This window comes from Impatiens glandulifera, chromosome 1 (assembly GCF_907164915.1).
Source record: "Impatiens glandulifera chromosome 1, dImpGla2.1, whole genome shotgun sequence".
Lineage (NCBI taxonomy): Eukaryota > Viridiplantae > Streptophyta > Magnoliopsida > Ericales > Balsaminaceae > Impatiens > Impatiens glandulifera.
The window spans coordinates 149,527,456-149,599,544 of NC_061862.1; the positions used below are offsets into that span (position 1 = coordinate 149,527,456).

At 31.6% G+C, this 72,089-nt stretch overlaps 1 pseudogene; it reads left to right on the top strand.

The window, feature by feature from the left end:
• Positions 1-28,859: 28,859 nt before the first annotated feature.
• LOC124910485 lies at positions 28,860-30,198 on the top strand (annotated as a pseudogene).
• The last annotated feature ends 41,891 nt before the right edge of the window (positions 30,199-72,089 follow it).

Below are 72,089 nucleotides of genomic sequence, written 5' to 3' on the forward strand. Positions count from 1 at the left end.
TAATTTAATGAAGTTCAAACATGAATTACAACAATTGTACCATAAAATATAACACCATATTCAAGTAAAATATTAAAAACAACTCATCGTAATATTTAATAGAGAATATAGTCACCAACTTTAACATAGGACATAACACAAACTTTAAGTAAAAATATTTTCTTGAACAATTGCCACATAATAGAATATGTCTGTCAACTATTCCAAGTTAAAACCTGTTGAACATTAACACAATACCATTGTTATTACTTACTACTCACATATTTTACGGGAATTAAAGGAATATATTAAAATAAGGAATTACTTACATGTTCATGTTTCAAATAGATCATTGTCATCTTCGACGTCTTCACTCCGATCTTCATTATCATTAAACTGCAATTCTCCATGGACATTAGTGTCAAACTCATCAATTATTTCATCATCATGAGCACCATTAGGATCACACAATTGTGCAATTTCACAAATTGGAATGTCAAATGATCATATTATTTTATCTTGTTGGTACGCTTTTTCGGTCCAACGCTCCTCAACTTTAGTTCTATCCTTGCTTTGCAAACAACCCACCATTGTGTGTTGTCTTCCTATTACTCAGATAAGAAGAGTAATACACCTGAACCGCTTGTTGCGCTAATATAAATGATTCATATTTATTGTATGGCTGCATAGGATTTATGTCAACTAATTTATATTTTTTTATGAATATTGACTCCTCTAAGGTGAAACCAAGAACATTTAAATAACACCCGAAGATATAAACCTGGATACTCCAATTCAATAATTTCATCTAAAAAGACATAATAATCATGATCAGAGTGCACACATACTCCACTATTTCATTAATAGATTTGTTTGATCCATATTCTCAAGTGTGCCAAACAAATCCATTAATGAAATACATAGGCCAACTCGTTGATGGGCTATTGGGACTCCATGCAAGGTTATAAAACAACCCTTTTTCGTCAACAAGAATAGGATCGATAAGAATCTGAAATTGGATAATGAATGATTTTTAATACGTTACTAATCATTGATAATGAGAGCTTTATTTTAAATTCTTACTTGTGAATAAAATCACTTAGCAAAATTAACGACAACAACACAATCTAATTGATTTGCATGCACTCCTTCGAGTGAATTACAATATCTCATGTAAATTAACATTTAAAATAGTATATTCTGCACGTTTATAAAAATAGTAATAATTAGTAATACTATAACAAGATTACTTGTAGTAAGAATCCACTTCGGGACAATTTAACAGAACATATGTATGTGCGGCTCGAAGTTCTTCATTATTTAAATATGGAGGCTTAAAACCACTACTTGGGCGTCCAAGGTAATTGAATATAGAATGTGTAGGGACAAAACTATTAATTGGACCTTCTGTGTTCCTTTGCGGTCTTTTTCTTTTTGAATTCACGTGTGGTTCAAAAAATTGTGACGCAAATGTGAATATTTCTTCAACAAGATAAGCACTGCAAATAGAGGCTTCCACTTTCGATTTGTTTTTCACTTTCTTCTTTAAATGATGTAAAAACCTAACAAATTATCATGTTATTAAGAAATCATAAATAATATATACAGTGAAATAAAATATATTGTGTACCTTTTAAATGGATACATCCATCTATAATGAACTAGACCTCCAAATTTAGCTTCATAAGGAAGATGCACCAAAATATGCTCCATTGAGTCAAAAAATGATGGAGCAAATATTCTTTCAAGGTTGCAAAGAATCACTGGAATATCAACTTCCATTCTTTCAATATTTGAAATACTCAATTTTGTTGAGCAAAGTTAATGAAAAAGGTTACTCAAATCTATCAACGCGCCCTAAACAAAATTTGGCAATAATTTTTTGAAAGAAATTGGAATCAATCGTTCCACAAAGATATGGCAATCTTGACTCTTCAATCCACTCAACTTGCATCCATTAAAATCAATACATCTTGCAATGTTTGACACATAACCATCAGGAAATTTTAGACTTTTAAGCCATTCAAGCACTATACGATTTTCTTCTTTGGTTAACGTATAAATGGATTTAGGCTTCGAACCATTACTATCGGGATTCACATGCAACGATGGACGATTGCAATGTAGAAACGTGTCTTTCCTCGAATTGATATTGTCTTTTGTCTTTCCTTTCACATTCATAACGGTGTGAATGACATTATCGAAAACATTTTTTTCAATATGCATGACAACAAAGTTGTGATGGATGAGAGAATGTTTCCAATAAGAAAGCTCCCAAAAAATAATTTTTTTTTCCATTTATGCAACACACTGAAATATGAAGGCGTGTCATTAGGATTTTCCATAGTCGTGGGTAAATCACACCCCTTTGAAAATATTTCATTGCTGCTCGGTCTTTGTGGGGGAGGTGACAACTCAATTCGGTCTTTGATGATTTTTTTATCTCGTCTGAATTGATGTTGTTTTGGTAAAAAATGTCAATGAGAATCAAAGTAGCACGACTTCTTACCAAATTTCAGTCGAAACAATTTTGAATTTTTCATACATATATATAGGACATCCATGAATTCCGGCAATACTCCAACCAAATAACATTCCATATGCTGGAAAATCATTTATCGTGCATAAAAGAGTCGCTCTCATATTGATTTTTTTTTCACTTGATATGTCAAATGTTGGAACACCTTCCACCCATAATTGTTTTAACTCTTCTATTAATGGTTTCATATATATGTCAATATTTTTTTTGGATTTGATAGTCCGGGCAAAATCAACGAAAGAAACATGTATTGTGTCTTCATACACATAACTAGTGGAAGATTGTATGGAATCACCATTACCGGCCAAGAAAAATATGTAGACATATCAAAAGGTGAAAATCCATCAGCGCATAGTCCTAAACGAATATTGCGTTTCTCGACTGAAAATTCTAGAAATTTACGGCTAAATGATTTCCACGCCTCTCCATATGAAGGATGACACATCACGCAATTTTCAATATCACGTTGCGCATGCCACACATGTGTTCTGCTGTTACATTTGAAGCGTATAACCTTTGTAACCTTGGCGTCAAAGGCAAATATATTAATTGTTTCCAAGGTTTTTCTTTGTAGAGTTGACTTCATTTGTTTGTATCTTGGCTGCAAACAAAACTTACAATGCTCAATTATATTATCATCCTTCTAGAAAAACATACAACCTTTAATATTGCTAATGCCTTATCCGCGGTTTTTCCAGAAGCACATCACGGTGCATGCACATACCACATCAAAATGAATATTATGGCCAAATTTAAAACTGATAACTGTCACGTTGAGTTTGATTTGGCTTCTTGCGCATAAACCGTATTAAAGTTTAATTAGTTTTTTGACAAGATCAGGACTAAAGACTCTCGTATTGCTGCATATTTTGAACAAATTGGACTGTAGAGATGGAGTCGTACTTTTTTCCCCTATTTCGCGATACAATCAAATTTTAATGTTTAAAATACCAACAATACACATTTAAAAATACATGAATACAAAAATTTTGTATTGTGCTTAGATGAAATTTTGTTTGAATACTAAACTTAGTAATTAAATAGACACAAATTCAAAACTTATTGGTTGTTTATTATTTGGATAAAAAATAAAAATTATTAAGTGCTTTCAAAAGAGACCTATAATATCACAATCACATTATCAACAAATTAAGATGAATATAACAAAGTCTATACTATATCGTCAAAGAAATGTACGTGCAACTAAAACTTTACCTTATTTATTTATTTTCGAACTAAAGGAGAACTAGCATGACATCCCACCGTCATGACTCTCACTTAAACTTAAAGTGCTTCCAAAGATTTACCTTATTTAGAGTGGAATGAACATGAAAACCTTGAGAATATGCACCAACAAAATTATAAATGTTACAGAAGCACTAAGGGCTTGCTCTAATACATCCTCGTCCATAAGCCTACAACACAATAATGAGAATATTCCCTCGCGGGTCAAAAAGATGTGAATATCCCTGGCGTCCTCATATTTTGAGATCGTGCCCGCCAGGTAGAATGTTTATATGGTTAAATTTGTTGAGTATATTTGCAGGTTATATACTTAACCTATGGGAATTATTCGCACTTAGAAGGAGAAACGGAAACCTAGCAAACATGGGTGTTTCAATGTGGGACATTACTTTAATTTGTTCATTATAATGATTCTATATGATTTTTGTTGGGAGAAACTTTAGGAGTCAAATATTTATTCCAAAATCTTGTTCTTTGGATAAAGAGCTATTCATGGTGGATTTCTTATGGATGATAAGTGAATGAAAACAAATTATATTATAGTAAGTCGTATGTGTCACGAGAAGGTGAAATCAACAACTCACTTACTTTTGCATTGTTGAGTGATGACTAGTTAATTTTTTGTGAAGTAATACTATGATTCATTAGGTAATGCTCAAGTCTTTGGATAGTTGATGAAAATTTGGATTAAGAAGGCTTACATAGAAGACTTATATATTTGGGTTACAATCAAAATTATTTTATGATTAACTATTTAGTTGGAGAGAAATCGTCAAACTTCCAATAGTCGTCTGATCCGTATCATTTATAATACTATTATTATGTCGATATCTAAGATACGTATCATTCATAAAAGGTATAGTTATTATGAAAGAAAAAATTAGGTGATGTTTGCAAAAAAAAAAAAAAAAAATAATATTTGGCCTAATTAAACCAAAATATAATTAACTAATTTATTTAAATTATTTTTTCCTATTGTGTAGGAACTGGCCCATGGGTCTTTACTGATGTTTGTAAAATATTTGGGCCAACTATAATGAAATATAATTATCTAATTTGTTTTAATAGTTTTTTCTAGGCAACTCGTGTTGGAGCAAGCCATTGGGTCTTTTATAAATGTTTTTTTAGAGACAATGTGTTAAGTAGCTTGAAATTATTTTTTTTCAAGCGATGTGGGATTTTTGTCATGCACATGTATTGAAAATATAATAGTTATGCAACTTACTTTATCATAAACTTATTTTATTGCTATTTATTTACTATTATGGCAATTTTTATAAAACTAATATTGCAATTTAAGATGAATAGCCATTTACATTGTATAAATTGTTTATTAAGTTATAAATAAATAATCAATATATTCTACATTAAGTCTATTTTAGAGTTATTTTGAACGAAAAAATTAAGAGACGGTTGATATTTGCCACAAAACATTATTTGGCCTAACTAAACTGATATATAATTAAACATTATTTGACCTAACTAAACTGAAATATATATATATTTTTCAATACTATGCATTATTCAGATCAATTATGGGAAACTAGTGTAGGAGCCGGCCCATTGGGTATTTACGTAACATTTTTGAGATACAATGTGTTAAGTAACTTATAAATGTCATTTGTTCGATGTGGGATTTTTGTCATGAATAAGTAATAAAAATATAATAGTTACTCAACTTACTTTATTATAAACTTATTTTAGTGCTATTTATTAACTATTATAGTATTTTTATATAATTAATATTACAATTTAAGTTGAATAGAAATTCACATTATATAAATTATTTGTTTAAGATACAAATAAATAAGTAATATATTCTACATTAAGTCTATTTTAAAGTTATTTTGAAAGGAAAATTAAGAGACGAGGTGATGTTTGCCACAAACATTAGTTGACCTAACTAAACTGAAATATAATTAACTAAAATTTTTAAATAGGTTTTTCCTACGAGAGAACTATTATTTTCCCTAAAATATAATAATTACGCAACTTATTTTATCATAAACTTATTTTAGTGCTATTTATTTACTATTATTACAATTTAAGTTGAATAGCCATTTACATTATATAAATTATTTGTTTAAGTTATAAATAAATAAGCAATATATTATACATTAACTCTATTTTAAAGTTATTTTGAAAAAAATTATGTGCTTAACAAACATTTTCAAATAAATTATGGGCAACTCGTGTAATAACCAGCCCATTGTGTATTTTCTTGAACAAACTTAGAGACAATGAGTTAAGTAGCTTAAAAATGTATTTTATTCTAGCGATGTGGGATTTTTGTTGTGTAGAGGTAATGAAAATATAATAGTCACGCAACTTACTTCATCATAAAATTATTTTAGTGCTATTTATTAACTATTATAGCAATTTTTTATAAAATTAATATTGCAATTTAAGTTGAATAACTATTTACATTGTGTAAATTGTTTATTTAAGTTACAAATAAATGTGCAATATATTCTACATTAAATCTATTTTAGAGTTATTTTGAAAAAAACAATTAAGTGACGAGGTGATGTTTGACAAAAAAAAAAAATTATTTTGCTTAACTAAACTGAAATATATTAACTAATTTCTTTAAATTGTTTTTTCCTACTAGATAACTATTTTTTTCCTAAAGTTTTTTAAATACTAAGCATTATCTGGATCAATTATGGACAACTTGTGTAGGAGCATTAACGTTTTTGAAATACAATGTGTTATGTAACTTGAAATGTCCTTTATTAAGAGACGAGGTGATGTTTGCCAAAAAAAAATTATTTGTTCTAACTAAACTGAAGTATAATTAACAACTTTTTTTAAATTGTTTTTTCCTACTAAATAACTATTTTTTTTCTTAAAATTTATTAAATACTAAGCATTATCCAATTATGGGCAACTCGTGTAAGAGCCGGCCTATTAGATCTTGTCCGAACGTTATTCAGATCAATTATGGGCAACTTGTATAAGAGTCAGCACATTGGGTCTTAATGACTCAATTTTTAGAGACAATGTGTTAAATAACTTGGAAATATCCTTTATTCAAGCGATGTGGAATTCTTGTCGTGCATAGGTAATAGGTAATGAAAATATAATAGTTACACAACTTATTTTATCATAACTTTATTTCAGTGCTATTTATTAACTATTATAAGAATTTAATTTGAAAAGACATTTATATTTTATAAATTATTTTTTGTTAAAAATAATTAAGCAATATATTCAATAGTAAATTTATGTTAGAGTTATTTTGAACAGAAAATGAAGAGAACTATTTTTTTCCTATAATTTTCTAGATACTATGAATTATTCGGATCAATTATGGTCTTTATTGAATGTTTTTAAGAGACAATGTGTTAAGTGACTTGAAATATCATTTATTTAAGCAATGTTGAATTCTTGCCGTGCATAGGTAGTGAAAGTGTAATAGTTACGCAACTTACTTTACCATAAATTTTTTAGTGCTATTTATCAATTATTATTGCAATTTTTATAAAAATAATATTACAATTCAAGTTGAATAGTCACTGACTTTGTATCATTTGTTTATTTCAGTTAAAAATAAATAAGCAATATATTCTGCATTAAGTCTATTTTAGAGTTATTTTCTAACTTGTTATTTAATAAACATATAAAATTATAATTAGCCTTATAACTTTCATATAGAATAAAATTAAAATTTTAATTGCACATCTAATGTCATTTTACCATAACCAATTTTGAACTCTATTTAGTTTGAGCTGAAAATCAAAAAAAAATATTTTGACATTTTTCATAGAAAATGATTTAAGTAACTTGAAAATGTCATTTATTCAAATGATGATGTGGGACTATTATTTAGTTTGAGCCTTATTTCTGTACTATTTATTAACTAATTTTGTAAATTTTATAAAATTAATAAGACGTGTTGAAACATTCAAGAACTCATAAAATGGAACTTAGAGTGGGGATTGAGCATCAAAAGTAGTGGTATGTTTTCAAATTGATCAATTTATTTTGGTATGTATATAAAAAGCATACAAGTTTATCATTGTTGTGATAAATCACTTAAGCTTGATATTAAAAAATATATTTTTTTGGTTTCTTTTTTAAAATAAAACATGTATACCTTGTTGAGTGAAATGTGTACTTAACTTGTTTACATTGTTTTAGAAAACTAGTTTAAAGATAATAATATTAAAATTTTAGAATGTTCTACTTATATTTATGCAAATTAAAAATTGTTGATTTGGTTGAACATTTTTATTATATTTAATTTATACAATGAGAACATTTTTTTTCAAGAAACATATAAATAACTCTATAAATCACAAGAAATTGTAGGTGATGTAAATGAAAAGAAATCAAAAGAAGAATTGTGGGCTCAATCAACTGCCAGACCTATAAATGGTCGCGTGTTTGGTTTGGATTATGTGGGAAAAAAATCGTATGTTAGAATCATCCTCGTTCACCAACAAACTCTGTTTAGATGTTAGTATGTATTTCCGAAACATGATTTAATATGATTTTTGTTAGGGAAACTAAAGATTCAATATGATTTTTACCAGGAGAAACTTTAGGGTCATCAATTTATAACAAGATCTCGTTATTTGGATGAAGCAATATTCACGGTGGAATTTTTATGGATGATATGTGAAAGAAAAAAAATTGTATTATGGTAAGTCGTTGTTGTATGTGTCATGAGAAAGTGAAATCAACAACTCATTTAATTTTTATATTATTAAGTGGTGACTAATATCTGAAAATTTTTATGGAGTAATACTGAGATTCATTAGGTAATACTCAAGTTTTTGATAGTTGATAAGAAGTTTGGATTGAAACAATTGATATGACATGCTTATATATTTGGGTTACCATATAAATTATTTTCTGGTAGATTATCAGGTTGTAGAGAAATCGTTGAACCTTTAATGATCGTAGTCATCCGATGCATATCATTCGTAATACTATTATTATAATATTTTCTGAGATTTGTTCCGGAAAGCCGGTCGAGTCGGTCAGAGAGTTAATCATTTTTTCGAGAATTTACGAACTTGATAATTTATTGAGCAACATGGTTGTATTTTATTTTATTTTTTTAATTTTTTAATTTTGTTTTTGTCATTGCGTGCTTAAACAATTTTTTTTATCATTTATATACCATTTTCAAAAATAAAAAATGTACATTTATTCTGTAACCGGGAGAATGATGATTAAATTCAATTCATTCCACATTTTCATATGATGATGGATCAAAGTACAATATATTAGCTTCACGACGATAGTATGAACTCATGGGTGCCTATTTTCTATGTTGGTGGGATGCTGTTAAATGGTTATCCAATAAGTAATTCTTAAAATATTACCACAAAATGAAAGTAGCCTCCATGGACACAGTTAGACTTGGTCTTGGTCTGGTATGATAATTAAGTTGTGTCAATTTTCTTCGAAAAAAGATAGCAGATATGAAGTCCCCTGTGTGAGCAACACATGAGTATCATAACATCCACTTTTACCTTCAAGTAGAGTTAGAGCATCCTCTTTCTTAAATTAGTTGTGCCTTAGGTTTATTTAAAATATAATGTATACTTAGTATTTAAAAAAAAGTAAATAAAAATACGCGGCTATTTAAGTATATTTGTGGCTATTTAAGTATATTTAGTGAACTTTTCTTTTTTCTATTACCAACCGCTACGGAAAAAATTATATTATCGCTAAAATTAAACACTATTGACAACATTTTGACGAGTGAATTTTCATAATTACAAGTTTGCTATCAAGAATGTAATATTATCAAACTATTTTTTATTTTTTTTTCATTTTCTTGCAAACATGAAATTATCTATTTCATTCTATTCAACATAGATGTAGAAATTTTGGAACGCTTATAAATAGTCTCGTAGTAAAAATATGTCACAATTCAATAATATAAATTAAATGCAAATCGCCTAACAATACAAAATAATTTAACAAAACAAATGACAACATACCAAAAAAAATATGAAATTTTTTTAGAATAAACGTTTGAAGTCAAAAAAAGTCCTTTTACCATGTATAGAATGAATTTACTTTCATTAAATAATTTTTCATTTTGTCACTAAATAAAATATCTTCAAGGCGATAAGACATTGGTTTAAACGACAAACATATGAACTAGGTTATACATTCTTTTTAAATTCAAACAAAGGAATGCACAAATTGAGAGATAGTCAACTATATTGCTTTCAAATATGAATAATAGATAGACGTTAGTAACATATGTAACTTTAAAGTTAATTAGAATTAACCAACTTATAGAGTTTAATGTATGACATATATATATATATATATATATACATATATATATATATATATATATACATATATATATATATATATATACATATATATATATATATATAATTGTATATATAATTGTATCTAGTGACAAATTGTAGCGTGGAATAAGAAAAAGTATTTTTTTAACATAGTTTTCAATGAATCCCTCTTAGGGATGATTGCATCAAATCCATAATCAAATACAATACAACTTAGTTATTTGTGTCTTCCATTTATTCCATCCCTACATGATGTTCAACAAAAACAATTGTCAAAATGTTAAAAAATAACTATATTGCAAGTTAAATTCATTTAATACTTTCTCAAATCAACATAATTAAATTAAATTCACATTACATTTTCATCAAAAACTCAGAAAATGAATATAGATAAAGCAATAATGTTCATATTTATCTATAACTAGTAGAATGATGATTTAGGAATAATTTGGAACAACAAAAGATGTAAAAAAGTAAGAACCATCTGAATATGAACAAAATTTCTATTAGGAGCGAATAGGCTAAACATTGTACAAATACTATTTCAAAAGAATGGACGATGAAAATGGAAGGGTGAAAGATGAGAAAAACAAGTTAGACAAAGAAGCATTTGATGAGTTTAGGACAATAACAACATCAACATAATCTCTATGTTTACTGAAGTCATCGTAGAGGAGAGTTTTGTGAGAGAATCACAATGGGCGACGTTGGCTCTAGTGGTCTGAACGACCATGGACGCCATGAGAGTTGGTATGGTTATCATTATTAAGCGGCGCTAAATTATAAATCATTTCTTCGAAGGTCGCAGATCTGAAATCGTCTGTGTTACTATGTACAACTCTCAGGATCATAATCTCCACATTTATCTTCAAATAGAAGTAATTAATATTATTGATATATATTTATCTTTTCATTTTTCTGCAAACATGAAATTATCTATTTCATTATATTCAACATAGAAACATCCGCATACTAGTGAGAAATTTTGGAATTTATAAATATTGCTTTGCAAAAATATTTATCAATTCAACAAGTACATATCGCCTGACACGACAAAACAACCCAATAAAACACATGACAACATACGACAAAAATTGAAAAAATTAGAATAAACCTCGATTAAGTCAAAACAAATATTGTTAAAATGCGTATGATGAATTTATTGTTATTAAATAGTTTTTCGTTTCATTAAATAATATGTTTCATATCATTTCAAATATATTTGTATGAATATTTGTTATTGACATAATATTTAGTTACAAAAACAAAAATAACATTTTGTTTTAGAATTTTGTTTCATTTGGACTTAAAATTTTGTTACATAAAATTAATTAATTTAAACAATAGTTAAATAGTCCGATTATATTGTAATATTCTAATCAATTTTATAATGGCAGAATTAGAACTACACTAATGATGTGATGTTGATTAACGTATTTACTTTATCATATCTATTATTTATATATTTTAATAAATAAAATTATTTAATTTTCTTTAATAACAATTTATTATGAAATTTCTCAAAGAAATATAATTATTCCATGCGAAAATAGAAAAGTACTATATTTATATTGAAGAAATCTTATAAAGATATTATACCATTTTTGATAGTTGATTAATACATCATTTTTATACTCTAATAAATTATATATATTCTTAATTTGAAATCATCTAATTTAATAAATATAAAGGAATTATGATTCTGGAAATCTAATCACTTTTTTTTAATATATATATTTAGTAAAGTAATATTTTTATAAAATGGAAAGTTTAAAATCATTTAATATAAAGAAATTAAGATTTTTGAAATCCAATGACTTTTCTTTTTTTTATTATATAATTACTAAAAGTAGTCTTTTTATAAAAAGAAAAGTTTTAAATTATTTAATATAATCAATATATATTATTAAGATTTTTGAAATCTATTTTTTTTTAAATAATTACTAAAAGTAGATAATTAAGAAAGTAAATTGTTACAACTTTTTTTTCTTTTGAGTATTATAAATTGAAAACAAAAACTATCAAAATTATCTACGAATTCTAGCCTTCCTCTATAGCTTGCTCTTCTTGCCTCTTGCCTTTTGCCTCTTGCTACTCACTATTTGTTGTCAATGGCTGCCCCTATTGTAACCCTAATGGTTGAGAGACAAGAGACGGTCATACCACCTACAAGGGATGGACAACCTATACGCAGAAATGCACGTTTTCTCCTCCCTTCCCTAAATGTGGAGGAAACCTCACCCACAATAATGATCCCTCCTTCTTCCAACATTATCTCTCTCAATAATGTTGAGGTTTCGTTCGATGGTTGGAGAAAGTGTACAGCACGATGGGAACAATGGGTGTCCCAAATGCGCCCTCTCTACCAACCTATATGGGAGAGAGCTGGGATCGCAGAGGCCATCACCGGTTCTCTTTGCAAGATCGTCCAACAAAAGGAGGTTATCCTCGAACTCTCCGATAGATGGTGCTCCGAAACCAAATCATTCATCTTCCCATGGGGGGAAGCTACGGTCACTCTTGAAGACGTGGCCGCAATCGGAGGTTTCAGTCTTGGGGACTTTTGTGTTCTCAAACCATTAGAAACTCCCGATTTGAAGGAGATTGAAGGTTTGCTCATAGCGGAGAGAAGGGAAATAGTCCGCTCCAAAGCATCCAGAGCTTGTCAAAAGCTTTGGATGGACAAGTTCATGGACAGTGGGAGTGATATAGAGCATGAAGCTTTCCTATCACTTTGGCTGTCCAGGTTTGTTTTCACTGGACCGGCGATTGACACAGTTCGAACCAATGTGTTCCCAATTGCCGTACACCTCTCGAGAGCAACCAGAATCGCCTTGGCCCCGGCTGTCCTAGCCAGCCTTTATCGGGACCTTGATTTGCTTAAACGATGGGAGCAACATAGCATGCGCAAACCATCTAAATCGAGGTCAACGAATAAGATCACACTTTGGGCTCCCTTTCAGCTGGTCCAGGTTTGGATATGGGAGAGGTTCGAGTTCTTGAGGCCACAGGGCATTAGGACAGTGGGGATGACCGAGCCAAGAATATGCAGATGGCATATTGCGAGGACCGAGGGACTTGTAAATGAAAACATCGGTCGAGTTTTCGATGAGAGCGGGAAGAAGTTTGTATGGAGGCCATACACAAGCCGTGATTACAAAGGGTTCATGTCAGAGCTGTATGGTAAGAAGGTCGAGAGGGTGTTCAACACGTATTTAGACAGGGAAGTTCTGGAGGACTTTGTCCGTTGTATCAGGGTATCCGAGCTTGTTGGGGTGGAAGTGGATTGCATTGAGCAATATCTGCCTCATCGAGTGGGGATGCAGTTCGGGTTTGATCAAGACATTCCCGTAGGTCAAGTTGCTCGTGAAGATGGAAGTTCTGAGACTGCGTGGAGAAATTATGCTCGGCCCATAGTAGATCAGGTCATTAATGTGCCAACAAGATTGTATGAGCCTGAAATAACCACCAGGTACTACCGTTGTTGGAAGAGATCCATAAGGATTCATCTTGGGAGGCCACCTAGAAACAGAAATGAAGTTCAACCACCGGTCGTGAATCAAGAAAGAAACAGAACTGATGGAGTGATGATTCAACCGCCAACTCGTGATCTTGCTGCTGCTTCTTCTTCTTCGGCTCATCATCCCGGTTCAACAACATTGAATGTAACAAGAGACCACCCATTACCCCCGCCAACTGATCGTGCTCTTGCTGCTGCTGCTGCTTATGCTGCTGCTGTTGCTGCTGCTGCTTTATCTTCGGCTCATCACGGTTCAACATTGAATGTAACAAGAGACCACCCATTACCCCCGCCAACTGATCGTGCTCTTGCTGCTTCTGCTGCTGCTTCATCTTCGGCTCATCCCGGTTCAACATTGAATGTAACAAGAGACCCATTACCCCCGCCAACTGATCGTGCTCTTGCTGCTGCTGCTGCTTATGCTGCTGCTGTTGCTGCTGTTGCTGCTGCTGCTTCATCTTCGGCTCATCCCGGTTCAACATTGAATGTAACAAGAGACCACCCATTACCCCCTCCAACTGATCGTGCTCTTGCTGCTGCTGCTTCATCTTCGGCTCATCCCGGTTCAACATTGAATGTAACAAGAGACCCATTACCCCCGTCAACTGATCGTGCTCTTGCTGCTGCTGCTGCTTATGCTGCTGCTGTTGCTGCTGCTGCTTCATCTTCGGCTCATCCCGGTTCAACATTGAATGTAACAAGAGACCACCCATTACCCCCGCCAACTGATCGTGCTCTTGCTGCTGCTGCTGCTGCTTCATCTTCGGCTCATCCCGGTTCAACATTGAATGTAACAAGAGACCTATTACCCCCGCCAACTGATCGTGCTCTTGCTGCTGCTGCTGCTTATGCTGCTGCTGTTGCTGCTTCTTCTTATTCGGCTCATCATCCCGGTACAAGATTGATTTTAATAAGAGACCCATTACCGCCCCCTCATGGATTCTCTTCTAGAATGATATATGCATTGGACACTCAGAGCGGTGTCGTTCCCCTCCTCTTTCGCCGTCCTCATCAACCATAGCTCTTAATTTGAGTTTTTTTTGTGTGTAATTTTGTTTCTTTTTTATAAAATGTTTTAATGTAATTGGTTACATCTATTTATAAAATTTGACCCTTTTTTTTTTCAATTCTTTTCGTTAGAGAATATGTATATTTTTTTCTATAAAATAATTAATCTTTCTATTTTTGATATGTTTTTTTTTAGCAGAACATAATTATCCTATGGTCTAGTAAGATAAATGACAAGTTTGTTATAAGGAAATAAAGTATGAATTAAATATGTAAATGAATACAGTCAGCAAAATGATATCATTGACACATAATTTAAACATTGGAAGAGATACAGTCAGCAAAATGATATAGACGCTTAAATTAGCAACGATAATGATGATGTGTCTAAAGGTATTTCTTTTAAAAATTGATTTTGAACGATATTACTAAAATATATTTTCCAGCTAGTTTTTACAGCATTTTGTGAATTTTTTTGGGTTTAACGCTTTTTTTATTTTTTTTTATTTTATATTTTCAGCTCAACCATTATTTTTATTAATTGGTTATGTAATTCAACCAAACAAAAAAACTTATTTTAAATTTTAAAAAATATTTAACTAAAATATTTGTTTAAGAAATATCCCAAAAATTTTTAAATATCATTTTTTGACCTTTCAAGATTATTTAAGAATAGATTGGGGTTTCAAAATTACAAAAATAATTTTGGATTTTGAAAAAGTGGAACCAAACAGGCCTTAGCACCGCTGTCATAGGGTCTGACTCTAATTTTGGGTGGTCTAGATTAGGGCTCGGGAGCATGGGTCCGGAGGGCTCGGTCCCGAACTCGGTCTGCTCGGTCTTAGGCCTGGAAGGCTCGGTCCCATGTCTAGCTTACTAGTTTGGTACTTCGGTGCTAGGGTTAGGAGGTTCTCGGTCCTAGGGTTAGGAGGTCATCAATCCTAGGCTAAGAGAAGGCTCAATCATAGGTTAGAAAATTTGTCCTAGGCTAAAGGGAGTGTTCGGTCCTTGCTCAAGAACATTGGTCCTAATCCTCGATCCTAGCTCAAGAACATTAGTCCTTTCTCTCGATCCGGACTCAAGAACATCGGTCCTTGGTCGCGGTCCTAGCTAAGATTCTCGATCCTCATTCTCGGTCCCAACAGTTCCGAGTGTTCTTGATTTGGTCAAGAATTGCAGGTCTTGTAACTTTTGATTCAGAACATCAAGATCTGTAAGTTGCAATCAACTCATATGATGGTAGGGATCAAAATCCTTAACTCTAATCACGATCAAAATCCTTAACTCTAATTACGATCAACCGATCTCCACAAAAATCAATTTCTAAAACCGGTTTTAGGTCAAAATTTGGGATCTCTTGAATTAGGCCATTTCAAGGTCAGATTTTTGTTCCATTGACTTTGAAATGATGAATATAGTTGACCACAACCAAAATAAGAACATCATTCAAATTCTATAGCAACTTTTGAAAACAAAATTTAAATTCATTTTTTTTCAAAATTTCAATTTAATCAAACATGATCGGGATGATGTTACAGTGATCTAGAAATCATCCTAACATGTTTAGAAACATGTTTAACAACTATTTGAATAAAAAATTAGAGACTAAAGCTCAAAAACATGAATTTTAAAAAACCCAGAATTTCAATTTAAATTTTCGTTTTTTAAGTTTAAGGTTGATTTGATCAAAACTCTTTCAACAGAAAGTTCATGTAACATCTAGAGATTGATTTTAAACAAAGAAATCATACAATTGAACCTTAGAACAGATCAAACCAATCAAACTTACAAAAATCTAATTTTCAATCAAAATTGAAATTCAATGGATCTGAAAGCATACCAACAGTTGGAGAACATTCCAAAGAGTTGTTGAAAACTTTCCCAAAGCCTAGATCTAAGTTGTGATCACCGAAAGTTTTTTAAAAAAATGTTCTTGACCGGAATTTGATTTCATCGACTTTGTATGTAATATGTGATAATTGTTTGATGGATTGATAGAGAATGACCTAGATACTATTTATATTAGGTTTGAGGAGGAGGAATTCGACTTTAATTTGATGATCGAAGTTTGTATCCCTCTATCTCATTCGTGGCAGCGTAGTTCTAAGGGAAGATAAGGTAAATAAGTGTAAGGTTAATGATGCTGATGATAAGGCGAGCACGAGGGAAGAAAAAAGAGAGGATAAAGTCAACTAACAAAGGAGATAATCCTTCTAGAAGATCACCGGAGTTCGTCGCAGCTGCCACTCACGAAGAAGATGATCAAAACGACGTAGTTTTGATCAATCCAAAACGCGATGTTTGCGTTCTGTTCGTGTCTGGGCTAACGGGCGTCAACGTACCATTAGTTGATTCCATGCGGCTCGGGTGCGCGTTGGCTTTGTTACATCCGGCTACGTGGATGATTCTTGGGCGCTAGATTTTCTGATCTGATGGTCCAGAATCCTGTTGCATCAATTAAACATAATTGCTACTACACATGATTATCTGTTTTAATTTTATAAAAAAGTTATTTGAAATTGAATTTTAACTACTTTCTTGCATTTTTTTTTTCAGCAAAAATTCCACAAGAAATATTTTTGAGAACATAATAAAAATTATGTTCAATAATTTATTTTGGCGTATTTATTTAATTGTTTTAAACCATAAATTACACTTAATTTATGTTTAAAATTATAATTAAATAATTTCAGCCCTTTCTTAGGTTTAATTTGGGTAAAATACATATAATATTTTAACCATAAATTATTTTTGAATTTTTATTTAATTTTTTTCAATAGTATTTAATTATCACAATAATTAGTCCTAATTTATCCTTTAATCTCTTTTTGGTTATTTTGAATTTAAAAATTCAAAATATTATTATAATTTAATAATATTATTTATAAGAAGATAGGATTGGTAAAATTTTCATGCTTACAACTATATTAAATGAAAAACATCAATTTCTCATTAAAATAATTTATTCAACTCACATCCCAATTAGTTTCACTTTGTAACAGTTTCACAAGCCTAATTCAATTAATTAATGTGAATGCCAAATTCCTAAAATTTAAATGTTTAAACACCATCAATACAATTTAGAAACACATGGATACCAAAATTATTATTATTATTATTTATTTTTAAAAAATGACTTACTTAATTTCATTAAAAAAAACTCCAAAGGAAAAAAATTTACATGAGTTTAGTATTAAGGCAAAAAATATTTTTACCTTAACAAACGAAATTGACAAAAATAGAAATATCACACACGGAATAAAATAACATGAGTACAATAATCAAAATAACAAACTAACAAAAAATCGAACAACCAAACAACCATGAGTTTTCATCTCACCTTGAAATCGCAAAGATATGTTACTTCATTATAATCGATGCTCCAATTTTGACACAAACTCTAATTTTGCTAATTCTTGGGTATTCGTCTCCAAGTACGGATAAAGGAATTGCAATAAAATAATGCCTCTCCAAACTTTATCAACATCACATCTCACCCTAGAAAACGTCCTTGAGTTTCGTTCTGCCCAAACATGGTAAACAATATACGCAAAACAACATTTGAACACATTTGTATATAATTCATCACCCTTCGCTTTTATAATAGAAACTTCCTTCATATCAATCCACTTCTTAGGGAAGTTGGAGAGAGCTATGGACTTAGAAAATCTACCTGTGATCCAAGGAAAATGGGCAACACCCAAGTAAATGACTCAAAGTTTCCTCATTGTCATCACATAAAAGATATTTTGAATCTGGGATGTTCATGAAACGTTTAAGCCTATTACGAGTAAGAAGTATTTCTCGAAAGTCCAGCCACAAAATGAATTGGTGCCTCAAAATGATCTTGGGAGACCAAACATCATGAGATCATCGAACAATGTCTCCTTTGTTCCGAATAGTATCCCAAGCCAAACTTGCAATGAACTTTCCACCATGTTCAACCAACCAACAATGAGAATCCCTACTATTAATAAATTGTGAAGCTTGAATAGATTCAAGGATTTTCATACCTTTTGGAATTCGCTGGGTATTCCATTCCCTGTCTTTGATTTCACGTACCGTAGTAACTTGCCAATCTCTCCTTATCCGAGTTCTTGCAAGCTCTCCTCCTTAAGCGCAATTGGTTCATGCTCAAACCAAGGATCATGTCAGAATAAAGTTCTACGACCATCTCTCATTTGTATTTTGAACATCATCCTAGCACTTTCTTTGAGCTTTAGAATTTTCTTGAGTGACTAGGCCATATCAATTTTAATCTTACATGATACCAAAATTTTGTATTGTATTTAGATAAGATTTTTTTGGAAACTAGACTTAGTAATTAGACACAAATTTAGAACTTATTGGTTGTTTCTCATTTGGATCTCAATACAAAAATAAAAATTATTAAGTGCTTTCAAATGAGACCTATAATATTACAACCGACAAAAATTATACTGGCACAATAATGAGAATATTTCCTTAGGTGGCAAAAATAGATGAATATCCCTAACGTCCCGAGGTTCTAGGATTGAGCCCATAGGGATGAAAATGAGACGGTTCGGGACGGGGAATGCATTTACCATCCCTGTCCTATTTTTATTTCAGATAAATCCCCTTGCGGCACCGTTTATAAAATATTTTTAAAAAATAAAACAAAATTATATAAACGAATTTTTTAATATAATATATATTGAAAATTTATATTATTATAAAGAAATAGACTTATAACTCTTATAAATTATAATTAATAAATAAATATATTGATGATTTTATATATTTAATTGTGTTTCTAGTGTTCGGGAAAGAATTAAGGTGAGATCGGGTCAGGTCGAGAAGGGGGCACAAATATCATCTATGTCTCATTCCCGTTCGATTTCAGGGAAAAACTGCCCCAAACGTGGTAACTCGGTTCGGTTACCGCGGGACAATTTCAAAATTGTCATTCTTACCGTTAGATGACACATTTGACACGACTGGATAAATTGGTTAAGTGTGTTTGTTAGTTATATGTTTAACCTACGGGAATTACTCGCACTTTAAAAGAGAAACGAAAACTTAAAATTTTAAAAAAATAATGAGAATATTCAAACAAAAAATAGGAATAGACTATCACCAACTTCAGTCCTAATATCTCTAATATCTCCTCTAGTTGACAATTAAGTTGAAACAACCAAATTGATGTTATACATAAGAAAATTTATACAAAATATTGGATGAATTAAAATTACAAAAAATATTGGATGAATTAAAATTACACATTCAACTATTCCCTTAAAAGAGTTTTATAAAACATGACAAAAAAAAAATGCTAAAGTAGAAAATCCTTATATTTGTTGATACCAAAATTTGGATCAATTTTAATCTGACATGATACCAAAATTTTGTATTATATTCGCATGGAATTTTGTTTTGAAACTAAACTTAGTAAATAGACACAAATTTAGAACTTATTTGTTGTTTCTCATTTAAATCTCGATACAAAAATAAAAATTATTAATTGCTTTCAAATGAGACCAATAATATCACAACCAACCAAAATTATAATGGCACAATAATGAGAATATTCCTTCAGGCGGCAAAAATAGATGAATATCCCCAACGTCCCGAGATTCTAGGATCGAGTCCGTCAGATAGGGATGACAATGGGACGGTTCGGAGCGGGGAATGCATTTACCATTCTTTCTCCGTTTTTATTTCGGAAAATCCCTACGATGCACCATTTATAAAATATTTTTTTAAAAAATAAAAAAAATTATATATTTTTTTTAATATAATATATATTGAAATTTTATATTATTATAAAGAAATAAACATACAACTCTTATAAATTATAATGAATAAATAAATATATTGGTGATGTTATATATTTAATTGTGTTTCTAGTGTTCGGGGAAGAATTAGGGTGAGATCGGGGCGGGTTGGGAAAGGGGACACAAATACCATCTCTGCCCCATTCCCATTCGATTTTGGTGGGAAAACTGCCCCAAACGGGGCAATTTAGTTTAGTTACCGCAGGACAATTTCAAATTGTCATCCTTATAGTCAGATGACACGTTTAACACGGCTAGTTAAATTGGTTGAGTGTATTTGTAAGCTATATGTTTAACCTACGAGAATTACTCACACCCTTAAAGAGAAACGAAACCTAATATTTTAAAAAAATAATGAGAATATTCAAACAAAAAAATAGGAATAGACTATCACCAACTTCAGTCCTAATATCTCCTTAGCTGACAATTAAGCTCAATCAACTAAATTGATGTTATACATAAGAAAATTTAGACAAAATATTGGATAGATTAAACACATTCAACTAGATGAGTTGTATTAATTTCCTTAAAAGAGTTTTATAAAATATGACCAAAATAATGCTAATGTAGAAAATCCTTATTTTACATAATCTATTGTCTAATGGAGAAGAAAGAAATAAGGATAATGTTTAGAACAAGCATTTGCGGGTAAAGAAAGAAAATAAGGAGAAACAAATGGGGTAAAGAAATTAAGGGTCGGAGAAATAATTAAAAGGCATTGTCTATTACCAATCAAGTAAAAACTGTGTTTATAGTCCGACTTTTATAACCTTGAGAAGAAAACAAACGTGGTTAAAGATATTTGATAATAATCTCGATTTTTTTTACCGTGGTTAAAGGAATTTTAAAACCACAGTTTTTTAGTCATGATACAATAACCATGGTTTATTTTTACCTTAGTTAAAGACCTACGTTTTTACTATAACATATTCATTATTGTCATAGTTGGTAACTTTATTTTATGCTAAGAATATATTATCACTGTAGAGAAACATATAAAAGGTGTTGGGACCTTGTATATTGAGGTTTACTAGATAAAGGGAGACCAACAAAATTAGCCTATGGAGTAATTTCAGTCTAGATTTTTATTTATCATTTGATATGTATCATCCTTGTTGCTTAATTGTGTAAAGAGCTGACCATAAAACTGAAGTTGTGTAGGTAATTAGACCCATAAAAAATGTGTACACAAGTGAATACATATTTTCTCCAACTATCATCAACCTTGACTACTATGGTTATTGTTATTGTTTCAGATTCTCGATACAAAGGATGGGATGACTTTGCTTTTGGTCTATAGTTTCAGAGGAAATGAAAATGACATCTTAATTCGTGGTGAATGTTCATTGAGGAATGTGAGAAGACGGTCCTTACTTGAACCCCTCCCCACCATTCTTTCCTCAAACGGGTTGTCGAATCAATCAATTAGAATCAATTAGAACCGATCGTTCAAAAATCATTCAAACCGACTTCAATAATTTAGTTGGAATTTTAATTCACAAACTGACTAATTATGGTTAAAATAAGAAAAATATATATACTTTAGTACAACTAAGAGTTATACATATTTCTTAATAATTAAGTTATAATCGATTTTTATTAATTTTTTATTATTAATATTATGGTTATGCATTATATAGTAATGATTTTTTATTAAAGAATAAAATTGATAAAACTAATCCAACAGATAAATAACTAAAACTTACCGGTTGAAACGTGTGAATGATCTATTTGTCCATTTTAATATACAAAACTAACCAACTGAAAAATCAAAAATAATTGTTCAAAAATAATTCAAACTAACAGTTAAAAATTTAGTTGTGAATTTTAGTTTACATACCTAATTAATTATGGTTAACATAAAAGGAAAAAAATATGGTAATTGAGAGTAACTCATTAATCGTACAACACGCCCAATTAAAAAGTAATTGAGAGTATTTTGTCACATAAAAAAAGAAATGACTGCGTGTAAAAGTTCACGTGGAGGCTTAAACTTATAAGAGGTCATTTCTTCGCTGGAGGCACGCTATTGATTGAGATTAACAAAAGCACAAGTAGACTACAAAGAGAAACATTAAGTCATATTTTTGTAGTGATTTTAAATTACTCTCATTATTTTTTATTATACATAAATCATTTTTTTTTATAAGAGGTCATTTCTTCGCTGGAGGCACGCTATTGATTGAGATTAACAAAAGCACAAAGAGACTACAAAGAGAAACATTAAGTCATATTTTTGCAGTGATTTTAAATTACTCTCATTATTTTTTATTATACATAAATCATTTTTTTAAATATATATATATATATATATATATATATATAGATTAACAAAAGCACAAGTAGACTACAAAGAGAAACATTAAGTCATATTTTTGTAGTGATTTTAAATTACTCTCATTATTTTTTATTATACATAAATCATTTTTTTTTATAAGAGGTCATTTCTTCGCTGGAGGCACGCTATTGATTGAGATTAACAAAAGCACAAAGAGACTACAAAGAGAAACATTAAGTCATATTTTTATTTTTGCAGTGATTTTAAATTACTCTCATTATTTTTTATTATACATAAATCATTTTTTTAAATATATATATATATATATATATATATAAAATGTGTTTCAATTGTCAAGTTAGTTATCATAGATAATCGATAAACATAATTAGTTGTGATTTACTAAAAATGGTCTACTAATTAAATGTGGACATTTATATTATGATATATTTAATAAGTGTTCATGTTACTTTCATACCCAATAATTTAATTGATCAAGAAAATATTTTATATATGAGATGTAAAGTTTTCAGTAAAAATAATATTATCTAAATAGACGAGAATATAAAGACTTATCACACTTTGCTTGTGCAAATTTGGAGATAACTATATATGGCAAGTAGGAGTAAAATTGAGAAAGTTAACTTTTAAATCTTTAGAACCATGAAACTAATAATTCTAAATTTTTGAAGAATTAAGCGTTAACCTATATAACAATTATTTGTGAAGAAATATGGAAAAAATATTACATGTCTACTTAAATAATTATTAATAAGAAATCGTGCAATAATCAAACTCAAATAATAATATTTCAAGTACATAGAACTTATTCTACCATACATGAAAAGAAATGAAATAATTCATAAACCTTACACTCAACTTCTAAGTACATAATACATAAAAAAAAAAGTACATGAATTTTTCTTCTTTTTCTTTACAAATCACATAATCATTGCAAATATACACATTAATAATTAGGATATGTATTCAAACTACCTTCCTTCCTTGGCTTTCTATGTGTACTTATTCATTTCTCTTTATTGTTTTTTTTCTTTTAAAAGAAAACAAGATTATATTTTAATTAAAATGTAAAAGGTTATTCTTTATAATTGTTCGGTCAAATTATTTTGACTAAGGGTTGAAATAATTTAACCACTGAAATTTTGATGATGAAATGACTTATGAGTTTTGATGCAGGTGTATTGAAACAATATTTCATAAGACTTGGCTCTAATGAGGGTCATTAGACCGATTTTGGCATTCAATGCATAGAATTAGACGTACAGTCTAACTCATCGGAGTTAGACGTGTAGTCTAATGAATGCATAGAATTAGACGTACAGTCTAACTCATCGGAGTTAGACGTGTAGTCTAATAAACGTGTAATTAGACGGATGGTCTAATAGATACACGAAATTAGACGTAAGTCTAATGCATAGAATTAGACGTACAGTCTAACTCATCGGAGTTAGACGTGTAGTCTAATGAATGTAAAGAATTAGACGTAAGTCTAATGAATACACGGAATTAGACGTAAGTCTAATATATTCGAAATTAGACGTACAGTCTAACTCACCGGAGTTAGACGTATAGTCTAATAGACTTGTAATTAGACGGATGGTCTAATAGATATTCGGAATTAGACATACAGTCTAACTCACCGGAGTTAGACGTGTAGTCTAATATATTTACAATTAGACGGATAGTCTAATTTGTTCGGAATTAGACGTGTAGTCTAATTAGTGAAAGTTATACGTGCGTCTAACTCATTCAGACAAGTCTGAGGTAGAACCGGAATTAGACGTGTAGTCTAACTCAGTGGAGTTAGACGTACCGTCTAATGGTTATTGAATAATTAGACGTGTTGTCTAATTAGTGAAAGTTAGACGTGCGTCTAACTCCTTCAGACAAGTCTGAGGTAGAACCGGAATTAGACGTGTAGTCTAACTCAGTGGAGTACCGTCTAATAGTTATTGGATAATTAGACGTGTAGTCTAATTAGTGAAAGTTAGACGTGCGTTTAACTCCTTCAGACAAGTCTGAGGTAGAACCGGAATTAGACGTGTAGTCTAACTCAGTGGAGTACCGTCTAATAGTTATTGGATAATTAGACGTAAGTCTAATTCTATTAGACCAGGCGGTCTAATAGACATTATTATTTAAAGGAGGTGTGTGATTTCATTAGACTGATTTTACCATCCGTCTAACTGAAATACGTCTAATGCTTAATTTAAGTAGTATGCTTGAATCTAGCATTTCATCTACCCACGTGCTATAGCTTTACCCTACTTCTGCTCCACTTTCTAGTGAAGATTAGTACAACAGCTATATGCAACCAACAAAGGAATGCCACGCAAGGGAATTTTCCTCACATTACTTGTTTTGCAGGTACATCCTTGATAGAATATTCGGCGCACTATCGGTGATGTACGGACACGATTCTTGTGCTCAGAACCTACTGTGTACAATGGAGGCTTTCCAATGGAAGAGTGCCACATATCATTCTAAAAGATTCGACCGTTAGCTCCTGCTCAGTATTTAACAAATCTAAAGGACAACGGACAATCTGCCTCACGAATTTGCCTTAGAGAACGAACAAGCAATCTGATTTTACAGAGAGAGAAATTACTCAATCATCTTGCTTATTGAATTCATACTGTGAAGCTGCTTTCTGATTGTACTTTGTGTGAATCAAGAGAGAGCTAGAATCAAAACACCTTTAGCTGAGTGATATTCTTCATCTTGTAATTGTACAGAAAGTGTTCTGTTCAATAGTGAGCTAAGTGTGTGTAAACTGTATTTGATTCGAATCATATTATAGTGAATCCTTCCGGTGGTTGGAAGAAGGGGTGACGTAGGAGAGTTTCCCCGAACATCCATAAACAAACTGCTGTGTTCTTTCATTTCTGTCATCTTTCATATTTCATCTTGTGCTTCAAACCCATGTAAACAATTCCGTCTTGAATCCGTTTCAAGTGTGTACAAGTGTTTGCGTAGAATAGAAAGTGAATTAAATCCCTAAAATGATTTATTTCAAACCGTTTTTCATAAGCCTTCATCCTTAGCTAGACCACCGTCTCTATCGATAAAGCCGATCCTATCAATAATAAAAATAATTTTTTTTATTATTTTGATTTAACATAGTTTTAGTTCAACATCAACTTAATATGTTAGTTAGAAATCGAATTTGTCAAGACAATTTGTTTATTAGAAATCATTTATGTCAATTGGGCGAGTATCAACTTAATATGTTAGTTAGAAATCGAATTTGTCAAGACAATTTGTTTCCTAGAAGTCATTTATGTCAATTGGGCGAGTTAAATTAGTTTATTTTATTTATATTAAAGTTAAATTAGTTTATTTTATTTATATTAATGTTAAATTAGTTTATTTTATTTATATTAAATTAGTTTATTTTATTTATATTAATATTAAATAAGTTTATTTTATTTATATAAATATTAAATTAGTTTATTTTATTTGTATTAATGTTAAATTAGTTTATTTTATTTATATTAATGTTAAATTAGTTTATTTTATTCATATTAATAATAAATTAGTTTATTTTATTTATATTAATATTAAATTAGTTTATTTTATTTATATTAATATTAAATTAGTTTATTTTATTTATATTAATATTAATATTAATTTAGTTTATTTTATTTATATTAATATTAATATTAAATTAGTTTATTTTATTTATATTAATATGAAATTAGTTTATTTTATTTATATAAATATTAAATAATTTATTTTATTTATATTAATATTAATATTAAATCAGTTTATTTTATTTATATTAATATGAAATTAGTTTATTTTATTTATATTAATATGAAATTAGTTTATTTTATTTATATTAATATTAAATTAGTTTATTTTATTTATATTAATTTTTTAATAAACTAATTTACATATTTTATTATATTAATATTAAATTAATTTAAATTTAAATTTAATATTATATTATTATTAGTATTATATTAATATTAAATAAAATAAAATAATTTAATATTAATTTAAAATTAAATAAACTAATTTTATTTTTATTAATGTTAAATTAAGTTTTAATAAACTAATTTACATATTTTTTAATAAACTAATTTAATTTAATTTTATTAATATTAAATAAAATAAAATAATTTAATAATAATTTTGTGATAAAATAAAATAATTTTATTTATATTAATAATTTTTTTAATAAACTAATTTAAATATTTTTGTGTCAATATAAATAAAATAAGCTAATTTATTTATAATTAAAAAATTAATTTTATATTTATTTATAAAATAAATAAGTTTATATTTATTTATAATTTTTTATTTATATAATAAATATTTTTTTATAACTTATTTTTTTTAATATTTTTTTTTGTTATTTATTTAAATATAAAATAAATAATTTAATTATTAAGTGTTAGTAATCGTCCACGGGATTAAAAATATATGAATATATAAGAATCTTTATTTTATTTATATTAATATTAAATTAGTTTATTTTATTTATATTAATTTTTTAATAAACTAATTAACATATTTTATAATATTAATATTAAATTAATTTTAATTTAATATTATATAAATATTAAATTAATATTAAATTAAATAAACTAATTTAATATTAATTTAAAATTAAATAGACTAATTTTATTTATATTAATATTAAATTAATTTTTTAATAAACTAATTTAATTTTATTATATTAATAGTAAATTAATATTAAATTAAATAAACCAATTTAATATTAAATTTTAATAAAATAAAATAATTTTATTTATATTAATATTAAATTAATTTTTTAATAAACTAATTTACATATTTTTGTGTCAATATAAATAAAATAAACTAATTTATTTATTAAAAAAATAGTTTATTTTGTTAAAAAATTAATATTTAATTATTTAATTATATTTCATTTATAATAGTATTAAATTAGTTTATTTTATGTAAATTTTAAATTAATTTATTTTATTTATATTAATATTAAATTAGTTAATTTTATTTATATTAATATTAAATTAGTTTATTTATTTATATTAATATTAAATTAGTTTATTTTATTTATATTAATATTAAATTAGTTTATTTTATTTAAATTAATATTAAATTAGTTTATTTTATGTATATTAATTTTTAATAAACTAATTTACATATTTTTTTATATTTATATTAAATGAATTTAAATTTAATATTATCTTAATATTAAATTAAATAAAATAATTTTATTTATATTAATATTATATTAATTTTTTAATAAACTAATTTATATATTTTTTATAAACTAATTTAATTTTATTATATTAATATTAAATTAAATAAACTAATTTAATATTATTATTTTAATAAAATAAACTAATTTTATTTATATTATTAATATTAAATTTATTTTTTAATAACCAATTTACATATTTTTGTGTCAATATAAATAAAATAAACTAATTTATATATAAAAAGTCTTGGTTAAATAATATTATTTTTATTAAAAACTTTGCATCTCATGTATAAAATATTTTCTTGGTTAACTAAATTATTAGATATAAAATTAACCTGAACACTTATTGAATATATTATAATATAAACGTCCACATTTAATTACTAAATTTCTTTTAGTAAATCAAAAATAATTATGTTTATCGATCATATATGACTGTTAACTTCACAATAGAAATATATATATATATATATATTAAAAAATGATTTATGTATAATAATAAATAACCAGAGTAATTTAAATCATTGTAAAAATATGAAAGGGATTTTATTTTATTTTATACCCACCCTATTTATATTTTCTAGGTGTGTGTCCTTCAACTAATAGCGAGCCTCCGGGAAATTTGATGAAATAGTCCTCGTAAGTAGTCTAATTTCAAAAAAGGCCCACTATTGATAAAGTTGGCAAAAAGGGCCTTTTTGCCCTGTGAAAAGTCTGTAATACCCTTCGCGCGCCTGTTTTACTACTCAACTACGAGAAATGTATTTCTCGCATTTGGTATTTCTCGCATTTGGTGCTCAATTACGAGAAATGTATTTCTCGCATTTGGTATTTCTCGCATTTGGTGCTTAAGTACGAGAAATGTATTTCTCGCATTTGGTATTTCTCGCATTTGGTAAATATTCTCCGACCATTAACCCTAAATTTAGGGTTCTCATATAAATACTCTAAAACTCTAATTTCACACTGTCCTTGTATTCTGAAGCTGCCAAAATGTCGAAGCGAGGTTAGTGTTTTCATCTTATATACAATTCTTTGTTAACTACATGTTTAATACCTGATAGTAATTCAATGTTGAAAAACAACGTGTTTCAGGTCTTCCTGTGGCGGCTACGGTCAACTGTGTCGACAATACCGGCGCGAAGAATCTCTACATCATATAAGTGAAGGGGATCAAGGGTCGTGTGAAGGGGATCAAGGGTCGTTTTAATCGATTGTCGTCTGCTTGTGTGGGAGATATGGTTATGGCGATGGTGAAGAAAGGGAAACCTGATTTGAGAAAGAAGGTCATGCCTGCTGTCATTGTTAGACAACGCAAGCCCTGGCGCTAAAAGGATGGAGTGTTCATGTATTTTGAAGGTGTATTTTAAAGGTGATTTAGTAGATTCTGATTTTGTTTTGTGTTATAACTTGTTACTTGTTTAACCAATTCTTTGTTATTTTTTACTAGAACAGTTAGACTGAAGAACCCACTCTTTTCACGATCTGATTGATACAATCCCTTATTTGATTACAACTAGGGAAAATCAAACAATTTGAAAAGCATGCACATTTCTACAAGTAAACAACTTAACCAAACAAAGCTCATCATAATCAGATATTTGTTTTGACAATCAAAGTGTCATTTAGTTAGTGTACAATTTGACTTTTTGATTGATTGTCATGTCTCACTTCATCATCACAATGTCTTTAACCCCCTTCTTCACTGCAATTCACTTTTGTATGAGAAACTCTCAATGTTGAGTATTTAGAAATAGTTTTTCTTTAGTATTGGTTTTCAAGGGTATTTGGGTATTGTATATACCCACTAAGATATTAAAGAAAGAGTATTAGGGATAATGAATAGAATTTATGGTATGATGAATGATGTATTTAGAAACACTATACTCACTTATTTGCGTTCAAAGTCTTACCTACTTCTTGGTCTTCTCCATTTTGAACAATCATAACACAATTTTTTATATATATGAAATTTGTTGATTGTAATATGTAAATATCTTGGTTGATAAATATGTTGTTACTATGCATATAATGCTGGTGTGATAGTGAATCCTAAGGGAGAAATGAAAGGTAAAAAATGTCTCAAAATGTGTTAAATTACTATATCATCTTTAGGCCTCATTCATTCACTCAACATTATTTGTTTGATGGTAAAAAAACCAGGTTCTGCCATTACTGATCCAATTGGGAAGGAATGTGCTGATTTATGGCCCAGAATTGCAAGTGCTGCCAATGCTATTGTCTGATAAAACCGGGGGACTCTTTTGCTTTTAAAAAACTTTTCAATTTTGTTTTTTGATTCACAACTGAGATTAGAATCATATACCCTTTCAATTCTTGTGATACACATAACATATTTATGAATGTTGATGTATGTGAGTGCTTTCAATTTTGGGTCATACCAAACATGCTATTCAAATATGTAAAACATCTAGTCAAGAAAATGTGAAATAAATAAAGCAGATGGTTAAAAGGTTTATATCTAATACCAACATATATAATGTCAACAATTCTTACAGGACAAATCAAAAGTCGCAAGGAATTTTTGTGTTCTTATCAAGGCCCATAGTTAGCCTCTTAATTTCTCCATAGTTAGCATCTTATTGACATGATTCCATTAAGATTATAGTTGTTGAAGCATGAGTCTGTCGGATTGACATGAAATGAAGAAAATTCTGTATCTTTTATAAAGGATATTTTAGCTATCACTTTAAGAGATTGTGCATATTTTATGATGAAAAATGTTTATAAATTTGTACTCGTAAAATGAAACCTGACAACGATTTGTCAATTATCATCTGATTTCGGTTTTCATATTCATAAAAGTATTTCAAAACAAGTATTTTTCAGCCTGCGGTCTTAATAACATAATGGGTTTAACAAAAAAATAATAAACATTTGGATAGAAACTGACTGTAAAACTCCACAAATAAACTGTAATTTTTACTCAACAATCTGACTATAAAAACTCCATAAATAAACTATAATTGACATAGTGTTTGCTTAAAGATGATGCAAAAGAGAGACATAAAGATAGTAATAGTTTACAAACTTAAACAGATTCGGGTTCAACCCAACAAACATATTTCACTGTTCTTCGTCACTATCATTCCCAAAAACTGAAGCTATTGGAATCTTTGCCTTCTTCTTTGTCGAGCTACTGTTTGAAATCTGGCCAACATAAGAAACTGCCTAATTAGGAAACAACAATGACAAGTGTCCCAACATAAGTAACAAGGAAAAACAATTGCCTCCCTTTTTGGTTTAGCTTGTTTTGCAGATTTTTGGACCTTGGCAGTAGAAGCAAACAACCAGGTAATAAAAACTGTACGAAATTCTCAAGACCTTCCAAACTTGATGATATCAATTCCCCTCAAAAGACACACATATAAAAGAAATATGTGCTGCCTTCTGCTAATAAATGTTGTTTTGTAAAAAAAAAAGAAGCAAGCATTAAGCTCCAATTATCTGGGTATGCACACATACAAACGGCAAAAAGCATACCTCTCGTTTCTTAGCAATCTCCTCTGTCTCCTCTAACTCCACGTCAAGTTTCTTCCTTTGGATATTTTCTTCAGCAGTATAAAAATCATCATCTTCCTGTTTTCCAACTCCCAATTTTGCATCCCGCATACCAGACCTTATTGGCTCAATTATTCCTTAATATAAACCGAAAAAATAATTTACTACCCAATTAATTGATAGAGAAAACATAACAGATGCACAAACAATGAAGTTCCTGAAGAAATGTTCAATTCTCGTGTCTATGTTGAGAGCTAGTTCACCCATAAAACCTTGCTATAACATATTATAATCAATCTACTTCAATAGGAGAATTGATGTTTATTTACCTTGTTCATCCTTCCCAAGACTTTTTCCTTTCCAACCCATCTTTTGGAGAAATCTAAATCCAATATTAGAAGATGACAATTGTGTATTCAATGAAGTTTGTTCTACATTATCAAGATCAATATTTTCAGTAGGCCTATGATTAATTGGCAGATAAAACACAAGAGTATGAATATCTGAAGTATATGTAAGACAATCAAATTTACTTTTGTAGAAATCCAACAACCAGCAACCTAAGAAACATCTCGATACTTACATCCACCTTTTCCGGCAGTGTATCTCCTGGATTCGTTCCTTGTCTGCTGTTATAGTATCTTTGGTGATTCATTTTATCCTGTATACATAAGACGAAAACCCTTAGAACTAAAGAAGAAAAGAAAAAAAACCCAATTAATCACAGAGAGAAAAGATCCAACTTTAGGGATTCAAATTTCTAATCTCATATAATACCAACCATTTCCTTCAAACTCAGTTGACCTATCTAGCCAAGTCTGCATATTTGATGAAAGACTCAATCTCAAAGATTTAATAATTTGAAAGAATAAGATCTAGCTAGAGAATACATACAAGGCTTTGAAAGTTTGGTGTCGAGGTCGGAGCGAACATTGCGTTCGACGGTGACGGGGGCAAGTGGAACCTCCGATGATAAGGCGTTCTTGTCTTGAGTCGTCGTCATGTATGTGTGTTAATCTGATATCCAGAGATGAATGCACCGCGATCGCGTCCTCCATTGGAGATTTTTTTTCGTAGTTTATTGTAGATCGATTCGAAACCCTAGCCATTTTCATATATTTTACAAATGTCTAAATCTCAATATATATATACCAAATGCGAGAAATACCAAATGCGAGAAATACCAAATGCGAGAAATACCAAATGCGAGAAATACCAAATGCGAGAAATACATTTCTCGTAATTGAGCACCAAATGCGAGAAATACCAAATGCGAGAAATACCAAATGCGAGAAATACATTTCTCGTAATTGAGCACCAAATGCGAGAAATACCAAATGCGAGAAATACATTTCTCGTAATTGAGCATCAAATGCGAGAAATACCAAATGCGAGAAATACATTTCTCGTAATTGAGCGATAAAACAGGCGCGCGAGGGGTATTACAGACTTTTTACATGACAAAAAGGCCCTTTTTGCCAACTTTATCAACCGTGGGCCTTTTTTGGAATTAGACCTCTTATGAGGGTCATTTCATCAAATTTCTCGAGCCTCTAGTGTTGAAATAACCTTTATAAGCCTCCACACTTGACTTTTACACGCAGTCATTTCCTTTTTATTTTTTTTTGAAAAAATACTCTCAATTACTTTTTAATTGGACTTGTTCGTACTATTAGTGGGTTACTTTGTGTTTTTATTATAAATTGAGTTATTTACCCTTATTATTTTGATTGGATAAAACAATATTAAATATTTTTATTGAATAAAATAATTCAAGCCTATTTTTATATTTATACAGTTTAAATTAAGTTTATTTTATTTTATTTTATATATTTTAACTTTTTTATTAACCTTATAAATTTGAACCCATAATTGGAATCTTGCAATAGCTTAACTTAAAAAAAAGGAAAAAATCTCACTTAAACGTATGTACTAATGAAAGGTCATTTAAACGTACGTACTATTCAAAATTGGCTCATTTAGCCTCTCCTAATAACTATGGTTAACTTTTATTTTTAAATTTATATATTTATTAATTAAATATTAATATATTTTCTCTCTTTTTCCTTATCATTTATTATTTCATTTATTACTAATAGATGAACCTTTTATTTTTATCTTTTTTATAATTTTTTATTATTTCTATATGAGTATTTATGATTGATTATTTTAATTTAATTTTATATATATATATATATATATATATATATATATATATATATATATATATATATATATATATATATATATATATATATATATATGATCATTCATCATTAATTATTTTAACTCAATATTTTTTCTTCTTTTTTATATATATTTTTTTATATTCACATTAATTATTAATTATTTTAAAATTGTTTGATCCCAATAATTGAATATAACAATGAAAAATTCTTTCAACAATAAAAATCTTTCAACACAAAAATAAATTAATTAATAATTAAGAATTGAATAATAATAAAAACGCATTCATCAAACACCAAAAGAGTAATAATCAAATATTAGACAAAACAATTCATTTACTACTAATATAAGTCGTGAATAAAAATTAAATAAAACATTATTAATTTCTTTTTTATTTATATTAAACTAAATAAGAAAAAACCCTTTTTCATTTTTATTATATTAAATTAAATAAAAAAAACCCTTTAAACAAATATTACAATAAAACATAAAATTCATAAATATGTTTTTAAATTAAAAAAAATGAGAATTTAAGAAATATGAGAAATAAAAACTAATACAAAAAAAGATGAAATATAAAAGAGAAATTAATATTAAAATAATAAAAAATTTAAGAATAAAATAAATTAACTAGTTTAATTAATGAAAAAAAAGGAGAGAGAAAATATATTAATATTTAATTAATAAATGTATAAATTTAAAAATAAAGGTTAACATGGTTACTAAAAGAGGCTAAGTGAGTCAATTTTTGATAGTACATATGTTTAAATGATCTTTTATTAGTACATACGTCTAAGTGAGCTAGTTGTACAAATAATACGTCTAAGTGAGCTTTTTTCCTAAAAAAAATTGGTTAAATATTATTTTTTTCAATTGAATTATTAAATAATAATATATTAATTGAGAAAATCCCATAGAAACAAGTTTGTGGAGTGTAGAAATATAAAAGTAGATTATGTGCATTTATTTATTAGTTATGTGTTAAATTAATCTTGTGTGTGGTCCATCAAATATTATTATATTTCCCTTTATTTTATTATAAATGTCTTGATTTTCTATTAACCATAAATAAATTGTTATCTTTTATTTAATCGGTTTAATTTTTACAATAAATTATACAATTTATTTACTTAAACGCTTATATATGTTATTTTATTTATAAATTAATATTTTTCTCTAAAATTAAACTGAAAGTTATTATGCTATTGTAACTTATAACCGTATCAAAAATAACTAATAACTTTTTATTATCGATTTAAAATTTTCATTTTTTTTTCACTTTCACTATACTTTCATTGTTCATTTTACAATTATTGAGGACACCAATAGTTATTTATTATTATTTCTTCTCGTGCCTCCTCCTCTCGCAGAAAGTAACAATTGGTCGACAAAATAACTCTGCTTATTAATTTTTAATAAAACAGATTTTGTTGGTGTATCTTGATCTTATTGGTTATAATTATTGTTTGAGAAATGAAAAGAATAACTTATTCTTAGTTATTTGTTTACTATACATTAATTAATCTAAAAGCAAATTTCTAATTATTTTTTAACTAATTTATTGAACAACGAAATTTAAAAGTCAACCACTATATATATATTGAAAGCGGGCGGGCTAAGTTTGACCCCCTTTTTTGTGTCGTAGGGAGAGTGATATGTCCACTTGTACGCGTTTTTTTCGTTTCCGTTTCCTCCTAACTAAGAAAATATACCCCGTCTTTAAGGGAAGTTAGTGCGATCCGGAAGTTGTCGACTCCATACCTTACCTTTCACACGTGCTCTCGCGGTAGGAGACGAGAGATTTTGATGGTAGGTACGACCCTGCACTATTTTTTTAAAGAAAACATTTTTCGTATGTTAAGGCGAGCTATGTTAAAGAACCCCTTGACTTACCTTCATCTGCATCCTGTAAAAATATTGAAAGGGATGAGGAACCAAAAATAGAGTTCTTTAGCATACACCTTTTCAATTGGCCCGTACATGTTTTAAATCGATCCACACACGGATGTATTGATTTAATTGACATTAGAGTCGCCACCTTAGTTTTCTTCTCAAAGAAACTAAAGAAAAGAAAATCAGATATTTATTTTAAGAGTTCGGTGTTTGGTTAAGTATTAAGAAATGGCCTACGATGCTATGTCATATACGCGTCTTTATAGATATACTCTACTCCTAAGTAATTGGTCAGCTGATGTTTGAAGGATTGTTACGTATTCGTTCTGAGTTCATAACTCTTGTACTTGTGTGAGAACATCATGATCATTTTGCCAAGGGGTTAATCTTATTCATTAGGTACTTGACGAGGATAAAACAATGAAAAACACATAGCACAATTCTCGAGAAAGGAAAGAATCATGATTCCCAAGCAGATGAGTGTAAATGACGAGGATAAGGATTCAAATTGAGGATTAGAAGTTCGTTCTTTTGAAACAAAGAAGAGATTGAGAATAAATTAACCCAAGATCCCGAATGTTTCCCTCTTTTCAAAATAATCATAGTTTAAGGAAAATTCCAAGCACAACCTTTGAAAACGAGTCATTTTCGAAATTAATTCTCAAAATTTCCGAAACTTCACATGTTGATCAAATATATTTTTAGAAGCTCATAGGAATCGAGTTTGGAATTTCGGAGTTATAAAACTCCGAATATGACACTTCAAAAATAGAGTTTTCAAAATTTTCGAAACTTCACATGTTGATCAAAAATATTTAAGAAGTTACATTTTTAATTTCATGATTTTTGAACTCATGAAATTCAAATTATAATCTCTTAAAGTTTTGGGTTTTGTCAAATGGGCCCTAAAAATCCCAGAAAATAATATTTTTGAATTTTTGGAAAATTTTAAGGAAATTTGGAAGTGATTTGGATACTTGAATTCTCATTTTAAAGTGGTTTGTTAAATTTGGAAAACAAACATGACCTTAAATTTATTTTATTTTTGATTTTTAAAATATTAAATTAAAATAAAAGGAAAAGAAAGAAGCCCTCAATTAAAAAGAAATGAAAAGATTAGGGACTACTTTAATTTCGAATTAAATAATTAATTCAAAATTAAAATATATAGGCATATTTAAAAATAAAAGAGGTCCGGGTCCTCTTTGTAACTTCCAACGAAGTATTAGGAAATCGAATATTACAAAGTGTAAAAGGGGACCTGCCGACCCTCCGTCCTCCTCCGGCCAGGCGATTTCCGGCGACCTTCTGCGCATGCGATCGAGGATGACCTTCCGCGGATCTGTTCGGCTCGTCGATTCTCCGTCTCCATCCTCCTCCCGTCGTTCACAACTTCAGTTCGGAGGGATCTCATCCTCAAGAGAAAAGAAGGAATCAGGACCTTTCTGTTGAGCTGCAGCACAACTGGAGATTCAGTTGAATCTTCACATTCGCATCCAAAACGCGATTAAGCTTACTGCAACAGTCTGTCTGACCACCTAGGAGTCACCTGCGCGCTGAAGATACGCCTGGATTCTCATCGTGGAAGAACCTGCTGTTGACTGGCCGAAGAACACAACAAACACCTTCCTTCTCTCAGCGAGTGCAGGTTTCAAGGTTTCGCCAGAATATAATCCTTTGATCCTAAGACAATCTAGTTCAGATACTATCAATCCAAACCTCCAGTTAACAACAGGAGACTCTTGCCTACACCCTCATGTTCCCCTTGGATCATGACATGGTTCATGTTGATTAGAAAGCTAGCTGCACAGTAAGGTGCCGATCCATGCACCATCTCCACTGCAGGCGAATTGGACTGAGCTTTGGGGAGAACTGGGAGAGCTATATGGTTCCATTGGAAATCTAACTCAAATAAATTTTCAATTGTAGCTCATACACTCAAAATGGATCATTGGTTTAAAAGATTTGATTTTTGGAAGCACAATATAGCTCCTTGGATTTGCAGCCATGGGGTTTCCTATCTTTTACTAGTCGGGCGAGGGTCTTAACGATCGAATCACAGTTTGGGGCCAGTTCCATTTAAAAGGTAAGTGAATCAGCTTCCCAACCCAACTTGAATCACCCAAACAATCAAATATAGCTCACGTCGGATGTTCGGATTAAACCTCTCAAGGACACCTTTCATTTATGGCGGGATTTCGCCTAGTTAGAGGGCACCAACGGGAGATCGGGATGTACCGCATGAAAGGGGACTCATTTCCCTTTCCGAAACGTCCAAGATCATCGAATTCCATTCAGAAGTCGGGATAAATTCATGAAGTTTAATGATTCATTGGAAGCTTGAAGAGGTTTAATTGTGAGAGTTCTTCCTTTTTTTCTTAAAATAATCTCATTTTCAAATAACCCATTTTTTCAAATAATTCAATTTTTCCGCTTTAGAAAACCAGTCAACCATTTTCCACCTCCACTTTGACTTAAGTTTGATCCCTCTTTGACCCGGGTTGACTCGGGCTTGACCCATCCTTTCGTTTTTCTTTCTTTTGAACGTGTTCAGCACATATTTATAAACATCAATATTACACTCAAAATTCCAAATTTTTCAAAACGTACAATATGTACGTATCACAGGTAAAAAAACTTAATCGTTATAAAAAACGAAAGTTGGACTCATAACAGGGCTTCGAAATGACCATTTGGTACATTTTATAACATCAACATTATACTCAAAATTCACGATTTTCTCATGTCTGTTATTCCAAAGGTATGAGGGGATTCAAGACTTAAACATTTTTGAAACTCGTCCTTTAGATTATGGTTTCTTAATCCTTTCTATGCCGAATTTTAAGAGATTCTTTAATTATGTTGTCCTTCAACTCTTAATCAAAAGCAGCTAGAAATTGAAACATGATGAAGACAAGACAAATGCAAACATCATAGAGACAATAACCCAATCAATTTAATTTATTAAAATAGTGTTAAGAATTAAGCTATATCAAAGATAATCATTTCTACAATTCCTACTTCATAGTATTAACAAGAAGTTTAATTAATTCAACATGATCATAACATTCCTACAAATTTATTAAAAAGAGGAATCCGATATGTTGCAAAGCCTACATATGGGTTTTTAGTGAAATCGAAAACAAAATTCGTCTTAAAACGATCATCCTTGATTAGGTAGAGATAAGAGACAAAATATAACTTACAAACGCCGTCGAATGATAGATGAACGATCGATTCTAGGAAAAAAATGTGTGAAAGAAACAATGAAACCTACAGCAAGCGTGAAATAGAGAGAACAATAACAGAGCTCAAGTTATTATAGAGAAAAGAAAGCAACATAATGAAGAAAACAATAACAGAGCTCAAGTTATCTTATATTTTTTTATGCCTTAACAAAGCTAATGCTTAAACAAATTATGAGCCTAAGACCGCATAAAAAGAATGTAACACTAGTAATGAGTAATGATATGTCATGGTAGTTGTAAGCCAAGTGATTTTCAAATATTATAATTGTGTAACACAATGAATTTAAAGCTTCCAAGACTACAAAGTCCGGTAATAGCCAGATAATGCACCCTTAATTAGTTTAGCACCCGGATTTTACAGTGAAAAAATCCACCTATGAAGACGCACATACTCACCTTATTGTCTCATTCTACTTGAAAGTTAGAATTCAAGTTTTTAATAAACTCCTAATCAAGATGAAGTATGAAATCATCAACTTACTCTTTGAAGACACTAAATTAAAAGTAATTTAATATGAATAGAATAATCTTGAAGTCCATTATTTTCTTGAACAAAAGCTACTGGGATTCACCTTATAAATTGATCAATTTCAGAAAGATACAGCTTAGCTTGATCATACTATTATCAGTACAAAAAGGTCGGCTTTTATATATGCATGGAGGCGTACAAACAATTAAATTATATCATTCGAAACAGAAGAAAAGCGTGAAAGAAAGGAAGATGAAGAAGAAGAGATATGTATTACCGAAGAGAACACCTAAAAATACAATAAACTCTTTTCGATACACGAAGATGGTCGATTCAAATGTCGAATGTTGAATGAAAACCTAGATCTTCCAAGGCCGACGAACAACGAAACCTAACTCTGAAACATGAAAACAGTATTGCTTACCTAGATGCTAATTAAAAAAACGTGTATGAAATAGTATTGAAACCTAACTCTGATTCAATGCTTTTGATTGAACAATGTTGCTTCAAGATGTATGAAAAGAGGGAAAAACCACTATGTATGAAAACTCAGAGTGAAAGGAGTGAAGGACATCAGGGAAAAGAGGGAAGGACATGCACGAATAAGAGTTTAGACTAATTTATTATAGACATCATTTTCGACGCCCAATATTAAATATATTATTTATAAATTAATTTTATATATTATTTATTATTTAGGTTTCCACGTAGTTTTTGACGTACCAAATTATCTACGTAATTTTCGACGTACTAAATTATCCATGTAATTTTCGACGACTAATATTAAATATATTAATTTATTTTGTATTATTTATAAATTAATTTTCTATATTATATATTATTTATGTTTTCACATCATTTTCGATTGCCAACAATAAATATATTATTTTTTTTATTTTTTATTATTTATAAATTAATTTTTTATATTATATAGTATTCACATGTTTAAAATAAATTGAAATAGGTTGAGTTTAATATTAAAACAGTTTAATATTCTGGGATTAAATTTTTAACATTGAAGTTATTTTATGTTTATCTATTTAAAAAAAACATGATAAATATTCGGTCTTAAATTTATTGATACAAATTGAGATAATTTTTGTACTAAAAGAATTCTTGTCATATTTTTATAAATAAATCAGCTGGATATTTATTGTATGATTGTATAGGATTTATGTCAACTAATTTATATTTTTTTTTATGAATATTGACTCCTCTAATGGGGTGAAACCAAGAACATTTAAATAACACTACTCGAAGATATAAACTTGGATACTCTAATTCAATAATTTCATCTTAAAAGCCATAATAATCATGATCAGAGTGCACACATACTCCACTATTCATTGTAGATTTGTTTGATACATATTCTCGAATGTGCCAAACAAATCCATTAATGAAATACATATGCCAACTCATTGATGGGCTATTGGGACTCCATGCAAGGTTATAAAGAAACCATTTTTCGGCAACAAGAATAGGATCGATAAGAATATAAATTGGATAATGAATGATTTTTAATATGTTACAAACCATTGATACTGAGAGCTTTATTTTAAATTCTTACTTGTGAAGAAAACCACTTAGCAAAATTATCGGCAATAACACGTTCTAATTGATTTGCATGCACTCCTTCGAGTGAATTACAATATCTCCTTTAAATTAACATTTAGAATAATATATTATGTACGTTTATAAAATAGTAATAATTAGTAACACTATAACAAGCTTACTTGTAGTACAGATCTACTCCGGGAAAACAATTTAACAGAACATATGTATGTGCGGCTCGAAGTTCTTCATTATTTAAATATAGAGGCTTAGAACCACTACTTGGGCGTCCAAGGTAATTGAATATAGAATGTGCAGGGAAAAAACTATTAATTGAACCTTCTGTGTTCCTTTGCTGTCTTTTTTCTTTTTGAATTCACGTGTGGTTCAAAAAATTGTGACGCAAATTTAGATATTTCTTCAACAAGATAAACATTGCAAATAGAGGCTTCCATTTTCGATTTGTTTTTCACTTTCTTCTTTAAATAATGTAAAAATCTAACAAATTATCATGTTATTAAGAAATCATAAATAATATATACAGTGAAATAAAATATATTGTGTACCTTTCAAATGGATACATTCATCTATAATGAACGGGACCTCCAACTTTAACTTCATAAGGAAGATGCACCAAAAGATGCTCCATTGAGTCAAAAAATGATGGAGGGAATATTCTTTCAAGGTTGCAAAGATTCACTGGAATATCAACTTCCATTCTTTCAATATTTGAAATACTCAATGTTGTTGAGCAAAGTTCTTGAAAAAAGTTACTCAAATTTGTCAACGCGCCCCTCACAAAATTTGGCAATAATTTTTTGAAAGCAATTGGAATCAATCGTTCCATAAAGATATGACAATCATGACCCTTCAATCCACTCAACTTACATCCATTAAATTCAATACATCTTGAAATGTTTGACACATAACCATCGGGAAATTTTAGACTTTTAAGCCATTCAAGCACTATACGATTTTATTCTTTGATTAACGTATAAATAGATTTAGGCTTCGGACCATTACTATCGGGATGCACATGAAACGAGGGACAATTACAATGTAGAAACGTGTCTTTCCTCGAATTGATATTGTCTTTTGTCTTTCCTTTCACATTCATAACGGTATGAATGACATTATCAAAAACATTTTTTTCAATATGCATGATATCAAAGTTGTGATAGATGAGAGAATGTTTCCAATAAGGAAGCTCCCAAAAAATACTTTTTTTGTCAATTTATGCAACACACCGAAATCTGAAGGCATGCCATTAGGATTTTCCATAGTCGTGGGCAAATCATACACCACTAACAATATTTCATTGCTGCTCGGTCTTTGTGGGGGAGGTGACAACTAAATTCGGTCTTTGATGATTTTTTTTATCTCGTCTAAAATCATGTTGTTTTGGTAAAAACTATCTATGAGAATAAAAGTAGCACGACTTCATACCAAATTTCAGTCGAAACGATTTTGAATTTTTCATGCATATAGGACATCCATGAATTCCGACAGTACTCCAACCAAATAACATTCCATATGCTGGAAAATCATTTATCGTCCATAAAAGAGCCGCTCTCATATAAAATGTTTTTTCACTTGATATGTCAAATATTGGAACACCTTCCACCCATAATTGTTTTAACTCTTCTATTAATGGTTGCATATATATGTCAATATTGTTTTTTTGGATTTTATGGTCCGGGCACACTCAACGAAAGAAACATGTATTGTGTCTTCATACACATAATTGGTGAAGATTGTGTGGAGTCAACATTACCGACCAAGAAAAATATGTAGACATATCAAAAGGTGAAAATCCATCAGCGCATAGTCCTAAACAAATATTGCATTTCTCGTTTGAAAATTCTGGAAATTTACGGTTAAATGATTTCCACGTCTCTCCATCTGAAGGATGACACATCACACCATTTTCAATATTATGTTGCGCATGCCACACATGTGTTCTGCCGTTACATTTGAAGCGTATAACCTTTGTAACCTTGGCGTCAAAGGCAAATATATTAATTGTTTCCAAGGTTTTTTTTGTAGAGTTGAATTCATTTTGTTTGTATCTTGGTTGAAAACAAAACTTACAATGCTCAAATAGATTATCATCCTTCCAGAAAAAGCATACAACCTTTAATATTGCCAATGCCTTATCCGCGGTTATTCTAGAAGCACATCACGGTGCATGCACATACCACATCAAAATGAATATTATGACCAAATTTAAAACTGATAACTGTCACGTTGAGTTTAATTTGTCTTCTCGCGCATACACAGTGTTAAAGTTTAATTAGTTTTTTGACAAGATCAAGGCTAAGGACCCTCGTATTGCTGCCTATTTTGAACAAATTGGACTGGAGAGATGGAGTCGTACTTTTTTTTCGTTTTGCGATACAATTAAATTTTAATGTTTAAAAAACCAACAATACACATTTAGAAATACATTAATACAAAAATTTTGTATTGTACTTAGATGAAATTTTGTTTGAATACTAAACTTAGTAATTAAATAGACACAAATTCAGAACTTATTAGTTGTTTATTATTTGAATAAAAAAAGTACTTTCAAAAGAGACCTATAATATCAAAATCACATTATCAACAAATTAAGATGAACATAACAAAGTCTGTACTATATTAAATAAAGGTACGTGCAACTAAAGCTTTATCTTATTTATTTATTTTGGATTAAAGGAGAACTAGTATGACATCCCACCGTCATGACTCTCACTTAAACTTAAAGTGCTTCCAAAGATTTACCTTATTTAGAGTGGAATGAACATAAGAACCTTGAGAATCTGCACCAACAGAAATTGTAAATGTTACAGAAGCACTAAGGGATTGCTCTAATACATCCTCGTACATAAGCCTACAACACAATAATGAGAATCTTCCCTCATGGTAAAAAAGATGTGAATATCCCCAACGTTCTCATATGTTGAGATCGAGCCCGTCAGGTGAACGTCCTCATATGTTGAGATCGAGCCCGTCAGGTGAACGTCCTCATATGTTGAGATCGAGCCCGTCAGGTGAAATGTTTCTCTGGTTAAATTTGTTGAGTGTATTTTCAGGCTATACTTAACATATGATAATTACTCATACTTAGAAGGAGAAATGGAAACCTTGCGTTCTAAAAAATAATACTAATAATATTCAAACAAAAATTAGGAAGAGACTATCACCAACTTCACTCATAACATATAAGACAATTAACTTACTATTTCATCAAACCCCAACTTTAACAAAACAAAAAAGGAATAAATCATCTCAAGCCCAAGTAATAGTACACAATAAGTGTCCCCATCTGAACAAGAGTTATATTGCTTTAATTTGTTCGTTAGAATGATTCTATATGATTTTTGTTAGGAGAAATTTTAGGAGTCAAATATTTATTCCAAGATCTTGTTCTTTGGATAAAGCGCATTTCATGGTGGATTTATGGATGATATGTGAATGAAAACAAATTATATTATAGTAAGTCGTATGTGTCACGAGAAAGTGAAATCAACAACTCACTTACTTTTGCATTGTCGAGTGATGACTAGTATCTGGAATTTTTTGTGAAGTAATACTATGATTTATTAGGTAATGCTCGAGTCTTTGGATAGTTGATGAAAAATTTGGATTAAGACGACTTACATAGAAGGCTTATATATTTGGGTTACCATCATAATTATTTTCTGATGAACTATTTAGTTGGAGAGAAATCGTGAAACTTTCAATAGTCGTCCGATTCGTATCATTTATAATACTATTATTATGACAATTTTTGAGATACGTATCATTCATAAAATGTATAGTTATTATGAACGAAAAAATTAGGTGATGTTTGCCAAAAAAAAATTATTTGGCCTAACTAAACCGAAATATAATTTAACTAATTTAATTAAATTATTTTTTCCTACAAGAGAACTATTTTCTTATAGATATTAAGCATTATTCAGATCAATTGTGGGCAACTCGTGTAGGAGTCGGCCAATTGGATCTTTACTGAACATTTTTTAGAGACAATGTGTTAAGCAGATTGAAAATGTCCTTTATTCAAGCGATGTGAGATTACATAATTTACTTTATCATTAACTTATTTAAGTGATATTTATTAACGGGAAGAATGTCAATTTTATTTATGAAGTTGGACGAAGGTGTCAAATTTATTATTAAAGTTGTAAAATTTTATCTATGTATATAAACTTGACAAAAAGTGTCAAATTTATTCTTCCTAACAAAATTATTTAACATCGTTAAATTTATTTACATGTCATTTCCATGTCATATTCACTTATTTTTTATGTAATTATTTTTATAACCCAAATTTATCATTTCAAACAGATCCCTTTCCTAAATCTCCATCTCTCTTCTAAATTTTACAAAACTCTACTTTCTCCAACACTACTACTAAACACTACTACTAGTTAACATCAAAATTGAACAAATTAAGTTAAAAATTCAACAACTAATTAAACTTTAATTAACTTCATTATTCAGATCAAATTAAGCTAGATCCACAATTTGCTCCAAGCTTACCATCTCGCTGATTGTCTCGGGCAATAGACCCATTAGCTCATTTAAAGTTCACATCAAACACATTCAAATTCTTCAAAAACTCAATCTCCCATAGAATACAAGATCTTATCCTTGTTCATGAAAATAATTTCATTCAAAAATTAGACATGTTGCCTATAATAGCCAAAAGACATCATTGAATTTATTATCAGCCAAAACTATAACGAAACCGACGAGTTACCAATATTATCAAGCAATTCGAACTGAAATCTATTCTGATTGATGAAAATAGCATCCAAATCCTTGTTAAATAACTCTCGTGGAATACTACCTTCAAATTCATTGAACCGGAGATCTAGAAACTTGCCGGTGAAATGGTTATTACTCAGATTTAGTTCAAACACAATCTTCATGTTCTTGAACTGTGTGTGAAACAATGTCTCAGAAACGATTGGAGTTAATATTAAAGAATGCAAGATCTATAAGTAATCCAAGCTCGTCTGGTAGATAACCGACAATGTCACAATGTTTGAGATCGATTCCGGCGACTGTCATTATGGAAGGATTGTCCGGAGGCAGTACACAATATACATATGTTGGCTGTGAGATTGAGAGGATCTGAGAGAATGGAGAATAAAAGCTGTAACCTGGTCGAAAGGTGAATCTTGCACAGGAACGTCCATTTGGTTTCTGCCGTGCACGGTGAAAGAACAAAGAGCTTGAAGAGGGTTAAGTTTTTTATTTAGTTTTATTTTATAAGTATGTTTGAAACGATAAATTTGGGTTATAGAAAATATATATATATATATATAAAATAAGTGAATATGACATGGCATTGCTATGTCAATAAAAATTTGACGGCGTTAAGAAGAATAAATTTGACATTTTTTGTCAAGTTTATATACTTAAATAAAATTTTACAAGTTCAATAATAAATTTGTAAGCTTTTTTCGATACCATGCATTATTCAGATCAATTATGGGCTACAAAACATTTTTGAGATACAATGTGTTAAGTAACTTATAATTGTCATTTGTTTAGGCGATGTGGGATTTTGTCATGCATAAGTAATGAAAATATAATAATTACGCAACTTATTTTATCATAAACTTATTTTAGTGCTATTTATTAACAATTATAGCATTTTTATAAAATTAATATTGCAATTTAAGTTGAATAAAAATTTACATTATATAATTTTTTTGTTTAAGTTACAAATAAATAAGTAATATATTGTACATTAAGTCTATTTTAAAGTTATTTTAAACGTAAAATTAAGAGACTAGGGGATGTTTGCCACAAAAATATTAGTTCACCTAACTAAACTGAAATATAATTGACTAAATTTTTTAAATAGGTTTTTCCTACCAGACAACTATTATTTTACCTAAAATATAATAGTTACGCAACTTACTTTATCATAAACTTATTTTAGTGCTATTTATTTACTATTATTGCAATTTAAGTTAATAGCCATTTACATTATATAAATTATTTGTTTAAGTTACAAATAAATAAACAATATATTATACATTAAGTCTATTTTAAAGTTATTTTGATAAAATAATTAAGAGAGGATGTGATGTTTACCACAAAAAATTATTTGCTTAACAAAACACTTAACAAAACATTTTCAAATTGTTTAAGTTACAAATAAATAAACAATATATTATACATTAAGTCTATTTTAAAGTTATTTTGATAAAATAATTAAGAGAGGATGTGATGTTTACCACAAAAAATTATTTGCTTAACAAAACACTTAACAAAACATTTTCAAATAAATTATGGACAACTCGTGTAGTAGTCAGCTCATTGTGTCTATTCTTAAACAATTTTAGAGACAATGTTTTAAGTAGCTTGAAAATGTCTTTTATTCTAGTGATGTGGGATTTTTGTTGTGTAGAGGTAATGAAAATATAATAGTTACACAACTTACTTTAACATAAACTTATTTTAGTGCTATTTATTAACTATTATAACAATTTTTATAAAATTAATATTGCAATTTAAGTTGAATAGCTATTTACATTATATAAATTGTTTGTTTAAGTTACAAATAAATAAGCAATATATTCTACATTAAATCTATTTTAGAGTTATTTTGAACAAAAAATTAAGAGACGAGGTGATGTTAGACAAAAAAATTTGTCTTAACTAAACTGAAATATATTAACTAATTTTTTTAAATTGTTTTTTTCTAATAGATAACTATTTTTTCCCTAAAGTTTTCTAAATACTAAGCATTATCTGAATCAATTATGAACAACTTGGGTAGGAGCATGAACGTTTTTAAATACAATGTGTTATGTAACTTAAAATGTCCTTTATTAAAAGACGATGTGATGTTTGCCAAAAAAAAATATTTGTCCTAACTAAACTGAAATATAATTAATTAATTTCTTTAAATTGTTTTTTCTTACTAGATAACTATTTTTAAAAACATTTTTGAAATACAATGTGTTATGTAACTTGAAATGTCCTTTATTAAGAAACAATGTGATGTTTGCAAAAAATTGCCAATTTTTTTTACTTGTTCTAAGTTTTTATAGATATTAAACATTATTCAGATCAATTATGGAAAACTTGTATAAGAGTCAACCCATTGGGTCTTAATGACTATTTTTTAGAGACAATGTGTTAAATAGCTTTGAAATATCCTTTATTCAAGCGACGTGAGATTCTTGTCGTACATAAGTAATGAAAATGTAATAGTTACCCAACTTACTTTATCATAACCTTATTTTCAGTGCTATTTATTAACTATTATAAGAATTTAATTTGAAAGGACATTTACATTTTATAAATTATTTGTTGTTAAAAATAATTAAGCAATATATTCAATATTAAATTTATTTTAGAGTTATTTTGAACAGAAAATTAAGAGAACTATAAGTTAAGTTAAGGGGATTCCAAGCACACTTGTGACGAAGAAAAGATTTGTTCTTCTAGCTAGTTTCGGTTCGGAAGGGGGTTAGGAATCCGCTCGGACTCTCACTCGTAGTCGACAGATAAACTCCTTTTCAAAAGGCATAGCTCTTTCAAAAACATTTAAGGAAGAAAGACTTGAAACCATTTTCTATCTATAAGCCCCGCTGTTTGCAAATCAATCAAGCTTCTGTCTTTAAGTTCACAAGTACGAAAAGACATGAGAGGAAAGAGCTGCATAGGTAGCTCCGAATTATTTATCAATTAGGAGAGCGGACAATTTTTTTTCTTTCTAACCGCAACTTGGCTTTTTTCCCTATAAAATTTTAGATACTATAAATTATTCGGATCAATTATGGTCTTTATTGAATGTTTTTAAGAGACAACGTGTTAAGTTGTTTGAAATATCATTTATTTAAGCGATGTTGGATTCATGCCGTGCATAAGTAATGAAAGTGTAATTGTTACGCAACTTACTTTACCATAAAAAATTTTCAATGCTATTTATCAATTATTATTGCAATTTTTATAAAAATAATATTGCAATTCAAGTTGAATAGTCATTGACTTTGTATAATCTGTTTATTTCAGTTAAAAATAAATAAGCAATATATTCTGTATTAAGTCTATTTTAGAGTTATTTTCTAACTTGTTATTTAATAAACGTATAAAATTGTAATTAGCCTTATAACTTTCATATAGAATAAAATTAAAATTTGAATTGCACATCCAATGTAATTTTACCATAACCAATTTTGAACTCTAAGTTAGTTTGAACTGAAAATCAAAAAGAATACTTGGACTTACTAATTTAACATGTTAATAATCAACAAAATATTTTAAATATTTTTTTTGGTACTAGAGAACTATTTTTTCTCTAAGATTTACTAGATAAGAATTATTTCGATCAAATATGAACAACTCGTGTACAGTGGTAATGAAAGTGTAATAGTTACGTAACTTACTTTACCATAAATTTATTTCAATGCTATTTATCAATTATTATTGTAATTTTTATAAAAATAATATTGCAGTTGAATAGTCCGTGACTTTGAATAATCTGTTTATTTCAGTTAAAAATAAATAAGCAATATATTATGCATTAGGTCTATTTTAGAGTTATTTTTCTAACTTGTTATTTAATAAATGTATAAAATTGAAACTAGCCTTAAAACTTTCGTATAAAATAGAATTAAAATTTGAATTATACATCCAATGTCATTTTACCTATTTTTTCTCTAAGATTTACTAGATAAGAATTATTTCGATCAAATATGAACAACTCATGTAGAGTGGTAATGAAAATGTAATAGTTACGTAACTTACTTTACCCTAAATTTATTTCAATGCTATTTATCAATTATTATTGTAATTTTTATAAAAATAATATTTCAATTCAAGTTGAATAGTCCGTGATTTTGAATAATCTGTTTATTTCAGTTAAAAATAAATAAGCAATATATTATGCATTAGGTCTATTTTAGAGTTATTTTTCTAACTTGTTATTTAATAAACGTATAAAATTGAAACTAGCCTTAAAACTTTCGTATAAAATAGAATTAAAATTTGAATTATACATCCAATGTCATTTTACCATAGCAATTCTATGTTAGTTTGAGCTGAAAATCAAAAAGAATATTTGGAGTTACTAGTTTGAAATGTAAATAACTAACAAAATATTTTTTCGTACAAGAGAACTATCTTTTTCTCTAAGAATTATTATTAGATAATAATTATTTGGATCAAATATTGGTCTTTACTAAACATTTTTCATAGAAAATGATTTAAGTAACTTGCAAATGTCATTTATTCAAATGATGCGGGATTTTTGTTGTGCATAGGTAATGAAAGTGTAAATAGCTACACAACTTACTTTGCCAAAAACTTATTTCAGTAATATTTATTAACTATTATTATAAACATTATAAAATTAGTAAGATGTGTTGGAAACATTCCCAAGAACTCATAAAAAATGAAACTTAAAAGTGGGGATTGAACATCAAAAGTAGTGGTATGTTTTCAAATTGATTAATTTATTTTGGTATGTATATAAAATGTATACAAGTTTATCATTGTTGTGATGAATCACTTAAGTTCGACATTAATTTTTTTTTTGTTTCTCTCTTAAAATGAAACATGTATACCTTGTTGAGTGAAATGTATATTTAACTTGTTTACATTGTTTCAGAAAACTAGTTTAAAGATAATAGTATTAAAATTTTAGAATTTCTACTTTTATTTATGCAAATTAAAAATTGTTGATTTGGTTGAAATTTTTTATTATATTTAATTTATACCATGAGGAATATTTTTTTTTTCAAGAAACATATTAATAACTTCATAAATTATAAGAAATTGTAGATGATGTAAATGAAAAGAAATCAAAAGAAGAATCGTGGGCTCAAGCAACTGCCAGACCTATAAATGGTCACGTGTTTGGTTTGGATTACATGGGAAAAAATCGTATGTTAGACTCATCCTCGTTCACCAACAAACTCTATTTAGATGTTAGTATGTATTTCCGAAACATGATTCAATATGATTTTTGTTAGGAGAAACTATAGGATTCAATATGATTTTTGTTAGGAGAAACTGTAGGGTCATCAATTTATTCTAATGGTGGAGAGAAGAGACGGTGATGCCACCTTCAAGGGGTGGACAACCTATTCGCAGAAAGGCTCGTTTTCTCCTCCCTTCCCTAAATGTGGAGGAAACCTCACCCACAATAATGATCCCTCATTCTTCAAACCCAAACGATGAGGTTTTCTTCAATGGTTAGAGAAAGTGTACAGCACGATGGGAACAATGGGTGTCCCAAATGTGCCCTCTCTACCAACCTACATGGGAGAGAGCTAGAATCGCAGAGGCCATCAGCGGTTCTCATTGCAACATCGTCCAACAAAAGGAGGTTATCCTCGAACTCTCCGATAGATGGTGCTCCGAAACAAAACCATTCATCTTCCCATGGGGGAAGCTACGGTCACCCTAGAAGACGTGACCGCAATCGGAGGTTTTAGTCTGGGGGACTTTTGTGTTCTCAAACCATTAGAAACTCCTGATTTGAAGGAAATTGAAGATTTGCTCATAGCGGAGAGAAGGGAAATAGTCCGCTCCAAAGCATCCAGAGCTTGTCAAAAGCTTTGGAAGGACAAATTCATGGACAGTGGGAGTGATATAGAGCATGAAGCTTTCCTATCACTTTGGCTGTTCATGTTTGTTTTCACTGGACCGGCGATCGACACAGTTCGAACCAATGTGTTCCCAATTGCCGTACACCTCTCGAGGGAAACCAGAATCGCCTTGGCCCCGGCTGTCCTAGCCAGCCTTTATCGGGACCTTGATTTGCTTAAACGACTGGAGAAACGTAGCACGCGCAAACCATCTAAATCGAGGACGCCGAATAAGATCACACTTTGGGCTCCCTTTCAGCTGGTCCAGGTTTGGATATGGGAGAGGTTTGAGTCCTTGAGGCCACAGGGCATTAGGACAGTGGGGCATTAGGACAGTGGGGATGACCGAGCCAAGAATATGCAGATGGCATATTGCGAGGACCGAGGGCCTTAAAAATGAAAATTTAATTTTCATAACCCTTAATTTGAGTTTTTTTTTTTTTTAAATTTTGTTTACTCTTTTAGAAAATGTCTTAATGTAATTGTTACACCTATTTATAAAATTTGACATTTTGTATTCAATTCTTTTCATTAAAGAATATGAATATTTTTTTCTATAAATTAATTAATCTTTTTTGATATGTTTTTTTAGCAGAACATAATTATATGGAATACGTAAATTTCTTAAATGAATACATAATTTAGACATTGGAAAAGATACAGTCAGCAAAATGATATAGACGCTTAAATTAGCAACGGTTATGTGTCTAAAGGTATTTCTTTAAAAAATTGATTTTGAAAGATATTATTAAAATATATTTTCCAGCTATTTTTATATCATTTTGTGGTTTTTTTCCTTTCAGTTTAGCGTTTCTTATTATATTTTTTTAGCTCAACAATTATTTTGCTTAATCAGTTAATTATATTTAAAAAGTCTGTTGCAATTTTTTTAAATGCGTTTTTTTTTTTATTAAACTCAAATCCATAAAGAATATAGACATATATTCAACAATACAATTTCATTGATGATCAGAGTCCATTGGGTCTAAAGAATGACATAATTTCAGAATTTTTTTCTACAATGGGAAATCTTGTAAAACTAAAAGTCTTGGGTTTCATTGTTGATCAAAATGCTAAGTCTACCTGCCCTACTAAGGATCAGATGAAAAGTCAGACAACCAGACTATGGACTATGCTAGAAAAAAGGTTGGACAAAATACACTAAATGCGCCCAGGATTCTGAAACTGAGGCTAAAATTGCAAGATCTTTTAAGCAACCTACACATCTAGCTAAAACTGTTGAAGGACATAGTCTAACAGAATCTGGAAACACTGAAGAAATTGAATCTGAGTTGGAGCTAGTCATGGAAATAAATTCAGCTAAATTAGAAAAGCTTAATAAAATAGATCTAAGGGATGATAAACTGAACTTGATTGATAGAGTCAATGGTGAAAGCTTGGCTGAGAATTATATTGATTCGTTGGTTGATGGCACCATGAATGACAATCTGTTTGAAAATCTGGGTCTAGATATGAATCTCATGGAAGTTACAAATAAGTTGGGTCAGAATATAAGTCAGGGTATAAGAGGCGAATAATGTATGAAATTGGAAGAATTAGCCAACGGTTTTCGCTTGGCTGAGTCGGATAAGGGGTTAGCCAACGGTTTTCGCTTGGCTGAGTCTGATAAGGGGTTATCCAACGGTTTTCGCTTGGCTGGGTTTGGAAAATATAATTTGGTTGCTCACATAAGCCCTGGTGCTACTTACATTTCTGGTCATACAATTGCTGCATCTTCCAGTCCTAATCGACAAGATGAGAACTCTACAATCAAAGCTATGAGCCACCAATCGAATCAAAAGAACCAAAGCATGGATGTTGATTTGGAATCAGACGATAGCACCGACTATGATGAGACAATAATATGTGACCTTGAATATCATAAGTCCATGAAGAAGATGTCAGCAACAAAGATCAAACCAAAAGCAAAGGGGTATAGTTCTTCCAAAACAAGTGCTGGAATTGAAAGGATCGGTCAAGTAACAAGATCGAATTATTCTAAAACAGCTAAGAAGGGTAAGAATGGATCTAAAATCAAAGAAATGAAAAACATGAAGGCAAATAACTCAAGTTCCAAGAAAAATTCTGAAGTAAATCCCAAGGAAACTATGACACCCGAGGCTAACACTAAGATATTGAACATGGGTGCGTTTTCTCCACTCGTTAATCTTGATCCTGAAATTCCAATTGATAGCATTCAAAAGAGGAAAACTGACACACAAGAGAAGAGTACTGAATGGGGTATTCTAAAGAAGATTGGAACAATTAAAGGCAACGGTTTTGTGAGAAATACAAGGGTTAGATGGGCCGAAAAGAACAAACAATTCAGGAAAGATAGCAACCCTGAAATAGTAATCTCCTCAGCTCCTCCTACTGCTGCAATTCCTGACAAAGAAAATACTCAGGCTGATAACAAGGACCCTACTGCTTGTCCAACGTGGTCAATGAGGAAAAACGAAATAGCAAATTTGGCAGGATTGAGAAACCAGATGAAGAAGCTATTTTACCAAGTTAATAAACAAGAGATTACGATACCCCATGAAAGAAATGATCAATTGAATGCTTAGTTCAACAATCACTATCTAAAGAATTGGAATCTCTTCAACAAAGACCAATATGATGAAGTGATCAAGTGGACGGTTGACGCCATGAAGGAAATTTCTAAATGTAATAAAACATAGGTGTATACAATCATGAGCAACCCAAACAAAATCTGGAAAGAAGGAAAGGTGTGGAATGGAAATACCATGAACGATCCAGAAAAGGGAAAATTCAAGATAGACACCTTATACCTAAAGGTAATTACACTTGATCATCCGCATCGGTTTGAGCTCCCACCAGAAATTGAAGAAAAATGCGTAAAGGCATGGGAGTTTGTCATAGTTGGTCACTTTATGGGCAACATGAAGGCACCATTTGCTGAGGTTAAAAGAACGTTGATAGATCAATGGGAATCCTCTAGTCTGGAGAGGATCACAATCAATGATCACATATTCTACTTTCTATCCTTCAGGAATGGAAGCGAAATAAAGTCGATCATAGAGAGCGAATATACCTTTATCAAAGGAAAAAGATTCAAGTTGTACAAGTGGAGCAAGGAACGTAATACTAATCATAGACCACCTGAACTTGAACAAATCTGGGTGAATCTCAAGAATGTTCCACCACACCTGTGCAACCCAATGGGCCTGGCCTATATTTCAAGCATTATAGGCAAACCACTTATGTTTGACCCAGCAATGGAAGGCTACGAGCGTGCATCTGTGGCCAGAGTTAGTGTCGAAATCCATCCAAGTAGCTCTCTTCCAATTAAACTTGAACTTAAAGATAGACTGGAAAATTTATTTGACATTGGAGTACAATATGAATGGAAACCAAATCGATGTATATAGTGTAGCACTTTCACACACGCTGCGAATAAATGTCCAGTCAATAATAATCTAAAATTGAAGGCCAATAACAATGCTCAGGTAGGCGGTATCAATGACTCTAACTAGGCTCAGGTTGAGAGAAATGTGAACAGACCTAAACTTAACATCAATGAACACACTGATAATGATAGGATGGGTAACCAAAAGCAAGAACAAAAAAAGGTAAGGAAGAAGATAGGAAAAAAAATGAAGTGGGTAAGGGTACAAGCTGTCCCTGCTAATTCTGATCCTATTGGTCATGTTCAGGGCACTAGTCCCAGGGATTCTGTTTTTTCAAGAATATGTCATGTTCAAAACGTGAATCCTGGTCAGTATATCGGTCCTGATAAAGCTGGATATAGCCACACCAGTCCTAGAGCTTCTCATAATGCTACCGTACCTAGCCATATTGACCATGTTAAGCCTGGTCCTGGACTTGCTGATCCGGATACTACTCAAGCTATCAGACTTTCTACTACCGGTCCTGATGAAAAATGTTCTGGTTCTAAGTTTCTGGAATTCAAAGATCTATGGGACGGGGAATACTTGGCCCATATAAAACAAACAAAATTGGGTCTAATGGCACTCCAATAGGTCGTGAGTTCACTCGTCACAATTCTAGGAATGCATGTAGGAACCAAAAAAACAATGTCATCAGAATTCGAAATGACCCGATCCATGGGCTCAGAGCCACCTTTGGAGATAATGAACAAGAAAATCATGGACAAAAAATATTGAAAAACCAACAAGAAATAAAGAAGCTCTTGAGAATGAACTGGAAAATATTGGATTTTGTGAAATTAAAAGATCAAGTGTAGAAGAAGACAATTTGGTCTTGAATAAGGCAGTGAGCCTTGGTTCTGAAGTAGGAAGAATTAAAATCGATAACAGACATGAATCCAGTAGTGAAGAGGTTCAAAGTCAGAAAAGACCTACTAAAGAAGAACAAGCTAAAAAGCGAAGACAGAGCAGAAAGATTCTGGATCCAGAAGTCACCGACTCTATAACGGGAGAAGATGAGATCTATGTGAGACAACCCCCACTCAATGTGAATAGTATTCCATGTAATCAAACTGTAGCCATTGAGGATAGCGAGACAAGTGATGCTTACGATTTCTCTGATGAAGAGGTCCAAGACTGTCTAGAAAGTCAGGAATCCAACACTTATATTCATTCATGAATATAGTGACATGGAACATAAGGGGACTCAATGACCCTCTGAAATGCAAAGAAATCAGGAGGATCATTGAGAACTAGAAGATCACTATTATGGGTATTCTTGAGACAAAAGTCAAAAGCCGAAACGTTGAGAAGGTTAGCAAGTTGTGTATTGATAGCAACTGGGAAATCATTCACAACTCAAATGACAAAACGGGCAGAATCTGGGTTATCTGGGATAACAAAGTTGCTGAGGTCAGGGCTCTCTTTTTGAATGATCAAGTAATCCTGGTGGAGGTTAAAGACAGAATCACAGGAATCTTGTTTAATCTTGTTATTATTTATGCTAGCAACTCAAGCACTAACAGCAGACTCCTCTAGAATTGTCTTAGAAACTTGATTGGTAGTGATAAATCTTGGGATGTCCTTGGTGATTACAATGTAACTAGAAATGAATCTGATCGTAGCCCAGAATCTGAAATAACTCGGGATATGATTGACTTTAATGACTGTATCAGAGATATGAGTTGTATCGAGCCTGCTAATTCTGAGAATTTCTTCACTTGGTCTTCTACGAGAGGGAATGAGCAAATTAGAAGAAGTAGAATTGACAGATATCTGGTAAATTAGAACTAGATTAACCAATTTCCGAGAAGTCAACTTCATGTTTTGAATCCGGGTATATCTGATCACTGCCCAAATAAATTGTTCTGGGAAAAGGAAGAAAGGTTCAAAAGGCCCTTTAAAATTTTCAATTTCTAGATGGAAAACGACAAATTCAGGGGTATTCTCAAAAGCGTATGGTTTACAGATGTCAGGGGATCCAACATGTACAGGGTTTCTAAGAAGCTTAAACTCTTGAAGAATCATCTTTAAAGCTTTGACAAGAAGAAGTTTAGCAATATCTCCAATAGAGTTCTGGCTGCTAGAGAAGAATTGGAAGAAGTTCAGAAAAGGTTATTAAGGGATGATAATGATGAACAACTCAATGAAACAGAAAGGGATGCGCTTGAAAATTTCAGGAAGCTAAGTCTTCTTAAAGAGAATTTTATTAGACAGAAATCAAGACAGAGTTGGCTCTCGTTGGGTGACAAAAACACAGCTTTCTTCTATAAAAAATGCAAGGCTAGAAATATGAGAAACAATGTATACATGCTAAAGAATGATGATGGTGAATATGTTCAGGGTCAAAAGGGTGTACAAGATTTGGCTACGATTTCTATAAGCAACTTATGGGTACAAGAAAGCAGCATCAAAGTCACATGAATACCTTGTATCAGATTATTGATAGGAAAATTTCTGCAGAAGATAGTCGCGAGTTGATAAGGGTGGTCACGAGGGTTAAGGTTAAAGAAGCTCTGTTTAGTATTGATGGGAATAAAAGCCCGGGTCCTGATGGGTTTAATGCACAATTCTACAAAGACAATTGGTCGGTTGTGGGTAAAGACGTTACTGATGGGGTTCTGGAGTTTTTCAAGAACAGGAAGATGTTAAAGCAATGGAATACAGCGGTCTTAACCTTGACCCCCAAAACTGCGGTACCCGAGAAAATACAAGATTTCAGACCAATTTCCTGCTGCAATGTGATTTATAAAATAATTTCAAAAATCATTTCTAAACGATTTAAAAATCTTAACAAATCTGCATTCATCCCTGGTAGGACAATCTCTCATAATATTCTTCTCATGCAGAGCCTTTTAAAAGGCTACGGGAATAAGAAAATATCACCGAGAGTGGCTTTCAAAATAGATATCAAGAAAGCTTTCGACTCTGTTAGATGGGAAGCCATTCGAGACTTCTGGTTATTTCTTCTTTTCCTATGATTTTTATTGATTGGATTATGCAGTGTGTTTCATCATCCTGGTTTGTTGTTAGTGTCAATGGAGTCCACGGAGGCTATTTCAAGGATGAAAACGGGGTAAGGCAAGGGGACCCCCTCTCTTCTTACCTTTTCGTAGCTATTATGGCGATCTTTGAGAGCATCTTCGCGATGTTCCGAAAGAATCGTCCATACATCTTTCACCCATTCTGTGAGGTAGAGGAGGTAACTCATTTATGCTTTGCTGACGATTTGTTCATTCTAGTGCACGCAGACATTGATTCTATTAACACTATTAGGGTTGCACTAACATTCTTTTCTGAGGTTACAGGTTTAACTATTAATGAAAGCATAAGTGTGGCATTTTATGGAGGCATAAATGACGAAACGAAGCAGGACATCTTCAACATCATGGGCATCAAGGAAGGAAGTTTTCATGTAAGGTACTTAGGAATTCCGTTAACCGCAAAGCAGATCGAGATCTCACACTGCAAGTCGCTGATTGAAAAAGCAAAAAACACTATATCTAGCTGGGCAGCGAAAAAACTTTCTTATGCAGGGAGTATCGAACTTATCAAAATAGTGGTCATGGGCATAGTTGGCTACTGGGTGCAGAAAATGGTCATTCCGAAGAAGGTAATGAAGGAGCTCGATACACTAATGAGGAACTTTATCTGGGGTAGTAGCGGAAGAGGTGGAAAAAAAGTCAAATGGACCGCTCTCTGAAACCGAAGGACGAGGGAGGCATCGGCTTGAAGAACTGTATCGAGTAGAACACGGCTCTCACCTTCAAGCATCTGTGGGCTTTAGAGCGCAATCAGGAGTCACTATGGATCAAATGCGTGCATACGAGGTTTATGAAATACGAAACCAACATCTGGACCTGCAAAATTCATGAAGGTATGAGTTGGTCTCTAAAAAAGATTCTTAAACTAAGAAGCGATATTGTAGATCTTTATGACATCCGGCTAGGGGACGGAAAAGACACTCTATTCTGGCATGACCCCTGGTTCGAAAACCAGCCTATCATCCACAAAGAGGAGTTTCAAAATACCCACATCAGAAGGGACTGCACAGAAGCGAAAATCAGAGACATTAAAGACGAGAATTGTGACTCACTCCTAAGAAGAAATTCCAGAAGGACAGAGGATACTTGATCATATAAGTAACATACAACTACACGACAGACCGGATATTCATGAATGGAAAGCTGAGGACAATGGGAAGCTGGTATCGAAGAAAATATGGGAGTTAACCCGGGAAAAAGCACAGAAAGTAGAATGGGCTCCTCTTGTATGGTCAACAAAGATTATCCCTAGACACCAGTTGATCCTATGGCTCGCCTTCTGGGAAAGAATCAACACTCGTGATCGTATCAGAAAGTATATGAGCATCCCGGACACAAATTGTCTTCTATGTAGAGGAAATGAAGAAACCAAAGATCACCTATTCGGGAGCTACTGTATTGCTTCAGAGCTTTGAGACGGTTTCTATAAAAGCCTAAAGCTGATCAGTTTCCTGAGCGAATGAAATAAAATCAAAGATCCAGCACTACTCAAAGCCAAGGGAAATAGATTTGCAACAAGCGTGTTCAAGTGCGGCTTTGGAGCAGTGGTGTTCAAGTGCGGCTTTGGCAAAAACGGAATGCAATGGTATATTGTAGAACACGCAGAAGCGTTGAAGAGTTATGGAAAGATATTGTATCAGATTGCAGCGCCCTCGCGGGAACGTGGTCAAGAATTCCAAGCATGGAGCAGAACTGGAATATCTGTAGGAATTAGAATTTACCGTTTTTTAAACTCACTAGAATTGAAAGTATTGTAATAAGATAATTCATTTACGTTTTTAGCTTTTTAGCTTTTACTCAGAATGTTACGACTTCAAAATCATTCTAGACCTGTGTAGAATGATCTCTTAAACTCGTGGTTTTTTTCCCATTTTTGGGAATTTTTAATGAAATGACGCTAATTCGTATTTCCAAAAAAAACAATATAAATCAATTTTAGAAACAATTTAATTATCACAAGTTCAACATAATAAACACTAGTAAAAAAATGACAAACACGAAAAATACCGTATATAAATAAAAACATTAGTTTGTCGTTAAAGTAATTTATTTAACCGGCCACATTCATAATAATTTTACTCATAACAGTTCTACAAGCCTAATATATATATATATATATATATATATATATATATATATATATATATATATAATGATACTTAACTTTTAATGTGTCCGGATTGCCGGGTTGAGAGTTGTGGTTAATTTATATATATATGTGAAAGTAAATGGATATTTGGGTCGGATTGTGGGTTGACCCCGCCCATAAATTTAAAACGGTTAAAAATAAAATTAAAAAATATATAAGTATGGTTTGAACTTGCGACCTAAGAAAACAAGTACAATCTTTTAACCAACTAGACTAATAACACTTTAAATTTTAAATTTAACACCAAATTTGATTAACGCAAGATATTTTAACAATATAAGTTCAACTTTTTAACTATCTAATATATATATATATATATATATATAATGATGCTTAATTTTTAAAATGTCCGAATTGTCAGGTCGAGAGCTGTGCTTAATTTGGATATATATATAAGAGTAAATGGATACTTGGGTCGGATTGTGAGTTGACCCGCACATAAACTTAAAACGGTTAAAAATAAAAATAAAAAAGCTATAAGTATGGTTCGAACTAACAACCTAAAAAAACAAGTACAACCCTTTAACCAACTAAGCTAATAACACTTTTTTTTTTAAATTCAACATCAAATTTGATGAACGCGAGACATTTTAACAATATAAGTTCAACTTTTTAACTAACTAATCTATATATATATATATATATAATGATGCTTAATTTTTAAAGTGTCCGGATTGTCAGGTCGAGAGTTGTGGTTAATTTGGATATATATGTGAGAGTAAATGGATACCTGGATTGGATTATGGGTTGACTCGCTCATAAATTTACAACGGTTAAAAATAAAATAAAAAATGCTATCACATTTTTACCGTAATAATTTTTCACGGTTCTTTATATTATTTCTCGTACAAATGCACAGAATACATACTAGTTCAATTAATGTGAGAAGCCAAATTCCTGTTATTTGGATGTTTAAAACACCAACAATACACATTTAGAAATACATGGATACAAAAAATATGTATTGTACTTAGATTAGATTTTGTTTGGAAATTAAACTTAGTAAATAGCCATTAATTCATAACTTATTAGTTGTTTCTCATTTGGATCTCGATACAAAATTAAAATTATGAAGTGCTTTCAAATGAGACGTATAATATCACGACTACATTATAAACAAATTAACATGAACTTACCAAATAGTACTATATTGTCAAAGAAGAGGTACGTGCAACTAAGGCTTTACCTTATTTAAAGTGACATGTACATGAGAACCGTGAGAATCTGCACCAACCAAATAATTCACAAGCCTAAGGGTTTTCTCTAATGCATCCTCATCCATAAGCCTACATAACAATAATGAGAATATTACCTCAGACGACAAAGTAGGTGTTGTTAGAAACTTGTCTTGAAATAAATTACATAAATATATATAAAATGACGTACAAATATATGAAATAAATAAAATATGTGAAGAACAATATCACCGAATAAATGGTTAATTTGAGGCATGTGTTGGACACATTTCCTTAAAACAGTTCTATCATCTCCCGTTTGTGTTGGAGCTTATCGTAGATGGCTGTCTCTCAGGGTACAACAAATCCAGTAGTGATTCTGCACTGAAATCACTACTCGTCGAATTTGATCAGCGTACTTAAACTATCATCGAGTTTCAACGGAAATATTGAGCAAAGAACTCGAAAAACACTCACAAAAGAAGAAGAGAGCTTTTGGAATTCTAGAGTGAGAAAATATAAAGGATGAAGTGAAAAGAGATATTAGATGGCGTGTGATAGAATGCCTATTTACATTGTTGAAATAATAAACTGTTAATTAAATCATCAATTGATCCAACGACTGACATCAGTTGCCTCTTCATTTGCCTTAATATTTCTTCTTAATGAAGGGTAATTGCTTGTCAAAATTAATTAAGACATTTATTTTGCACTACCCACGTTACATAGTTTTTTCAATTGTTAATAATATTACATTATCAAACAATTAATAATAATAAACTCATGTACGTTACACTAGATATTAACAATATTTTGTCAATTGGTCATAAATGCATTTTAAATTAATTAATTAAAATTATACATTTAGATAAAATTTCACCATTTAATTCACGTTTGAATTTCATGTGAATTTGATTTAATTTTATTACCCACATTCTAATTTCCATCCATTAATGGAATTTATATAATTAGTTTAAAAATTCCAACAATCCCCCACATTAATGGAAATTGAAAGATTAACCTGGTGAAATGTTTAACAGTTGAATTTTACATAGGATAGATAGGGGTAACCCTTTGAACCTTTTCTTATGAAAGTATATAACTTTACTAGCTGACTAGTAGACTCAATGTCATTGAACTATTCTGCCATTTGTGTAAACGATTACACATTTTCACATAGAATTTTCCCTGATACATGGTAATCTCTCATGGTTGTGTCCATTTTGGCCATGGAACACGCGCCTGGTTCTGTGAGAGGGTCTAGAATTGAGCCGTGCAATAATTTCGAAACGACCCCACTTCTCCCTCATATAAGTGATCTTTTTGCTCACAAAGAATCATTAAAAGCGATATGCTTATCCTAGTCAAAATATATATTGTTTCGTTATAGGATTAATCCTCAACAATAAATTTCCAAGTCAGTACAATTAGGTTGTCCCATTGAACCTAGTTTTTAGGATCTCTAGTCTGCATAAGTTGGGTTTTCCTTCATACCAACTTATAGTAGGCTAATGTCTTAAAAACTTCAAACTATCTCTCTATTCAATAATCTGATTAGTGGATCCACAATGTTATCTTTGACTTACATAGTCAAATTTGATAACTCCATTAGAGAATATAGTATAATGACATTATGTCTAAGACTATATGTATGTATAGACTTGTTGTCTCTAAGCTTGTCCAATTTCAATTACTATCACAATAATTAGAAATTCATATTGGTACATTCTTAGTTAACCTTGGAACATCTTCTATAAGAAGCATAGTCATTCGTACATGCTTATCATTTTTTTTATGAAAATATTGTATACTTGGCTAACTAGTAGACAAAATGTCTTTGAACTATTCCGCCATCGTGTAAACGATTATATATTTTGCATAAAAATATTTTATTTTTCAAAAAAAGTCAAAAATATAGATTATAACGTTTAATATATCCATCATAATTTTCTTAAAAAATTTCAATACGTAATTTGCATTTATAAGTGTAAATATATTCACTTTTAGACGTAAAGTCTTTCATTTAATAATATCAATATATCATTTGATAAAAACATGATATTTCGTGTAGTGCAATTTACATCCTTAATGGATTTAATCATTTTTATTATAATTTTTCAACGATAAAAATATCGTACAAAAGACACGTAATGAAATAATTTCATTGTCTACATGATATATATTATTTTCACATTCACTTTTAATTAAAGTAGGATAAAATTTTCATATCATTATTAAAAATTGTTACAAGTCATACAAAAACTTTATAAGCTTTCTTTTTAATATATTTCATAAAATCATTTTTGAAGACATTCGTTCTTCAAATTTTTATAAAAGTAATGTCAAAGAAATGACACTTTTCTTGATCTAAAAATCCTCAAATTTAAAATATCGATTTGAGCACCAACTTAGCAAATACAAACAAGATATTTTCTTGTTATTTTATTTATTTTTATAAAGTTGCGCAACTTTATCTTTTGTAGATAACATATTTCTCTAACAATAAATTATATGTTATTTATCATAATATACACAATTATTTTTGTGGTATTATTAATAAAAATATTAGGCCCCACATTCGTGTTGGTACCATTTTTTTAAATCACACATTTATTATTTAAATCAATGATTTTTTAATCAAGATATTGTCACACAATTCTTTTACAAATTTCTTTTGTTATATTTATCATACAATGAATAAGATAACTATATTATAAATATTTAATTGAATAAAACATAATTTCTATACAAGATATTAGAATGCTTATTCATATATAAATCATTCTTCACATCATCTCTAAATACGAAATTAAAATATTTAATCAATTAAAATATTTATTTCAACAATTAATTTCTATAGAAGAAATTATGATATTTAATCAAATAAATATTCACCATATCACATGATTTTTACAAAATAAATCATAATGTTTCAAGCAACTTTCACCGAATTCGCTTAAACATTTATTTTCGGTTGCACGTCTAGATCCCACAATATCGGCACGTTTATCACATTATTTCTCAAATCAAACAAGACTTTTTCTTATCATTATTTGATTTCAAAAATATCAAATTAAGTAAGTCTTTATGTTAGGATCTAGATCGCCGATGGTGGACTGGGGTCCGGATAACACTGCAACACTCAACGGTTGCCGTTTAATCCGGTTAGAGATTAACACTGGTTTCAATACTACACAGGCTGTCACAAACCTTTGAACCGAGTTCAAATGCGGAAGTGGTTTGTTTCAGACTGAAGCAACACACACACAGGATGAATAGAGGTATAGTTTGGAGAAAGTCGGTTTGAGGTTTAGTGAGTCGGTTAGAATGATGTAAGTCGGTTAGGACAGTACGAGTCGGTTAGAAAACAGAACTGGCAAAAAGTAAAGAACAAGACACAAGTTTTTATGGATGTTCGGAGATAAAACTCCTACGTTACCTCTTCTTCTCAAACCGCGAGAAAGATATTCACTAAAGAATACTCAACCACACTACACAATCGAGACTTATTTACTGCTCGATAAACACTCTTACAATTCTCACAGAAATTGTAATCACACTTCAAATGCACACTTAAACTTTGAATCTTGTAGAGACATAAAACCAACTAGTAACTTGTAACTTGGGTTGTTGGAACTCTGAATTGTTGTGTCTGAATTATTGTAACTCTGTTTACTCCTCTTCAGCTGCTTCTTTTATAGGTGAAATGTGCCAACAGTCACATTTCTTCAACGGATACCTTCAGGGTAATCTTTGAATCTGATTGGTTGAGCAGAGGTTCAGCATTGCATTAATTGCAATTTAAGCTTCCAAGGCATGGAGCAGACCGACTTCATTTGTCTTTTACTTAATATGGCAACTGCCGGTTGGCCAGTTGCCTGCATCTGGAAAGCTGCACCTTTGACTTGTACTAAAATGATAACTGTTTCTTCAGGCAATCTTCTGCAGCCTTCAGAGTATCATCAGACTTGTATGGATATGGCAATGTCATAGTCTGATCCTTTGATATCATCTTCCGCAGATACTCAAAGTGTTCATTTGCACCAATTTGTAGATTGTACTTAGTTTGATAATCTTGACTTCTTTCTTTAAGTAGTTTCCTCGTCGGTTTTAGGTTGAATACTTCATTTCGGTTTAGGATGTCTACCGGTTGTTCATAGCTTCAGGTTAACCGGATAACTTCCGGTTTTGGATACATCCTTTGCTTCTTCTTCTAACCGGTTTGATTACATGACCGGTTAGATTCTTGACCGTTTAAGGTTCTTGACCGTTCCTGCATAGGAAATTTAATTTTGTTAAGTTCTTATTTTAACCTCTCTAATTTATCTATCAATTTCTCCCTTTTTGATTATTTTATTTAAAATATTCAAAGTCATGTAAAAAGTAAGAAGTAGGTCGGTTGTTAAAAATTTGTTTGTTTTGGAAGGATTTTTGAAAAAGATTAAAAAAAATTTTGGAAAAATTTGAGAGAAATTTTTCCTTTTTTTTATTTAAAATTTTATCTTATCAATTTCTCCCTTTTTGATTATTTTATTTAAAATATTCAAAATCATGTAAAGAATAAAATGTAGGCCGGTTTCCAAAAATACTTTATATATATATAAATAGGAAATATTATAAAGTTGACATAAAGAAAAGATAATTGAAAGTCTATTCCCTATTCTTGTCGTCTTTAGGCATGTATCTCCGGAGATAGTGAGCCATCATCCTCTTTCCCGGATTGCACGGATCACTACCAAGTCCAGAGGAGGATGCTTGACCGCCCGAGGTGCTGGTGGAGGGACCGATCTGAGTGGGAACACATTAGCGCACCGCACTCTCTTCCTCAGCGGTATAGCCTCGTCCTCAACTTCTACAATTTCTGGTGAATCCGGGTTCATTGGAGAAGCATCGGTCGGTTCAGCAATGTCATCCAACAGCTGTTGAGCCCGTTTAGCCGCTGTCTTCTTGGTGACCTTTCTCTTTTTGGTGACCGGTCCGGTTGAGGGAGCAGCCGGATTAGAGAGTTTATTTTTTTTCGGCTATTTCTTCTTCTATCATCCTTTGTTGGATTAGCCGAGCCGCGTCCTCATTCGCTTGTACTGCTTGTTCCGGTCTGGCATTTTCTACCACCTGAACATGTTGGGCGAGGTTCGCATCCGCCTGTTCCCTTTCCTTCAGTATCCGCATGTTCTCGTTCTCAGCTTCTTGGAGTTTTTGGGCCGCGATCTCATTTTCTTTCTCAAGTGCCTCGTCGGCCGCTAGCTTGACCACAATCATTTCCGCAAGCTGTTCAAAGACCGCTTGTAGTGAGGCTTCGGTCAGGGCATGTTTTTCTTCAAGCGTTGTCATTCTTTGAAGTATCGAACCGGTCTGGATACCGGATTGAAAATGGCCCTCTTCAAGAGATGCCAACCTTTGCTCCGTTGACGTGAGTTGTTGAGCGGTATGAGTGTGACCCTCTTCAAGAGTCGCCAACCTTTGATTGTGACCCTCTTCTAGAGTCGCTAACCTTTGATCCGTCGATCAGGGCATGTTTTTCTTCAAGCGTTGTCATTCTTTGAAGTATCGAACCGGTCTGGATACCGGATTGAAAATGGCCCTCTTCAAGAGATGCCAACCTTTGCTCCGTTGACGTGAGTTGTTGAGCGGTATGAGTGTGACCCTCTTCAAGAGTCGCCAACCTTTGATTGTGACCCTCTTCTAGAGTCGCTAACCTTTGATCCGTCGAACCGAGCCGTAGGTCGGTTTGAGCAAGACCGTCCTCAAGAGTTGTAGTTTTGTGTGTCGTTGAATCGATCAATCGGTCAGTTATGGCGTGATTCTCTTCAATGGCTGTAAGCCGTTGGATCGTAGAGTTGAGCATCTCACCGGTAGTCTTAACCAACCGGTGTGATGTTTTTGCCCTTTCTTTCACTTTAGTCTACCACAAAATGATGGCATCTTGGAAAAATTCCTCGATGTATGCCTTGACTTGGTCCTCGGTTATTGCAGGCACCGATGATTTATCTCTTTGTGGGGACCCGGGATGATCGGGGAGCGGATTATCCGTTTCAATTATGTTGACCGTGGAATCCGGTGGAGGAGGGGCATTCTCGGCCTCTTCTGGATTAGGACCGTCATTGGATTTGGATCCTTCATATCCTTCATCATCGTCAAGATGAGATCTAGAAAAATGCGAAGCTTCTTGATGACCAGCTTCCGATTCCAACCGCGTCATCTCATCGGTCAGTTCTTGTTCCTTAGTCTTTAACGCCTCCAGCAATATCACATCGATTTGGTTTTTGTCATCTGGAGAGACGTTTTGTTCATGAATGTGAAGGATGTGGCCGGTGAGTTCTTTTAACTAGGCGTGCGTTTCATCCATCCTTCCTCTTCTAAGAGCAGTAACAACGCTCTTTGTCTTCGTCAATTTGAACACAGTCATCTCCATTTCCACCAGTTTTTCCCATTTCTGATGAGTGGGACACTCTGGTAACATGTCGGCAAAACCAACTTCCTCTCGTAGAAGAGCACACCGATAGAAGTCATTGCTCACAGTATGTGCCTTCTTGAAGAGCTGCTCTAGTATTATGGAGACAAGTTCCTCTCCTAGTTTTTGGATGTCGTCGTCTGCGGTTTCGAATGCCTCCGGTTGACTGATTGGAACAGATTCATCATCAAGATTTGTGGCTCAATTTTCCTCATCGACGACCTTCCCTTTTTCTTTGTTTAACTGATTCTGCTCGGTGTCGTTGGTGTTGGTGCCGCTAGAGCTAGCTGTAGAGTTTAGGGTTTAGGGAACCGCTTTGCTTCCGAACTGTTCTGCCTCCGGAGCCTTCTTCTTCCTAGGCTGCGATTTCCTAGATCGAGTGGATGGTTGTATAGCGGTTGAGGCCTTCGCTCTGCTTGGTAGAACCGCTGTTCTCAAAAAATGGGTAGATTTTATTATCTTATATGAGGTATAAGAACACCTGGGCCGATTTCGATATTAGATGGGGCATCAGCTTGCCGAGCGGAACGGCATATCCCTGAGAACGTTTTGAAGTCAGATCCACTATCTCACGGAGGTTGGAGAAAACGACATTGGCCCAGTTGACTTGAAGACCTCTAACTATACTGGCCAACATCTCAATATTCGACTTTGTTAGGCTGTCAAAGTTGTCTCCTCTTTTTTGGACCGACTTTGAGATAATTTCACAAAGTGGCCTGTATTCCAGTTTCAGGTCTGTTTTCTTACCGGACACCACTAACGGTTGGTCAGAATCCGATACAGCACAACAAAACGCAAAAGTTCGTCGGCGTCCATGTCCTCGGTGAAGTCACAACCTTCTGTTGGTAGGCGGAGAGCTTCAGCAATTGATTCCTTTGTAACCTGAAATAGTTTTCTACCGACCGTTGCGGATATGGTTTCCTCATGGAGTACGACGGTTTGGAAAAACTCCGTGACCGCGTCTTGATACATGACGAACGGTCCACCTAGGAAATGCTCCAGCCCCGAAGCAGTTATAAGTTCCAGCACTTGTTTAGCCTCCGTCGAACCCTTGGTTCGAATATCTTCGAAATCTACTTGGAAAATGTGGTTGAAAAGTGCAGAATCACAACCCATTTTGATTAGAAAGATTGGGAGTTGGATAGATTGATAGTTTGGAAGATTAGGTGATTGCTAGAGAAAGAAAGTAGATTCGCGGAAGAGGATAATAAGAAGACGAATGAGGTTATTTATAGGCAGCGTCCTGGAATGTTAACCGACGCGAACCGTCACATCAAGAAAAGGCGCCAAGGTTTCCCTCCAAAACGGGTTGGCGGTAAACTCTTCGCGGCAAGCCTTTTGGCGGGAAGTGATTAAAGCGGTAAACATTTTTGGTGGTAATTAATAAAGCGGTAAACGATTTAACTGGTGGAGAATTTAAACCGATATTTGAACCTTGTAAATTAAACTGATATTTGATTAAGGATGAAACAGACATGATGATGATAGAGCCGATATGAAGATCAGTTTGAAATACATATACAAGATTAAAATTTAACCGACTTAGAAACTAAAACATCCTAGAGATTTTGTCTTCCACCGCTTCCTTGGTGAGGACATTTGAAGGATTCACCGGTGTACCCGGTCCAAGGTTTGGAATGAAGGCTCGAACGATCCGGCTCAAATGAGGAACATAGGCGAACCGTTTCTTCGTCTCGACCATAGTCTTCAGGTTATCAAAAATGACCGATGCCCAATTGATGGAAGTTGGGCTGATGATATAGGTCATCATGTCAATGGCTTTTCTAGAGTACTTTTGATTGAGGGTCTGGTAGAGGATCGACCGGTTGACAATCTCATGCAAGATTTGGATGTGGGGAGCAAAATGGGCTTTAAAGTCGTGGTTTTGAACCGATGTGTCGGAGGCAGAGAACATTTCAGCGTATTCATCAAATGTCCTGCTCACCCGTGGTGGAAAGTCCGAAAACCCCTCGGTCGGGAGGTCGAACATCCCGACGAGTGTGTTTTCTGAGAGAGTGATGACACTGATGTTTACAGTGGAGACGATGACACCGTTATGCATAACTACATTAGAGAAGAACTCCAGTACCTCTAGAAGAAAGAGAAGTCTGGATTCCTCTAGGAATCCGCGGAGGCCGGTGTCAATCAAATATTCAAAGAGTTCTTCCCTTGTTTCATCGTGATCAAGGGATAGCACTGAGTCAAAGTCGATGCACAAATAATTTCGGAGTATGGGGTGAGACATTTTTCAGATTTGCTTAGAGATGTAGAATGTTGTCTTGGAGTGTATTGGAATGAGAGTGAGAGGTATCTTAAATAGGTTGGAAATGAAAGGTAACGTAAGAGCATTTAAGATCAAGATTCCGTTTTGTCTCATTAATGCTTTAGAATATTTATGTTTTCAAAACGTCTTGGGAAGTGCTAATTTTGACCGGTTACGGAGATCGGGGTTGAGAATCTAGTTGGAAACCAACTAAGTTTGTGTAGTTTCCCATGCAGTTAGAATTCAAAGGTACTAGAATTTCATTAAGAAAAAGATGAATTACAGTAGACCAAAAGGAAGAAACAACCGATTAAAATAGGTAAAAATACAACCGGTGCATGAAGCAAAATGACCGGTTGTCCGAAGGAGTGATTCTTCAGTGGCTGGAGGAGGCGATGTTTCTCTGCTTTTTCTTCCATGCTTTCTCAAACCGCTCAAAAAAGAGTCCGCGGAATCCCTGGTCAAAACTTGGGATTGGTTCAGCCCTTCGCCTGGACAGAGTGGAAACCCGAGTTCGATGAGTAGAGAGCTTATTTGAGGAATAAAACCGGTGTGTCGGGTATTGATCATCCAAATTAGGTTGTCAAATAACAACCTAGACTAGTTTACCAAAGTATCAGTCGTTATGGAGGTCATGATGTTAAAGATCGTGGTACAATATGTATTGGTGACATTCTTTCCCAGGATGGCCTTACCAATGATGTCGTTGAGGAGCTGATATTCGGCCCTCAACGATGATCGTGCACCGTGATCATCAACCGGAGAGTTGGAGCGGGAGAATTCCAGAGATATTTCGGCTTTCTGTTCAGCCGAAATGGATAGGTCTGTAAACCTTCCTTAGGAAGGTCGAAGCACCAAGCGAAGTCTCGCTCGGTGAAGTCGAAAACGGTTCCTCTTACCCTTGACTATATAAGAGTGTCAAAAAATGGAGTGCCGCGAAAAACTCTGGCATTGTGAAAGAATTCGGTCACAGTTTCAGGAAATATGATATGTTTATCATCTAGGAAGGACCGAAGACCGGTACTATCCAAAGACTTGATCATCTTGAAAGTTTAGTAGTGTTTTGTGCCTTGTGCTGTGTCAAACTCAACTTGAAGAATGTTCTGGAACTGAGACATTTTTGCCTTAGTAAGATGAGAGGTTGTGAGTGTGAATATTTGTTTGATATTCATCTAACTTATATATCAGTTGGAGGGTGATATAGGTGAGTAGTATTATTTAGTGGATAGTAGGTAATGTAGTTTATTAACTGTAGGATAGAACATCTTGCATGAATTAGGTGTGTTTACAGCCTAAGGGTGTGAGTCATAGGCCTGAACAATGAGAGATATCATATCTTCACGTCTTTTGAGGCATGACTGCTTTGTTTTGAAAAGGAATCTTTTCAGAACAGATACGTCCAAACACAGACAATTGTTCCATTTTTGTTGGGAATCCAAATATTCGAAAGTATATTATATTCAAACCGGTTGGTTTTCAGTCATTGGTCCCGATGCAGTTAATTAGTGTAGGTACTAAGTAACTGGTCGGTTTACTGTACCTGATAGACAAAGCGGTTTTTCAATAAATACGATGGTAAATTCGGTTTCCGACATTTTAGGAAGAAATGCCGGTTTTGTCTGTCCGAACCGATTTTTCCCTTTAGAGGTTAAAGGTTTTAAGAAATGAGTTGATTTATATCGGCTAGACCGAGGATGTTTCTGAAGAAAGACAAATTAGCTTCCTGGAGAGGCTTTGTGAAGATATCGGCTACTTGTTGATCAGTTGATACGTATTCCAACCCGATGTGCTTCTACATGACATGTTCCCGGATGAAATGATGCCTTATGTCGATGTGCTTGGTTCTAGAATGTAGAACCGGATTGTATGTGATTGCTATGGCACTTGTGTTGTCACAGAAAATTGGAGACTCTTCGGCGGTGACACCAAAGTCCTTTAGTTGTTATTGAATCCATAGAAGTTGTGAACAACAACTTCCAGCTGTCAGATATTCAGCTTCTACGGTTGATGTAGCAACCGACGTTTACTTCTTGTTGTGTCATGAAACAAGCCGATCACCTAAGAATTGGAATGTTCCGCTGATACTTTTCTATCAACTTTACATCCTGCATAGTCTGCATTAGAATAGCTTGTTATTAAAACTTCAGTACTTTGGATACCATAATCCGACTTCAGGGGTTCCCTTTAGATATTTCAGAATTCGTTTAGCGGCTGTATAGTGAGACTGTTTGGGATTAGTCTGGAATCTTCCACATAC